This window comes from Triturus cristatus, chromosome 4_1 (genome assembly GCF_964204655.1).
Source record: "Triturus cristatus chromosome 4_1, aTriCri1.1, whole genome shotgun sequence".
In the NCBI taxonomy this organism is placed as follows: Eukaryota; Metazoa; Chordata; class Amphibia; order Caudata; family Salamandridae; genus Triturus; species Triturus cristatus.
The window spans coordinates 184,534,823-184,606,911 of record NC_140585.1 but is presented as its reverse complement, the minus strand read 5'-3'; positions in this window follow the sequence as shown (position 1 = coordinate 184,606,911).

The window sequence follows — 72,089 nt, the reverse complement described above, 5'->3', positions numbered from 1 at the left end:
GCCATATGCAAACCAGTCTGACCCTGTGCCTCATGGGAACAGTCCAGCCCGAACTGCCAAGCCATGCCTTCCCTGGACCGGAAACAAGCTTCCTAGGACCGGTTTCTGGCATTTCAGCCGTCTTCAGGCAGGCTTGCTTGAATCCAGTGGCAAAGTGAGCAAGGGACTCACGTCTGAGCATACCCTGCCAACTTATGGCGAACAAAGCAGTACAAAAGGGGGTGGTGATGGACGGAGAATCAGAACCAATCAAACACTCACACCCAGTCAACAGATCTGGGTTTGATCCATCGTTCTTTAGCCCACTCTGCCACCCCAGTTCAGACATGAGTCCCTTGCTCAAAAGAGATCTATTCACTCACTGTAATGGACAGGTCATGACAACAGTCCTCACCCAGAAGTACCCCATGGGCCACAAACCCATTGCATACTTCAGTGGCATGTTAGACTCAGTAATGAGGGGCCATTATCCCTGTGAACAGGCTTTATCGACCGCAGCATTTGCTGTTGAGAAAAGCACCCCCATAGTTATGGGCTCCCTTCTGACACTGTACACTGAGCATGCTGTCTTTGCAATAATACAAAAAGCTAAAACGACTCTTACCACACAAAGAGTGTCAGGATATGGAGTAATACTGTCATTGCCATCCTTGAAGGTTGTTAAATGTCACACTGTGAATCCAGCCACGTTCTTTGCCCATCCCATTGCCACCACTGATGATGATAGTCATGACTGTGCCACATATTGTCCAGACGAGTCAGGGACAGCAAAAGAGGACCCATTACCAAATAGTATAATTTACTTTGTTGACGGTTCCTCTACCATTGATCAAGAGACAGGAATAAGGTACACAGGTGCTGCAGTGGTCAGAGCACAACAGAGGGACTCCTCTGACTCTCTAGACATTGTACAGCAGATAGGATTGCCATCACATTATTCAGCACAGGCAGCAGAGTTAGTAGCTTTGATTGCAGCCCTCAAACATGGAGCTGATAAGAGGATAACTGTGTACTCCGATTCTGCATATGTCACGACAACAACACATTCCAGCATCCTGAGATGGAAAAGGCGTGGCTTCCTCAAAACAGATGGCACGCCTGTAATGCACAAACAGTTACTTGAAGAACTAATAGATTCATTAACGCTGCCAGCAGAAGTGGCTGTAGTAAAGTGTGCTGCACACACAAATGGCCAAGATTTTGTTTCCAGAGGAAATGCCATGGCGGATTGGGCTGCAAAAGCAGCTGCCAGAGGGCCCCTACCTGTACCATCTCTAGTCACAGAGCAAAATACCTGTGCCCCCATCCTGCTTGCTCAAGATGCATCCTTAGCAGTACAGGTAGATACACAAAGTACAGTTGATGACACAAGTGAGCCGCCGCTCTCAGATACCCCTGATCCAACACTTCAATACACTATTGATGACACACAGCAATATGATCTCATTGCACAACTACACCTTCAAGAGATACAGGAGAGTGCCCCACCTGAAGAAAAAGAGCTGTGGAAGAAGAGGGGAGTGCAACAAGATGCCTCAGATTTCATTCACAGACAGACAATGACAGGGAAGCCAGTCATGCCACAGGAACTATTGCAAGTGGCACTCACTCAGTTACCACTTCCTACACATGTCCCTCGTGATATCATGTCCACAACTTTGCAGACAGAGTGGTTTATCCCCAATGCATATGAGCAGATACAACTCTTTGTTCATCAGTGCCTCATCTGTCAACAGTATTCACCTAACCCAACTATGAAAACAATTACCTCAACAATACCAAGGCCCAAAGGTCCCTTTAGAGAGCTCCACATTGATTACGTAGACATGATTGACAGGTGCCATAATTACCGATACCTCATTGTAGTGGTATGCCCTTTCTCACGGTGGATTAAAGCTGGACCATGTGTCCATTGTGACGCAAAGGCCGCAGCTACCTTCCTGCTTCGTGAGGCCATATGTCGCTGGGGATTACCGGATGCCATTCGGAGTGACAATGGCAGCCATTTTTCAAACGCCATTTTTGACGTAATTACCACAGTGTTAGGAATAAAACATAAATTGACGTCAGCCTATCACCCACAAAGCAATGGTATTTGTGAGCGCCTCAACGGCCTGCTCAAAGCCAAAATCAGTAAGATAAGTGCCACAATTGGAAAGAAATGGCTCTATTGCCTTCCCATTGATCTGTTCACACTCAGAGACACTCCCAGTTCAGATCATCACCTCACACCTCACCTGCTTGTCACGGGCAGATCAATGAATGTGGTTGTTCCCTCCACCAGTTCTAAAGTAGACACTGAAACGTCTTCTGAGATTGTGAAAGCTGAACTGTTTGATTACTTGTGTGCTCTAACTCGTGCTGCAAAGTTCCTTTCTATTCAGATATCAAAGACACAGAACAAGGGCCCTATTTCTGATGAACTTCCACCTATTTGCCCTGGGTCAAAGATCTTCATAAAGAAACAAGTCCGGAAGTGGAGAGACCCAAAATTTGAAGGACCCTATCAAGTTATAGACTCTTCACCCACTGCAGTCCGAATAGCTGAGAGGAAGGCATGGATACATCGGAACCACTTGAGGATGCACCCGGCACCATCCCAGGCCTGAATTATGGACGAGAGCAGGGCATTGTGTTTCCACTGACTATCCAAGAGAAGGAGTATGGAGATCGCATTATGATCTATGGACTGAGACACAGTAACAGACGCCCAACGCATATCGAACTTTCACTGAAAAAGATATGTACAGTCACCATTATTTTCTTTGTTGCATTTGTTGTTGCAGTGGCTGCATTTCACTGGCTTGCAGTGCGTTCAGAGAGAGAGAGAAGTGCAGCTAGCAATATTAGATCTACCCAATCCACAGGACACCCCCAGTCCAAGACACTTCCTGGTACCTATGCACCGCCCACCCTGGCACCTTCCACACTCCCTGCCAAACCTACAGAATGGGATATGGTACTTCATCCTGAATGTCAGATACTGATAAACGTTCCCGCCAAAATAAGCGAAGTGTTGGGAATAAGTTGTGTGCCAAAAGGCCAGAAAGTGTCAGCCAGGTTTACGCCACGTACCGCTCGTAAGCAAGCAGCGGCCCCGCCAATAGCAAACTGGGTCAATAACCTTCAAAACACAGTTGTATACACTTATGACCAGCACTCTATGCCTGATTCCCACTCCCAGCGCCCTGATAAGATAGCAGAGGATAATGGGGTTCACAACGCACTATTAGACAACATGTGGTACAGAGACATGAGGGAGGTTGGGAGAAAGGTCACGAATGAATCCTGCTTTGTGTGCTCGCACATCCCTGTAGGCGCAGATAAATTAATATTTCCCAGAGAAGTCCCACCACCCACCGCCAAATGTCTCCTACACCTGTTTCTTTGCCGCATACATGGTTAGATACAGCTCCACTCAGCCAAAATAGATGGTGCATTTGTGAATGCCACAGAGTGGGATGACAAGTATATTACATTTACAGTTTTAACTGATCCATCAGAGTTTGAAAGGGGAATGGAGGTTTACCATGGTATGGAAGTGCCTGCCGACCTAATGCAGGTCTGGGAATATCACTTTAAGAGACTAGGGTACTTCACCTTCCCAACGCCCCCATCAAAATGCCACTCACCCGTAAATCACCAAGCCAACCAGACCGATTCTCAGTGCCCTACAGGCCAATATTTATTTTAACAGCATGTGGAATGGCCCACATGACTTGATATGTAAGGCAGCCTCCTTAGGGAACGCCATCGTGGAGGAAGAAAACACACATCGTATTAATAAGGATACGGGGAGGAGTGCGCTGAGATATGGGCACAGGAGACTAGAAGATACACTTTCAATGAGGGTAAAAAATACAAACCAAAAAGAGCATACAAGCTAAAGTCTCCTCTCCTTTGCTTCCTAGGTAACGATACAGTTTCTTTGGATCGGAACACTAACTGCAGCAACACAATTTTTAATTTGGACCTACAGTACCTACAGTACGGCACCTCCAGCCTCATGGACATCTATTGGGCCTGCAGTGAACGCATTTATCTGCAGCTGCCTCCCCACTGGAAAGGACTCTGCTCCATCGTTACGATGCATGAACTGCACCTGGTTGTACCAGCAACAAACATTTCCCGCATCTATACCCACCCGAAGACAGGTGATGTCACCCTGCTCCACCACCAAAAGAGGGGCATCTGGAAATATTTCTCAGATGGCCCATTTCACGAGATTCCACAAGAATTCTGCCTTTTCAATGAAGCTGAACACTTCGTCGGGGGCGATGTCCCCATGTTCCAGACAAAAGCCAATGCTCACTGACTCCAGGTGACGCGGTACGAGCTGATGCAGCTCGTCAACAACACCCGTGATTGGTTCAACGCCGAACTGCGAACTCTGCGACTTATGGTTGTAGAGCACAGATATGTTCTAGATCAGCTAACTGCAATGAATGGTGGTGTATGTGCAAGGGTGGGGATATCCTGCTGTTCTTTCATTTTGGCCAATGATGAGGACTTGGACAATCTGGGGAAAGAGATGCATGAGGAGGGAGGTGCTGAAGCAGATGCCTTTGATAATTGGTTCAACTTGAACTGGATGCCTTCATGGCTGTCTGCTGTCCTAACATTTATGATGCCTATCATTTGTGTGTTGTTGCTGTTGTGTTGCGGTGTACAGGTGCTAATACATTGTGTAAAAAAGATTCAGTTCTAAGGTGATTGGTATGAACTAAGCAGACTCAGGAGTATACACTGGAGTACGCACGGAACAAGGGGATGGGGAAGAAATAACTATGTTAAATATAGTAGAGCTCACCATCACAGGTTCCCCTTGGTAGTAGCTACCAGCCCCAGGTGCCTGGTAGCCCCCCACTTCCCTTGAGGAAAGACTTGGTGCACCCGTATGAGATAATGGCTGACCAATCAGGGGAATCAACAGGAGAGATAGAAGCAGACCCGACTAAGAGCGACAGAGAGCCTTCTCTTCGTGTAGCAACATGGCCACTGCCCCCACCGCCAGCTAAATATGCTGTCTGAATGTTCATGAAAAATGAACACGAGGAGGGAAATGAGAAAGGGACCGATTTTCCTATATAATTATCCTGAGACATTCCTACCACCCAGCCAGCATGAAACCCCTGTGTAGGCCCTTCTGTTCAATATGTAGGCCTCTTTGTTAAGTTGACCATAGCTCTGCCATTTTACTGTATAGCAGGCTGAAGGCAGGTCTGACCCAAATCATATCCAGCTCCTCTCTCTGCGAGGCCTCCTGCTCCAAACTAGGAGCCCCCACCCTACCCATGTGCTCAGTTCACTGTTTCAAAGTTCAACATCCCCCTGAAACTTTCGACATACAGTAGGCTGCATCCTGGGCTGGTACATGCTTCCTGGGCTGGTACATACTTTTAAGGAAGTGGGTACCGCAGATGTGTCAAGCTAAAGAGCATAGGATTATACAAGCATATATTGAATTATCGTACACTACCCATTTTTCTGCTTGCTCTATGTAATTTATGACAAGCGATTGGCCTGAGAAACTGACCTTTTCACCTTATCTACGGTCCGCATTAAGTGGGTAAATGACGGGACGTCTGGTCAAAATTGCAGACAAAGCTTTTTGGGTAGGCTGACGTAGGTAGAGGTGGCGTGAAATGATGTTATTGTAGGTGCCTCTCATAGCCAAAAAATCAAATAAAAGGGGAACCCACACAATCCTCGGGGGACTACCTTGCTGTCTGTATGTAGGTAACAGACTGTGTAGGTTTTCCCCAAGAGCTAAGAAGTTTTTGTCTTGCCTTACTCAAAGTGTCTTAGTCTGCTTTGCTTAAAGTGTTTTGGTCTATTTTACCAATATGAAATGTCATGTTATGTTTAATCATTTTTCTCTTCACTTTTGCATTTAAAATGTTTTGTATTGTAATTGCAGGATTGCTCACTCTTGGGTAAACGTGAGTGTTCATAGGTAAAAGTGTTGTACATTCTGAAAACATTTTCCTTGATGTAACTTATGTTTCTCATGGTGCATTTACAAATGTGTTCTTTAGATGTAGTCTCTCTCTCTCTGACAGTACAATAGTTTAGATACAGAGAATACCAACCAATCCATGTGACTATCTGGATTTAGCATTTTGTATTTTATGCCTTTGTCTTGCAGTTTCTTTGAAGTTGTACCTTCTCATTAAACTGCCATTGTATTCTACCTCCAATTCCATGGCTCACCTGTCTGTTTCCTTCATTTTTAGAGTGAGCGTTCCTAGGCACCCCAGCTCAAATTAAGGTGCCCCTTTTGTCCCTAACTCACTCCCTCGCTCACTCTGTGAAGGCTCCCGGGGCTCTGTGCACAGCCCCTGCCCCCTTGACCTGTAATAAATCTTCCCTCCAACATCAGTACACCATACTCAACATACATTTTCCTACATTTTCATCTTATTACTGGTCTAATGCATCCTTTTGTGCACTCCTGATATTATATTGTTCTATAGTGCACGTGCTGATTCCGGTGATCAGAACACCATACTTAAATTGAATTTACCTACATTTTCTTTTCTCATCACCCTACAAGTGAGTTTTGCGTGCATCATCTGCAGTGGCATGCCACCTCCTCCACTATACACTTGTTTTCTCCTCATCTCATCATTTGTGTTCTCTTCTTCCTTTCCAAGTACATTGTTAATTCCATCCTCCTCGATTTCACCAAGTAATTAGTTCACCTGCACCTTTTTTACCCAATCCAGCTTCTCCAGAAATAGATTGGGAAAAACGGAAGGAAAGATTTGAAGCATATCTGGAGGATCTTGATGGAGAATCATTCTCTTTAGGTACTGAAAGCCGCATCATTTTGAAACACATTCCTAAAGAGCTACTCATTGTTGGTGGTGGTGAAGGTGATGGCGTAGAAGACGAGTCTGCTACAGCCATCAAAGCTTATAAAAATGTAGCCTTAGAAATACACAAGTTTTACAAGAGAGTCCAATTGCAAGGTAAATCTGCCTCATCCTCACTGCTTTTTGTAAATACAAAGCATTCGAAAACGAAATGATAAAATACCAGCTAGTCGAAAAGACTAACAACAAAAAGTTCAGGAAGCACTTTTATACAAACCGGATCTTACTCTACAAAAAGCATTGGACATTGCCACAAGAATAGAAAGCACTAGTTTGTACATGGAGCAAATGTCTTTAACTGAAAGCACAACTCAGAGCGTGCTTGCAATCAAATCAAAGTATAAGAGAACAAAGAAGTTAAAGGTTAAAGAAAAAGCCAGAAAAAAGAAATAGTAATTATACATCAAGGAAAAAACTAATCTGCTACAGATGTACCAGTCATCTTGCTCATGCTGAATCGTGCCCAGCTGTTGACAAAATATGTGCCAAGTGCTCAAAGAAAGGACATTTTAGCAAGATTTGCAGGTTCAATGGAAACAAACTATTTAAGAAGATGCGCAATGTGGAATCTACAGCGGAAGAAGCATCTTCATACAATGAGGAAGATTACATTTTCACTATTGTGGACATGGATTGTTCCAGTGGTATTTGGGGCATCCACTCTCGAGGACTGAGAAGACCCCTATGTACTATTAATGGGAATGGAGTATGTATCACAAAGTGTTAGCTGATTCTGGGTCTCCTTACAATCTGATACGTGAATCAGTTTGGAGAGAGTCTTTTCCAAAGCATGCTTTGAATCAGTCTAGTGTACATCCCAATGGATATGGCGGAAAGGCCATTGATGTTCTCGGTGTTGTCGGAGAATTCAATGCTGATTTTGAATTCAAGGACAGTAGATCTAAGGGCATCATACATGTAGCTAGGAATGAGGCATGCCTCCTTGGATGGAGAGACAAAGGCAACCTTTGTATCATTCTTGATCCTAATAATGTTCAACAAGTAAAATTGAAGAAAGATTTCTTCCAGTGCAAGCTGTCCAAGAAAACTCATGGGAATTGTTGTATCCAAAAGTTTTTAAAAGGGAATTGGGTCTCTTTAAAGGTTTTAAGCATATGATTCAATTAACAAATTGGGCTCAGCTAGTGGTGCACAAGGTCAGGAGAGTGCCCCTGGCATTGCAGTCTGACTTAAAAAAACAATTAGACAGAATGTGTTTAAGCGACGTAATAGAGTCTATTGAGTCTTCTGATTGGGTGTCCCCTGTGGTCCTGGTCAAAAAAGCCAATGGTATCATACGCATGTGCGTGGACTTGCGCTATCTCAACAAAAACATATGGATAAACCAGCATCCCCTTCCCAACATTGCGCAGATGACATCCACCCTCAAGAGAGCCAAGTTGTTCAGTTTGTTGGGTATGCATTTCGCGTATCATCAAATTGAGTTGCACACAGAGTCAAGGCATCGAACTGCATTTGTTACTCCTGAGGGACTCTTCCACTTTAAGCACATGCCCTTTGGTCTTGCCTCTGCTGTTTTTCAGAGATTGGTTGAGAGTATCTTCAAAGGTATGCCTGGGGGTATGGCCTTTCAGGATGATGTTTTGGTCTACGGGGAGGATCAAAGTCAACACAATGAAAAGTTGTGCCAAGTGCTGTCCTTATTAAGACAAAAAATTATAACTCTTGGTATAGACAAATGTAGATGGAATGCAACTACTATGGATTATTTGGGGTACATGTTATCTTCTGAAGGGGTGCAACCTAAACACAGTCTGGTTAAAGCAATTGAAGATTTCAGCATTCTTAGTGACAAGGAGCAGTTAAGATCATTCATGGGCCTCACTGAGTTTTATTTCCGGTTTATACCCAATTATACATCCAAAACTTACAACATCAGATGTCTTCTCAAGAAAAATGTCTGTTTTTGTTGGAATGATGTATGCACTAAACAATTTAATTTGATCAAACAGGAAGTAGCTCATGCCATTCCCCGTAAAGCATTTGATACTGAAGACAAAACCATAATAATGACTGATGCCAGTCAAAAAGGTTTGGGTGCCATCCTTTTGCAGCATAGAGATGACAAGGAAGAGGCAATTGTATTTGCCTCAAGAAGTTTGCATGGAGCTGAGGCTTCTCATTTCATGATTGAGTGTGAAGCTCTTGCATGTTATGGTGGGGTATCACTAATTTTAAACATTATCTGTATGGTGCGAAATTTGTGGTACATGTAGACCATAAACCCCTAGGAGACTTATTCACGACTGGAGGTGCAGGGAAAGCTGTCCCTAGAATTGCGAGATGGCAAATTAGACTCATGGAACACAATTTCACATGAAATCAATGAACAGAGTTGTGCCAATAAGTACAAGCATGTTTTCAATGAATTATCAGTGGTGAATGGTCTGTTGTATAGATCCTTACTGTTATTGGTTCCTGATGCCACGAGAAACAAAATACTTACATTAGCTAGCAAGGGCCACATAGGTATGTGTGCTATGAAAAAGGAGAGTAAGAGAAAATTTCTGGGTGCCAGCTTTGGACAGACAGGTTGAGCATCTTGTAAGGGATGGTATGGAATGTGCTATTAGCAACAAGTCACAAGTAACTACTCCCTGTCCCATAGAAGCCATTGAGGCTCCCGACAAACCTTGGTTTTAGGTAGCTGTTGATATAATTGGCCCTATATTTTGTCTGCCAATGTACCTGAGTATGGCATTGTCCCCATGGCTTATCATAGTTGCTGACCAGAAATCAAATTGGTAAAAACATCCTATTCCACCTCTGTTATAAAGTTTATTGAGTCACTATTTGCGAGGGAGGGCGTTCCTGAGGAACTACTCTGCGACAATGGCCCCCAATTCATTTTTATGCAATTTGAAGGATTTCTACGTTCTCTGGGCATAAAACATGTTAAAACTTCTCTTTACCATCTGATAAGCAATGACCTAATGGAACATTTTAACAGGGTGATTAAACACAATGTGCAATTGGCAAGAGCGAGTGATCTAAATTTCTAAGGCAGAAGTTGAAAAATGTCTGTGAGCTGTTTGCACTACCATCAATTCTGACACTGGTGTGTCCCCATTCGTTCTGCTAAGAGGTCGGGTGCCTGCTTCCAGTCTGTTTAGAAGATAGATGGGTGATAAAGGGTTCATGTTGCCTAGACAGAAGATTGATGAGGTTTGCAAAAGGCGTGTCGAGGCACAAAACAGATACGACCAAACGTGGGTCGAACCAGTCCCCAAACAGTTAAATGTCAGTATGGGGGACATGGTGAGAGTGAAGTATTCCAGGATATTACGAAAAGGGGAGTCCAAGTATTCAGTTCTGAAGAAGGTTGTAAAAGTTAACAGAAGTGCTGTTAAATTGGATGATGGCAAGTGGTGGAACAAGGGGAAGATTGCTGTGTCTAAGATGGGTTTGAATGTCTAATCCAAGAACTCTGTCTGGGTTGAGGTTAATAAGGACACAAATCCCACTGCCCGTTCCCAGTCATCCAGATCCATCAAGTTGCCTTCCAAATTTCAAAATTATATTTTACAATAACATTGTTTATGCACTTATGTTATTTGAAATACTTATTTTCTTTTTGTTCCATGTATTTTATATCCATTATCTTTGTTTTCAGGTTTTGGTTTTTCCATTTCATTGTGTAAAGGAGAAAGATGTGTTGGATTCTTTGTGCATTCTCTGGGGGTGTCTTAGTATTTGCGTGCCGAGAGAATGCACAGAACATTCGGAAAACAGGTTTCGGGAGCGGGGTTTTAACGGTCTTTGGCACTTGCTGAGAGAAGTTAGATTTGCCTGTTCTACTGACTTAAATAAAGCTTTTCTTACCTACCTGAAAACTCCGCTCTTTACAATTTGCATTATCTTGTTGGTCTCCAATAAATTCTGTTGATATTGTGTGCTGACCAAGAGTTGGTTTGGTATTATTTGTTTATTCTTTATTTCAGCTTCCACAAAACAATCAAACCACAATCTCTTGTGGGTGACCCACGTGTAACTAAGGGGCCAAGGCTGCACTGTGTGCTATGCCAGTCATCCCCCCATCTAGGATCTCAAACATCTTCCGAACACAATATTGTAAACAATCTCTTCCCTCACCCTGAACAGCACACCGTGGAACTCTATCTGCCATCAGCATCATATAATTTCATCACATATTTAAGGTGTGATCACAAGTAGTTGAGTACTCGAGTCCCCAGATAAACTGGATCCACTATCAGAATCCATGTCTCGCATGGCCTCATCTTCCACTGTACCCCTGAGGTTCACTCCTCTACCACTTATTGATGCTACCACTGCTATCAGCTTCTGATTTTCTTGTTGACCGTCCACGTTGCCTCTAATGTCTAGTTCTGTGCCATGATCCAGTGCCCCTTGATTGCTTGTTTTGAGGCTAAAGACTTTGCCCTATCTGTTGATGTCAGTCAAGGCAGACCTCTTGGGGGGTATGAAAGAATATCACTCACTTCACTGTTCCCACCCGCTGCTGAGCAGGGAACCTCACAGCATATGGAATACGCAGCTGTCTAAGTATTTGCTTCGCATTTAGGAATGCAGAGCAATGTTTTTGCATTTCTTTTGAGAAGTCTGGGAATATCCAAACTCCACAGTAAGGTCTAGCAAGGTCAAGTAGTCCAGCATACTATTCCCCTCCACCTTTTCCAGCAACCATACTACTCTTATATTATATCAGTGTATTCTATTTTCTGCGCCCTCCGCCCGCAGCTCCAGTATCCCGAAACTTTGCCTTTGTTCTGGCGAGGCACTCATTCAATGACATCAATACTATGGGTACCCTCGCTACATCTCTCTCTGTCAGGCGGCAGTTGTCATCTCATAAAATCCCCATATTTGCAACCAAAGAATGTATTTAAGTCTCCAGCATGTCTCTGGAGGTTGCTATTGCTTGTAGTTTATCTTGGAGAGTTAGACCTTACGGCCATTGGACCTTTGATATTCATCTCCCGTCGTCCCATTCAGGCTCTCTGGTCACCTCCACAGATGTGCCACCCACATCCAGTTCTTTCTTTTAGGTGATCTTCCCCATCTTTGTTTGCATAATATGTTCCCCAGAAGAACTATCAAATAATAAGGGGACTAAACACCAATTCACACCACATCCACACCTCTTACTCTTTATGATATGATATGCTTCATATGTTGGCAGATGCTCCCAGTATTTCACCACAGTCTTATGGAAGGTTCACAGTCTCGATACATTACAGTACCTCTGAAATTGCTTGCAGTACTCTCTCCTCCCAGTAGATGTCAGCAGCGCCAAGTAAAAAACTGTGCCACTTTGCCTCGAAACTAGGGGGTAGATTTATGAAGCCCTTGCGTCTCATTTACGCCGCCGTTGCGTCACTTTTGTGACGCAGCAGCGGCGCAAATCCTGCGCCATGGTGCGGGGTATTTATAACGTGACGCATCTGGGAGATGCGTCATGTTGTAAAGCCCTGCGCCACATGTAGGCGTTCCAGGGCAGGTGGGGGCGTTCCGGCGCAGGAACGCCTCCTAAAAGTGGCTGAGTGAAATCTACAAGATTTCACTCAGTCACTTTTGAGCCCATGCTGCGTCAAAACCCTGCGCCTGCTTGAAGCAGGCGTAAGGATTGACGCAGCATTGTGCAGATAGGGCACCCTCGAGCCTTGCTGGAGCTGCGTCGCGCTTGCGACCCAACTCCAGCAATGCGCCACTTTTCGGCACAGATGCGTGACGCATCTGTGCCATTTTTGCCCCATGGTGCGCCGCATTATAAATGCGGCGCATCCATGATGGCGGAGCTGGGGCGCAAAATAACTGGCGCATCCCTGCTGATATGCAGGGATGCGTCAGTTATTATAAATATGCCCCTAGGGGGCTTATGTACAAGCCCCTTGCGCCGCTGGTGCATCACCTTTAATATGGGAAAAAGTGATGTACCAACGTCGCAAGGAGGGGCTTGTAAATAAGCCCCTAACTGCTCAGATCACTCTGAAGTGCTAATCTGCCTAATGTCTAAAGTGAGAGACAAGCACAAAATCCTCACAGGATATGCTGTACATTTGCAGCATGGGTCTCATGCTTTACATGTGCCTGGACAAATTACCCTTGCGATCCCTGGGTACAGTCAGCAGAGCCTGCGCTACTTTTCAGTTTAGGCTCAGCATGCTCGGTGGTATTTTGCCTGGGAGAGAAACGCAAAATGCTCAGGATGCATTTAATTAATGTTGTTTGCCAGAAAAACTGTTATTAATTCATGACAGCTCGTTCATCCGCTTATTGTCTTTGGGGGCCACCAATAAGAATCAAGAATACAGAAGAGCTATAAGTTACTGGCATTTGTCTACTATGGGATCAAAGTGACCCCCTAGCATCTTTGTTTTGCAGCTTGCAAACTTGTCCCTAAAATGCTTTCTCATCCTGTGATTTGCATAAAATGCACTTGAATGCCACCGCACAAGATCGAGCACAGTCGCTGTGCTTCAAGCCTGACAGCAATGTCCAATGGTCAAAAACATCCATTGTAAAACCGCCTTTCACTCATACTTGCACTTCAGAAGATGAAGTCAGTCACCAGAGGGACCTCTAATGAGATGCAAAGTGGGCGTTCCTGACCTAACATGACAGGAGAAATGTCGCTAAGCGACATTTCTCCTATCATCAAGCCCCACGCTATGAAGCATAGCGACAAGTAAAGTAGCGATAACCCCTGTTATCGCTACTTTCCTTACTCCTGCTTTGAAACTGACTTAGCCATGATATCCTATGGAACGTGGATATCATGGCTGAGTATGTGAGGCCCTATCAGCAAGCTAACGCCAAACTTCGTTGGATTATCGCTGTGTTTCCAGCGATAATCTCACGTTTGGCAGTTAGCACTAGGATTTTTATCGCTGTTGAGATAAGTGTTGCTAATAGCACGCTATCTCAGCGATAAAAATCCACGCTGGCCGGCGATAATTATCCTAGCGCTGAGTGCGCTTAGCGATAATTATCGCCGGTTGTTGCTGATATGCCCCTTTAACTTATCAAAAAGACCACTATAGAAAACATGCATTACAACACATTAAACATAATAATATACATGATTCATAACGTAATACCTAAGAGCACTTGTGAGACAGATGGCTTTTGTCTTAATATGAATGTTAGTCTGACATTGTTTCCCCATGAAGTACAGTGATGCAGCTGGTGTATTGGGTCACCTGTTTTTCATAAACTATATGTTTAAATTAAATCATGTTGCATGGTATGCATTTTAATTTTCAATGTTCCTGTAACCATGACTTTCTGCTGTCCATGCTCCTGTGGTCCTGTGACTGGACACAGAACAATAACAGACTGTGATTGCTCGTTTCTCAGAGCAAGAAGGGAGGAATGCATTTTCTTCTATCTATCTATAACTACATTGAAATGGCATCCACCGTCCCAGTGAGGGTTCTTTAGGAACTGGTCATTGGCATTGGCAGAACCTATTATAGATGCATCTCATTTCCTGGGCAACACAGAAGGCAGGGAACGTTAAAAATCTGCTCATGGTAAGCAGGTGTGGAGTTACACAGTGAAAGGACCCAATGCAAAAAAGCCTGCCCTAAACCTTGGACTTAATGTCGGTTTCTGGGGAAAGAGAGCAGGTTCCTTGTTTGGATTTGCAGCCAATGTAGTGCATGTCTAGAAGATGAGACATTGTTTCTTAACCTAGGGTCCATGATTAAACATATGCTGGCATTTTGATCCCTGCGGAGGCATATATACCTGCACAACAGCAGTGTCCACATAGAGGCCATTGCAATAGTGCAATCTGATATGAATTGCCTCCCCCACCATCAGGTGATATGCGATGTGGTCAGAAGTTAAACTGGGGAGGAAATGAGTGTAACTGTTTTTACTGAACTTATCTGGGGAAAAACGATCATGTCAGCACAAAAAACAACCCATTGAATTTTTACTTTAGCTGCAGGAATCAAAAGTTGACCCAAAAATACATGGAATTCGAAGTGAAGATCACCCTCTGCCAAAATAGTGTAAGCTCAGTCTTATCATGATGTTTACAACAGCTGTCACTCATCCAAGCTTCACATCACTTTAGGGGTGACTAAAGGTCAATATAGTGTTAGAACTGGGAGTCTCTAGTTGACAGAGGTAGGTACCTTTGACCAAATAGGGACCCTAGCTTCTAAGTCAGGGAAAGGGGATTACACTACTGGATAACCCCTGCTCATCCCCTTGGTAGCTTGGCACGAACAGACAGGCTTATCTCAGAGGCAGTGTGTTAAGCATTTGTGAACACATACAGTAATCAAGTGACAACACCACAGATGAACACCACACAGGTTTTCTAAAAATAGGTATTCTTTATATAGACTTAACACAAGACCACAAACGACAAAAATCCACAACACTGTACTCAAAATTGACTTAAAAATGGTAGAGTTAACTTAGTTCAAGTAGTTGGTAAATGCAACACAGTTCTCACAAAAGTAACTGGATTCGTAATGCAAAATAAACTAAAGGCTCGCAGTGTTGGAGATGCGTCAGTTCCTTGCTTCAGCGGTGACGATGCGTCGCGCCTCAATACTTGCGCAGAGTAGGGGATGCATCTTGATCCTTACCGGAGAGGGAGTGATGCGTAGATTCTCGTGCTGCAGCCCGGTTGTGATGCGGCAAGATGGTGCCTTGATGCGATGCGACAGTCCGGTGCGATGCGATAAGATAGCGCCCTTGATGCAACGATGTTGAGACGACGCGGGTACGCCCTGGCAGCCTTGCAGCGACTCTGTACTTTGGAGCCGCCACAGGCCCTGCTACACGCTTCTCTGATGATGCAATGGTGACCCTCACGGTTGCGACGCGCTTCTCCGGTGATGTGACAGCATACAGCTGCGACGAAGGTACGCTTCTGGGAGATGAGGAGGCGGCACGCTTCTCCGGCGATGCAATGACTACAGCTGCGGTGGCGACACGCTTCTTCTCATTGCGTCGCGCTTCCAGTTCCTAGCGACACGCAGGCTTCTGCAGATAGAATTCCCAGCAAGAAAATTCAGAGGGGAGCTGGTGGTGAAGTCTGTTGACCCTGATACTTCAGTAGGAGACAAGCACAAGTTCAAGCCCTTGGAGAAATATCCTGCAAGATGATGAAGTACACACAAAAGTTCCTTCTCCTCTCCTTGGCACTGAAGACACCACTGTAGGCCAACCCAGCAACACAGCACACTGGCAGGGGGGCAGTCCACTCCTACAGCTTCCTTTGGTTCTTTTCCTTGGCAGAGGTTTCTTGTTGTTGTTCCAGAAGTGATCTAAAGTCTTGGGGTCTGGGTCCCCATATTTATACTACTTTTCTCTTTGTTCTCTGAAGGCAGAGAGGCCTTTGCCTAGTCCAAACCAGTTCTGGTCAGTCCTAGAGCACTTTGTTTACATGACTCCTTCTTTCCTTGACAGTGCAGGGCAGAGACATCAGACGCACCACAGGAGGTGGAGCCAGCATTGTGGAAGGAAGGCACAGCCCAATTCAGGCACCAGGTGCAACACCTCCCACCCATCTACATGCAGATCTTCCTATTCAACCCTGTGCGGACTCACCCTCTCCCCTGGAATCCCCCAGCCCCTGTCACTCACAGAACCATACACACAATACACAACCTAGCAGAGGCAGGCTTGGAAAGTTAAGCAAGGAAATACCTACTTTCTAAAAGTGGTATTTTCAAACACAGAATGTTAAAACCAACTTCACTAAAATATGTATTTTTCCATTACGAGTTCAGGCATACTAAACTCGAATTTCTATCATGTTCCCTGAGTCAGTTAGGATTATAAGATGTAATAATCAAACTGCCCATTCTGGCCTATGGGGAACAGGTATATACTTACAATGCACCCTGCCCTTGGGCCTACCATAGGGGTGTCTGATATGAAGAAAAGGGAAGGTTTAGGGACTGGCAAGTGGGTACACTTGGTCAGTCAGCATGGCAGTAGCAGACTGTACATAGGTTCTGCAATGGCAGACCTGAGACACACTTTACAAGGTGCTTCTGTGGGTGGCACAACCAGTGCTGCAAGCCCACCAGCAGCATTTGATTTACAAGCCCTGGGCACACATGGTGTAATGTACTAGGGTCTGATAATTAAATCAAATAACCCAATCATGGAGTCACTAATCAATACACCAATTTAACATAGGCAGCACTTGCACTGTGGCACTGAATGGCAGTGGCACAGTGCCCAAAGCATCTAAACCAGCAACACATATAAAAAAGAGAGGAGGCAATCAGAAAAAATGGAAGGGAGACTCACGCCAATGGCACCAGGTCTAACATATAGGTTTTTAGTCTCTCGGGAACCTGATGTATACCTAGACATCATTGCCATAAGATTGAATCCGCTTGTTGCTGAAAAAAGACGTGGGGCAAGATTGTGTGAGAAATCAGCCCTAGCCTCTGAGTTATTCAGAGGTCAGTCCTACTGAAATACATTCAAGACATTCAAGACATTGTTTTCCAAAGACCCTAAACAAGTTATAACAGTGGCATAAACATGCAGAATGTGTAAATGAAACTGGCAAAACCTACATGAAAACATACATAAATACATACATGAAGCTAAGAAAACCTTTTCCACTGGGATTGCAAAGCTTTGGCCTAAGGTATCAGCTTCTGATTTCACTTCCAGGCTGTGAGAGGCACTGCCTGTTACAAGGATAGCAAGATAGCTTATTAACAGCGAATGTTGGGGTTTATCCACTTTCAAAACAGTTTGCATCTGTTTGGTATTCCCTCACGTCTTTTATGGTTTCGCTTCTCACAGTTCCCTTGGTAGGTGGCTCCTGTTACGCAGTAGACTGGGCTCTACCACTTTGGGCGCCCCTTTTCACTGCGCCCTCCCTGCGACTCCAGTGATGCGTCATATTTACAGTATGACGCATCATGTCGCAAGGAGTCACAGATACGTCAGTATTTCTGACGTATCTGTAGGCGCAAAAGTGACGCATCGCTGGAGTGTGTCACAAAAGTGACGCAATGTGATCTTTCATAAAACTCACAGAATGTGATTAAGGTAAGGGACCCCAGAACACCTGAGAGAAAGAAAACTGCGTCTGCTATGGAATCATAGAATGCCTATATTTTCTTAAAGCTTAGTAGATCGTATTTAGACTTTCACCACACAGAATATACCAGAAGTTGCATAGGAAAAATCTGAATGGTGGGATGTAAAAGAGAATAGAACATGTTTGTTTTAGTGCTGTGTTCATTGAACATGAAATACCTTGAAAAAAACAAGAGACAAGGGGTATTTGGCAAAACAGAAACAGTGTATTTAAATAAAAAATATGTCCAGAAGACAGCTACAGGCAAATATTCTGAGGACTGTCTGAACTTACGATCAATCTGAGATGTATTTATTTACAGTTCATTGAATGCAATAGACGATTCTGGTAATCCTTGTATGTTACAGAATGTAAGTTGCTGCCTTTGGAGTCGTAAAATTCATTTTTTTGATGAGAAATTCAGGTGGGCCTTGACCTTGCGTGGTCACAATGCCGCCAGCGGGTAACATATCCAGATGTCTACCTGGGGAGCATGTGACCTTTCACTTGTACTGTGTGTGCCATGTCCTGATTGGCTATATGCTCCTAACTTATGTAGCATCTGAGTTTATGGTGTTTTTGGGAGCGCGCATACCCCTCCAGCCATGTATGCTTTATTGGGGCCAATCTCCCTGGACCATTGTGGTGTCGCCATGCCTATCTGTGGGATTGATCTGGGATTTCCTGTTCATGCTTTTGTCTGCCGGCTATGTGCTGCCCCACATGTGACCTGTCAATTAGTGACCTCAGACCTAGGTCTCAGAGCCTGTCTGACTATGTATTTCTGAGTTGGGTTGACGTGGAGCTCACAACAGACACATTTGTTAGTAGAGATGCAATTCAATTTTTATACATGAATGTATCACTCTTCATATTGACATTGACTTTCTCAGTATTAACAGCTAAATGTACCCCTTCGGCAGGTGGATGAATGAAACACAGAAGCCCAATGAAATAAGGCAGCAGGACCTCAATGAATGAGGTCACCTCTCATGTTGTATGTAAGCAGGTGGCTGGAAGACCATCCCATGCAGATTTCAGTACAGCATATGTAACTCATGGGGTCTGTTGTATCAGTTAGCCCTGGCAATGTCTCTGGCGGGGCTAGGAGTTATCTATCTCACAAGCACTTCCAGGTTTCGACGCAATTCAGCTACTAGCAACATACAATGAATGTGAACTCACATGTAGGTGGTAGACACAAATATTGAAGACTTTAAAGAACAGGAACATAGTGCCTGAGAGAGATTACACAGGAGAGCACAAACGAGCTGCATGTATGTGTGCATGTCTGGAATACAGGTGGAAATATGGATTTTTCTGGTCAGTTATGTCCCCTATCTTGGACCCCAACAGTTCTATGTGCATGTCACAAGTACCTGTGTGTTCCCTCCAGTTCCAGTTATAAAGACGCAAACACATGTGCGTCCACCGTCAACATGTCCTCTGTCAGATCCGCCATGAATCGGCCGGATATTCCATTCCTAAATATGAAAGGCCATCGGCTTTATATGGTTCACTTATGCCACTTTACAGTCCAGGCAAGTAGGCCCTGATTCTGTCATCAAGACTCCTCTTGCCTTCTGCCTCTGAAAGCTCCAGTCCGAGCCTGCATCTGTGACCATGAACTTTGTCTCATTCTCTGCGCAGCTCACGAAGCCTGACATCAGCCCATTCTCTGCCAAGAACTGTATTTCACCTTCGAATTATCTGCCTCCCCCTCAGCCGATGCATTCCTGCCTAGTAGTTTAAGTAAACATTCTTCCAGTTACCAAGCAAAAAGGCCCAACTTCTCTGTCCTCATGCAAGTAATTCATAGCCCTATTACCATGGAATATTCCTACCCCCTCGCATTCAGTGTAGACACTTAGACGCTTGTACACGCACGCACAGTCAGTATAGAATAGATTCTGTCCGAGAGTCCTTCTTTTATGGATAACATAGTTCTTTAAACATGGGATGTTAGATATGATTTGGGATTAGGTTGACTTGACCCCCCAGACTTCTTGTCTCCACATGTAGAGCTAAATGTCAAGTCCCCTTCACCCCCTAGTTACGCGTCAATTACACGTCAGACTGCTGCGCGCGCATCCATGCCAAGTATTATCTTATAGATCCACCTATACATGACATCACAACCAATTATGTTCCTTTTTTTCGCCTTATTACACCCATTTCTGGTTACGCAGAACAACTCGTCATTTTCCTTATCAATTGTTACGCCTACTGCATTTACTTCATTGTCATGTATGTACTATAAAAGTCATTTCTTGTCAATAAAGTGTGTACTTCACTTCCTGAACCCCCGTGGTGATGGAACTTGAAGCATCCGATTATAATCGATTATTGGAATAAAGCCCATTCCGAAACTCTAATATCACGGATTCTGCCTCTCATTTTACTGAGCTATTTTATAATGTTTCTGTATCAAATTCAGTCCCGGTAAAGGAGAAATATTTACCACATGATGGCGCCCGAATAGGGACACTTTCTCATCTCACGCGCCGGCGGTGCGTTGCAGGCCCGGTCTCCTGCCACAGCTGGACGGACAATAACGCGTACCAGCAGGATTTCCTGTATCTCCCTCCGGTCAAGCGGGGGCGACTGAGACTGCGATCAACACCCAGACGAGGCGGTGAGAAGTGCGAAGTATCCCGACCAGAGCCTAGCTGAGAGAGCAAGATCCGAGGTATACAGAGACCCACCAGTCCGAAGTCAAGCCCAGTGTCCGACGAATCGAGTCGAGTCGAGTCCAGTCCGGTTCAAGTTCAAGTTACTGAGGCCTTCCGTTTCCGAAGCTACCCGGTGAGTACCATTGCTGGGGAGGCATTTCTGACGTGCACATAGGTTGTGCCGGTCAAGACGGGTTTGGGTACACAAATCCGGTCTGCACTGTTTTAGCAGTGTATCTGTACGGTTTAGCAGTATATCAAGTATTCCGAAGTATTCCGAAGTGTCTAGTTATTGTCTAGTTATTGTCGAGAATTAAGCTTGGTGATTAGTTATGCAGACGATCATCATTGTTGTTTCAGTTAAAGGTTTAATGTTTAATGTTTAAAGTGTTTAAGTATGTTCTGTATATCGTGGTATGAATGACTGTTCATTATCGTGTTTATTATATTAAGTCTGTTCAAATTCAAGTATCAGGTCAAAATCAAGTATAAGGTCAGTTCTCAATATGCCGCTCTTTTCGAAATTAAGACAGATCACTACCAGAAAAGGGGTTCTCGAAGAAGCCGTCCCTATTCCTCCTAGGGACACTCCAGGGCACTTTATGTATCACAAACATGGCTTAGACGCTATATTATTTCTTGATTTATGGGTAGACTATACCAAGGGATTACCAGAAAGTCAGAGGTGGCCCACAGCGGGGACCTGGGATGCAGAGTGCATCATGAAAGTCGAGGAAGAGTTATGGAAAAGGAAAGTCAGACAGTCACAGAAAGACGCCGTTGAATTATGGCGTAAAGAATCACATAGACGAACAGAAAAAGCACGTAGACAGGAAGAGAAGAGTAAAGAGAATTCCAATAAAGTTCGAGAGAATCTATTAATTGAGGAAGGTATCCGAGTGAAATCAGAACAAGTAGACAGACAAAGAAATGCCCTTATGAATGGTATGTATCCCCTTCTGGCCGAAGGATTACCTAAGGCTACTCCAGAAACCCCAAAAGACTTGCCAACCCCATTGTTCCCAATAAAGGTACATCCTATGGGGCATCCTAGAACCGCAGAAGATGTTTTTCTTTCCTCATATTTAGATGACGCAGCTCCCGAGTATGCTAATTCCGCCCCACATAGACCGCATACCAGGGAGGTTCAACGCCAAGATCCAGTGCCCGTATCCCTACAGCAACAAATCGAGTCACAAGTTCCGGCAAGCACATCTGTTTCTGTATCCGCTCCTACAGCTACTTCTATGGCTGTGTCCACACCTGTAGTTGCTGTGTCACGTTCGACGAATCCTTTTACACCCGACGCCCCAGATGGGGCCGCGGGAGGAGCTACCAACATCTTTTCTACGCCACCCAGAATAAATAAACTTACTTTTCAAGAGTCAGCGCATTCACGTACACCCAAACTCCTTAGTGCCCGTGCGCTTAAGGAACTTCTTATAGATTGTAGATATGACCCGGTGCCTGGAAAAGAGGACGAAATGACCCTAGCATCATTGCGTATCAGACGAGCCGCAGTGTATTTAGCGAAGTTACCAGGAATGACTGCGCATCTAGATAATATATATCATTTTGTCCAAACGGGGCGAGATCCAGAATGTATTTACAGAGCTATGGAATACCAGAAAGTGGAGATACAGGGGGAACTGTTACGTTTCCTCATAAACTGTGTGATCAGAAATCAAGACCGACCGGGGGTAGACCCGGAAGCAATGAAAATTCTTACAAGATGGAGCCAGAATATATCAGAAGGGAGACATGATAAACAAAATTGTATAATAGCCATGTGCCGAAAGATCCGTAAAGAAATAGAACGCCTACACGAAGAGCGATTAGAGGTAGACGAGTTCGAACAAAACGAGGAAGAAGGGTCAGGACTGCCCACAGGACAGTCGGACACCATAGCCTATGTAGGTAGAGGAAGCTCTTGTAATAGGAATCAGACTAGATATCATACTGACTCAATACATCCGATATGTCCAGATAATAACAGGAATTTTCAAATACCTATAATTAATATAAGGTCTAACGAGCATTCGTTCCAAACCGCCGACAAACTACTCCGAGAACGAAGGGGATATCATTTCCTCGATTCTATGGATGAACAAGATTTAGCCAGGGCAGCTGTCCATTGGGTGGACAGTCCCGGAAAATATAGTGATGATACAGTAGTACGCACATTTTTGAATCTTACCCCAGATGAACAAAGGTTAGCTGGGATTTATATGATTCAACAACTCATTATACTATATCGGAGTCAGCATTCGGACCCTGGTCCCTTGCCTGACATACTGACTGAATTACTTATGAATAAATGGAGAGGTCCAGGTACTGGATTAATTAAAGAAATTCTAGAATCAAGAAAGCAGTATATTCTTTTTGTATGTTCAGAACATGTTCCATTGTCCGTCAAGGAAAGAACTACGTATCACATAGATAGACAGAATCCCTTACGAGAAGTGCACCCAATAAAGGGTGAGGACAATCAGTTTAAACGCGTATTTGTATATACGCCCATATCGAAAATAGAATTGTTACAAATGAAGAAAGTGGTACCCAGTCATGACAAAGACCCAGCGGGTTTTCACCGAGAAATTAAAGACATGTTACTCATGGGAGAATATACCTACCCCGACATTATGACAATATTAAAGGTGTTGATGCCTGCTGGCATTTATGAGAAACTCAAGGAAAAAGAGTGGGAGGTAGGTGACCAAAAGATAGAATGGTCAGCATTAGAAGCAGAAGAAAGGGCCCGAGGTCCAGGTTCGGGGCTTGGGGACAAAACTAAAGCACTACCAGGTCTACTAGTACAGGTACTGCCACGTTTATTAACTACGAAAAAGGAAGATTGGGGTACAATTTCAGCCTGTAAGCAGAAGCAAGATGAAGACACTAGTGATTACTATGCCCGATTTGAAAAATGTTTTGGTATAAATAGTGGCATAAAAGCAAGTAGCAAATCATACCCACATCTGTTTGTAACAAAATTAGTAGAAAATGCTCTGCCCCCAGTAAAGAATAGAGTATTAAAATTCGAGAGTACCTGGCAAGGTAACACTCCATCACAAATGTTACAAATGTTACAGTACCATCACAATAGAATTAGAGAGGAACAAGAACATGAACACAGACGCATGAAAGACACGAAAATGAAAATGTTAGTTTCCCAGACAGTTCCAGCTGAAGGGCATAAAAGGGGTATGACACATTCCGATTCAGCAGGACCTGTAAAAGGGACATGCAATTATTGTAAAAAGCCAGGCCATTACGTACACGATTGTCCAGTTTTAAAACATAATATCGCCATAGGTAAAACACAAGAAAGATCACGGCCACTCAGACAAGATCAGAATGAACAAGGAGCTACGCAGCATGCCCAGGCCATGCCAGCCGCACAACAGCCAATACAGTTTGTGCCAGCTGCACCCCCATTGCCTGTTGCTGCCACACAAACAACAACACGACAAATGTATCAGACCGCACAGTATGAATATCCCGAATATCAGCGTTACGCATGAACAAGCCTAGAGAGGGAAGTTGACTTACCCCTTATTGAAATCCCAGTAGACCAAGAAGGACCTTATGTACATAGTGAATTATTAGGCCAAGATAGAAAATTTCTACTCGATACAGGGGCAAGTCGAACGACCATAAAACGTAGTGAAGTTCCAGGGGCACCCCTCTCAGGCTCACAGAATATTTCCCTTGGTTTTTCAGGAAAACCTATTGTTAATGAAGTGTCACAACCTCTGCCACTTACGATAGGACCTTTGACCCGAACTACAGATTTATTGCTTACTAAATCATGTCCAGAAAATCTATTAGGAATAAAAACGTTAAAAGCTCTAGGAGCTATAATATGTTGTTCTCCGGAAGGAGTAAGATTGTTTTTACGTGATTTTAAAGGTCACTATGTGTCTAGAGACATGGATCCCCGATTACAGATTTTACCTACACGTCTATGGGCACAAGGCCCTACTGATGTTGGATGCATGAATATTACACCATATCGAGTCACATTAAAGGCAGGAGTGGTGCTACCACGAATGCGACAATACAAGTTACCACCAGATGCTGCAGCGGCTTTACTACAAATCATTGACGAGCTCATTGCCCAAGGAGTAGTTGTGGAAACAGACTCCAATATATGTAATTCACCGATAATACCGATTCTTAAACGAACAGATCCGAAGGCCCCGCCAGTATATCGATTGGTTATTGATCTGCGCGAGTTAAACAAATGCATTGTGCCACAATTCCCTGTGGTCCCAGATATCTCGTCATTACTGACAGCTATTGATTCCGAAGCGACATTCTTCACTGTAATCGATCTCAAGAATGCCTTTTTCAGCGTCCCAATAGACCCGGAAAGCCAATATTTGTTCGGATTTAGTTTAAATGGACGTAGCTTTAAATTCTCACGCGCACCTCAAGGATTTACAGAAAGCCCCAGCATCTATAGCCAAGCACTAAAACGAGAACTTGACAGTATCCACATGCCAGTTAACACTGCACTGCTTCAATACGTCGATGATCTGCTGATCACCGCCCGAAGCGAACCTGAATGTGAAAAAGCATCACTGACAGTTTTACAATTTCTAGCCGAAAAAGGGCACAAGGTGTCCCCTTCTAAGCTGCAATTCTGTGTCCAGCGAGTTATTTATCTTGGACACTCGCTGTCCAAGGAGGGAAGGCAGCTTACACCCGACCGCATTCAGTTGATAGCTAACATGCCAATACCCAAGACACAAAAGGAGGTGCGGGCTTTCATAGGCCTCACTTCATACTGTAGACAGTGGATCCCACAATATGCATTTCTAGCAAAACCACTCATTCAGTTGACAACCCAGGAGGCAGCCACATCGACTGTTCTCCCTTGGACTCAAGAACATACACAAGCTTTTGAAAGCCTAAAGAAAACTTTATGTCAAGCACCTGTTTTAGCAACACCATGTTACAGAAAACAGTTTACACTCTTTGTTACAGAACGCGAAGGTACTGCTTTGTCAGTACTCACACAGGATCAAGCAGGAGCACACAAACCATGTGCTTATTTTTCTAGTACATTAGATCCCGTAGCTCAGGCTTTGCCTGCATGTCTGAAATCAGTGGCAGCGACAGCTTTAGCAATCAGACAAAGCGATGCCATAGTGTTAGGACATCCATTGACAGTTCAAGTACCACACGCAGTAGAGGTTCTTGTAAATAGAACACAAACACAACACTTGACCATAGCACGACTTACAGGGTATGAACTTACATTGTTTCAGCCACATATAGAAATCAAACGCTGTAACACATTGAATCCTGCCACACTTTTACCAGTAGTCGGAACAGACCCACTAGCCCATGACTGTATTGAAGTTATTAGAATAACAACAAAACCCAGACAAGACTTAACCGATGTCCCATTGTCAGACCCAGACCTGACCTTGTATGTAGATGGTTCATGCATGAGAACAAGTACAGGAGAGTTAGTAGCCGCCTACGCAGTCACAACAGATACTGAAGTCATTGAAACTAATCGTATAAATACTTTGTCAGCTCAAGCCGCAGAACTTATCGCTCTGACACAAGCCTGTATTCAAGCCATAAATAAAAAAGTCAACATATACACTGACTCGCGTTATGCATTCGGAGTTGTACATGACTTCGGCGTGCTGTGGCGAGAGAGAGGTTATTTAACTTCCCACGGTGCCCACATTCAGCACGGACCCCTCATTCATGCATTATTAGATGCAATACATCTACCCACTAAAATATCAATTATGAAATGTAAGGCCCATACAAAGGTTACTGATATCATTTCCCAAGGCAATGATCTAGCCGACAGAACAGCTAAACTGACTGCTCAAACTCAAACCCCCGATATGACAAAGACAATAGTCCCGACACCGACACATTGTATGACAGTTAAAGATCCTACTCTTGACGTAATTGACATACAGACACATGCTACACCAGACGAAATAAAGAAATGGACTGAATTAGGAGGGATCCAAACGGACCAAGGATGGATGGTGAAGGAAAAGTCTGTATGGTTCCTTCCTGATTCAATGGTCCAAGTTATAATTAACACTATACATAGTCCGGCACATCTAGGAGAAAAAGCTATGCTAGACAGCATTCAACACATTTGGTTTAATAAACATTTATGAGCAGCAGCCAAACAAAAGGTCCGTACCTGTATGATCTGTTGCCAGTTCAACCCAGGAAAAAGTGTTCCCGTAGAACAGGGTGGATTTCATCCTCCTGATCACCCTTTTGAAGTCCTACAGATGGATTATATCCAGATGGAACGATGTCGAGGATTCAAATATGTTCTCGTAGTTGTTTGTGCTCTGTCCCGTTGGACGGAGGCATACCCGGTTTCAGATTACACTGCCCCGACTACTGCCAAACAGTTGGTTCGAGAATTCTTCCCACGATACGGTTTACCACGTGTTGTTCACTCAGATAACGGCCAGCCGTTCTCATCCGAATTAATGAAACACGTTTCACTTCTGTTAGGTTATCAGTGGAAATTCCACTGTGTCCGACACCCCGAGGCAGCAGGTCTCGTAGAAAGACATAATCAGATCCTGAAAATCAGATTGTCCAAAATATGCAGAGAAAAAGGTATCGACTGGGTAGTAGCGTTACCCGTTGCACTCTTTTACATGAGAATGGTAGCACATTCACGAACAGGGCTATCCCCGTATGAGGTGATCTTCGGTAGACCACCAAATATGTGGGGGACGCCTATACCACGCAAAATAACTGATATTGACTGTAATATGCTGACAGATTACTTGGCTTCCTTGATGTCTGCACTACAATCTTCTCGTTCACAGGTAGCTGCAGCTTTTCCTGACAACACTGAGGTGAAACCCCATGACGTAGTCCCGGGGGATCTCGTCTTTGTGAGGAATTTCGACCGAAAGACTCAGCTGGAGCCCAGGTGGAAGACACCCAAGTTGGTTCTGCTCACTACAAGGACAGCCGTGAAGATCGAGGGCCGCAAGGGCTGGATTCATTCAAGCCATATCAAAAAATTCCATGGACAATCCTCGGATATAGACATTGTGCCCTGCACTCCCTCACAGACTGATTCAAAACTTCCTTTGGTGGAAAAAACTGAAAGCGAACTTTACAAAGTTAAGTTAAGGCCTAAGACGTCAGACGGTTTGATTGTTTAAGTCCTCCCCTAGGTGAAGCGGTTGAATCTGTCTCTGACATGTATCCTCTAGACCTGAATCATGAACAGTCGCGAAAAATGATGAAACGACAGGCGTATTGTAAATCACTGCGTAGCCATTGTATAGGGACATTATTAATTTTGTTTTCCTTAAGTCTTTTAATAATTATTACCAGTATGTTGTTGCACATATATTACCCTATTGCCAGAAATGTTCACAATGTTATTGCAGAACATTCTTTTAGTGACTTACCCCCGCATGAATTGTCCTATAGACTTGCGCTGCGCAATAACACTTTCATTAGTATGTTACATCATTCCCATCAGACTAGTAATGCTACTAATTGTTGGGTGTGTGGCCGACTCCCTCCCTATCAGAATTATGAAGGAGTCCTGCCATTCTTTCCACACCCATTTACACACAATGGCTCCTGTGGAGCATGGTTCAGTTTAATCAATTCCATAGACTCAGACACAGCAGTTTACCAAGATCATTGGATATGGGGAAACCTGAACCTAGTTTTACTCAAAGTCTGCTACCCTGACAAGGAGGGTCGCCCCAAAAGAACAGGAACTGATCTAGAAAATGAAGTGTATGGATTAGGTAATTTTACACCTAATCTCATGATTCTAAATGTCGTATCCGAAGTTGAGCTAGTCTTACCCACCATGTCAGTATTCCCAGCAAAAGGTGAATTGTGTGTAAGAAAGGTTGGTTCCATACATATGGGCCATAGTCAATGCACTACTACAGTAGAATTCAGTGATCAAGGCAAATCTTCATTCAGAGCTTATCGCCACTCCTACTTTATATGTGGTCAGACTGCATATATGCGTCTACCTCTAGATTGGGATGGTACCTGCTACATAGCATTCCTTTTGCCACCTGTTTTCCTAGCTCCTCCTGATTATTATAGAAATATTCATTTAGTACACAATAGAGAGCGGAGAGATCTCCCAATTGTCGATTATACTGAGACGGCATGGGACAAGTATGTAGATTTCAATAAAGGCATCTTTCCCTATATAGGTACAGTTACCAATAGTAAGCTGATACGTAGATTAACTAGAACCCTTGAAGCAGTAGTGAATGAAACTATTTCCGCCTTAGGCAATTTAACAGAAGAGCAGTCTGCTATGCGGATTGTTGTGCTTCAAAATCGTCTTGTCCTTGACGTCATCCTGGCTGATAGAGGCGGAGCTTGTAGGGTCATCGGATCAAGCTGCTGCGTATTCATACCAGAAAATTCGCCATCTGTATATAAAGCTATAACTCGCCTTCACAAGATTGTAAGCCAGATGCACCAGAACCCAGGCACTTGGACTTGGTCCAGTTGGTTTTGGAATGTGATATCAGCCTGGGGATGGAGAGTTCTATCCTTCCTAGGTATTGGCCTTCTCCTACTATTCAGTTGCTGTCTATGTCTACAATGTGGACCAGCGATCTGTGGTCTGTGTGCCACATCGTGTATTCCACCACCAAGATTTCATTCGTCACGGAAGAAGAAAGAAGAACAAATGATGCTATATGAACAGATCAATGGATTAATGAAGATTGATATCTCTTAACGGGCAAGTAGGGGACAAGGAGGGAATGTGGAAATATGGATTTTTCTGGTCAGTTATGTCCCCTATCTTGGACCCCAACAGTTCTATGTGCATGTCACAAGTACCTGTGTGTTCCCTCCAGTTCCAGTTATAAAGACGCAAACACATGTGCGTCCACCGTCAACATGTCCTCTGTCAGATCCGCCATGAATCGGCCGGATATTCCATTCCTAAATATGAAAGGCCATCGGCTTTATATGGTTCACTTATGCCACTTTACAGTCCAGGCAAGTAGGCCCTGATTCTGTCATCAAGACTCCTCTTGCCTTCTGCCTCTGAAAGCTCCAGTCCGAGCCTGCATCTGTGACCATGAACTTTGTCTCATTCTCTGCGCAGCTCACGAAGCCTGACATCAGCCCATTCTCTGCCAAGAACTGTATTTCACCTTCGAATTATCTGCCTCCCCCTCAGCCGATGCATTCCTGCCTAGTAGTTTAAGTAAACATTCTTCCAGTTACCAAGCAAAAAGGCCCAACTTCTCTGTCCTCATGCAAGTAATTCATAGCCCTATTACCATGGAATATTCCTACCCCCTCGCATTCAGTGTAGACACTTAGACGCTTGTACACGCACGCACAGTCAGTATAGAATAGATTCTGTCCGAGAGTCCTTCTTTTATGGATAACATAGTTCTTTAAACATGGGATGTTAGATATGATTTGGGATTAGGTTGACTTGACCCCCCAGACTTCTTGTCTCCACATGTAGAGCTAAATGTCAAGTCCCCTTCACCCCCTAGTTACGCGTCAATTACACGTCAGACTGCTGCGCGCGCATCCATGCCAAGTATTATCTTATAGATCCACCTATACATGACATCACAACCAATTATGTTCCTTTTTTTCGCCTTATTACACCCATTTCTGGTTACGCAGAACAACTCGTCATTTTCCTTATCAATTGTTACGCCTACTGCATTTACTTCATTGTCATGTATGTACTATAAAAGTCATTTCTTGTCAATAAAGTGTGTACTTCACTTCCTGAACCCCCGTGGTGATGGAACTTGAAGCATCCGATTATAATCGATTATTGGAATAAAGCCCATTCCGAAACTCTAATATCACGGATTCTGCCTCTCATTTTACTGAGCTATTTTATAATGTTTCTGTATCAAATTCAGTCCCGGTAAAGGAGAAATATTTACCACAGTCATTAGGGATAGATACATCTTGAGTTACAGTTGTTGTTGCTTCTTATGAACTACCAATTTAGGGGAATCACTCCCGGTTAGATCTCCTTGGCCTCAATTGGTTAAGGTTTATCTTACCCCCTTTGGAGAAAAGAAAAAGGGATAGGTGTCTCTAACTCCTCTCCTTGGTATATCTAAATTGTATGAAATAATGATATTGGTTGAGGGGGTGAAAACCTTCTGAAGCAACAACCACAATACTTGTCAGGTTGAACTATAAAAGTTTCTAAATTAACCTGTGCTTATTCTTCTGGTAGCTTGGCACAAAAGCAACCAGGTTTGATTTGGAGGAACTGTGTAAAGTTTATGCAGCACAAAAACAGTTATAAATTGTAAACACAACACAATAAAAATCCCAAACTAATCTAGCAAATTGGATACATTTGAATAAATAACACAAGACCAAAACAGCAAAAATGAAATCAGTAGGACCTGAGATTTACAATTTCAAAGTATTAAGTAGGTATAGCGCCTAATATCACAAAGTACTAGTCGCAGTAGCTGGTCGTGCTAAACTGGGGGAAGTCATAAGTTCCAGGCAACCACAGTGGAGCGTGGTCCTGATAAAAGGACCTGGGGCCAGATGTATGATGCATTTTACCGGTTGCAAACAGCCTATAATGTCATCCAATGGGAATGATAGGCTTTACATTAGATAAAACAAATGTGGTGTTTTTCACTGTCAGAAAACCTAAAACCTAAAAACACATGTCCTATTTTTTAAATACAATGCACCCCGCCCTATGGGACATTTAGGGCCCACTTTAGGGTCGACATATATGCATTGTAAAAGGAAGATTTAGGCTTGGTAAAAGGATTATTTTACCTAGTCAAACTGATAGTTGAAAGTCAGTGGGTCACTTTGATCCTAAAACAGCACTACAGACTGCAAGGGCAGGCCCATAAAATGTTTTAAAGTGCTACTTTAGAGGATAGCACAATCACTGTTGCAGGCCCTGTGTACGTATGGGACAATATACCAGGGCAGAGAAGTATAAGCAAATTAAATATGCCGATCAGGTGCAGGACAATTTTACCAGGTTTTAAGGAGAGAGCACAAGCACTTTAATAATAGCTAGTAGTGGTAAAGTCCTAATGCTAACAACAGTGAATTCAGAAAACAATCAATCAATCAATCAATCAAGGCATTTATACAGCGCACTACTCACCTGGAGGGTCTCAAGGCGCTTGGGGGGGGGGGGGTGCCGCTACTGCTCGAACAGCCAGGTCTTGAGCTTCTTCCTGAAGGAGAGGTGGTCTTGGGTCAGACGAAGGTCGGTCGGGAGGGTGTTCCAGGTCTTGGCGGCCAGGTAGGAGAAGGACCTTCCTCCAGTTGTTGCTCTTCGGATGCGGGGGACGGCGGCGAGGGCGTGGTTGGTCGATCGGAGGTGGCGTTTGGGAGCGTAGAAGTTGAGGCGGTTGTTGAGGTAGCTCGGGCCTTGGTCGTGTAGGGCTTTGTGTGCGTGGGTGAAGAGACGGAAGGTGATTCTCTTGTTGACGGGGAGCCAGTGCAGGTCTCTCAGATGTCCGGAGATGTGGCTGCGTCGGGGGATGTCGAGGATGAGTTTGGCTGAGGCGTTCTGGATCCGCTGGAGTATCTTCTGGAGCTTGGCGGTGGTTCCAGCGTAGAGGGCGTTGCCATAGTCCAGTCGGCTGGTGACGAGTGCCTGGGTGACCGTCTTCCTGGTCTCGGTGGGGATCCACCGGAAGATCTTCCCTAGCATGCGCAGGATGTTGAAACAGGACGCGGAGACGGCGTTGACTTGTCTGGACATGGAGAGGGAGGAGTCCAGGATGAAGCCCAGGTTGCGTGCGTGGTCTGTTGGTTTCGGTGCGGTGCCCCGGGCGGGGGGCCACCAGGAGTCGTCCCAGGCGGAGGGCGAGGAGCCCAGGATGAGGACTTCCGTCTTGTCTGAGTTCAGTATCAAGCGGCTGGTCGTCATCCACTCGGCTACGTCTTTCATCCCTTCGTGGAGGTTGGTTCTGGCGGCGGCAGGGTCGTTGGTCAGGGAGAGGATCAGCTGGGTGTCGTCGGCGTAGGAGATGATGTTGAGGTTGTGTTGGCGTGCGATGGCCGCAAGGGGGCTCATGTAGATGTTGAAGAGGGTGGGGCTGAGCGAGGAGCCCTGGGGAACGCCGCAGATGACTTCCGTGGCTGCAGATCTGAACGGTGGTAGGCGGACTCTCTGTGTCCTTCCAGCGAGGAGGGAGATGATCCACTCCAGTGCCTTCTCCTGGATTCCGATGTTGCTGAGGCGCTGCACTAGGGTGCGGTGGCAAACAGTGTTGAACGCTGCGGAGAGGTCTAGGAGGATGAGGGCCGCTGTTTCACCGTTGTCCAGCAGGGCTCGGATGTCATCGGTGGCAGCGATGAGGGCGGTCTCGGTGCTGTGGTTGGCTCGGAAGCCGGACTGTGAGGGGTCGAGGGATCCATTCGTCTCGAGGAAGGCGGCCAGCTGCTTGTTGACGGTCTTCTCGATGACTTTGGCTGGAAACGGGAGGAGCGAGATGGGGCGGTAAATCTTGAGTTTGGTGGGGTCTGCTGTTGGTTTCTTTAGTAGAGCGCTGAGTTCGGCATGCTTCCAGCTCTCAGGAAAGGTGGCGGTGTCGAAGGAGGTGTTGATGATGTCCCGCAGGTGGGGTGCGATGACAGCGTCGGCCTTGTTGAAGACGTGGTGGGGGCAGGGGTCGGTCGGAGATCCGGAGTGGATAGAGTTCATCGTGCAGATGGTGTCTTCTGTGTTGATCTGGGTCCAGGCGCTGAGGGTGGTGGTGGGGGGCGTTGGTGCGGTCGTGGGGAGCGTTGTTTGTGGGCTGAAGCTGTTGTGTATGTCAGCGATCATGTTGTGGAAGTAGGAGGCGAGGGAGTTGCAGAGGTCTTGTGACGGGGTGATGTCGTTGTTTCCGGCGTTGGGGTTGGAGAGCTCTTTCACGATGTTGAAGAGTTCCTTGCAGTTGTGCGCGTTGTTGTCCAGCCGGTCCTTGAATGCTGTTTTCTTGGTGGCGTGGATCAGTTGATGGTGCTTCCGGGTGGCGAGCTTGAGGGTGGTCATGTTGTCCGGTGTTGGCTCCCTTCTCCAGGCTTTCTCGAGGGCTCTGCAGTTCTTCTTGGAGCTCTTGAGTTTGTCGGTGAACCATGGGGCCTTCTTGCTGCCGGGTCTGCTAGGCGGGGTCTTCAATGGGGCGAGGTCGTCTGCGCAGTCGCTGATCCACTTCGTGAGGTTGTCGGCGGCCTGGCTGGGGTTCGCTGAGCTGGCGGGAGGGTGCTGGCGCAGGGAAGCGGCGAGTGGTCTGCTGTGATCTTGTTCCAGTTTCTTCGGGCAGCCTGTTGCTGGTGGTGGTGGATCGTGGATCTTCTGAAGGTGAAGTGGACGCAGCTGTGGTCCGTCCAGTGGAGTCCGGTGGCGTGGCTGAAGCCGATGTCCTTGCTGGAAGAGAAGACAGCGTCGAGTGTGTGTCCGGCGAGGTGGGTGGGGGTGGTCACCAGCTGCTTGAGTCCGAGGTTGGCGAGGTTGTCGAGCAGGGTGGTGGTGTTGCGGTCGTTGTTGTTCTCCAGGTGGAAGTTGATGTCCCCCAGGAGGATGTAGTCAGCGGAGGGGAGGGCGTGCGGGCTGATGAAGTCAGCGATGTCTTCGCTGAATTGTGTGCGTGGTCCCGGGGGTCGGTAGATGAGGGTGCCTCTGAGGGTGGTCTTGGGGTCCGTGTGGATCTGGAAGTGCAGGTGTTCGGCGGTTGTCAGGGTGTCGTCGGTGTTGGTTGTGATGCGGATGGTGTCCCTGTAGATGATGGCGATCCCTCCCCCCGTCTGGTTGCCGCGGTCTCTTCGGGTGATCTTGTAGCCCTCTGGGATGGCGATGGCGATGTCGGGCGCTGAGGAGTCGTTCATCCAGGTTTCCGTGAGGAAGGCGACGTCAGGAGCTGTGGTGTCGAGGAGGTTCCAGAGCTCGATGGCGTGTCTGTGGACGGAGCGGGTGTTGAGTAGGATGCACTTGAGGTGGTTGCTGCTGGTGTTCGGCTTGGCGGGTGCTGGTGCGGGGCTGGTCCGGCTGCAGGTGAACTTGCAGGCGCGGCAGCTGAAGGGTCCGTGGGTTCGTCTCGGGGTGGCTCGGTAGCATCCCGGGGTTCGGCCGGTGTTGAGTGCGTTGAGGGTGGCGGCGTCGTATGTCCGGCGGGTGGGCTGGGGTCTGCGGGGGCCAGGGGTCCTGGCACTGGGCGCGGTCCAGGCACGGACGGGCGCAGATGGGCTTACCTTTGGCGCACCTTCGGCGCTCAATCGGTGCTCCCGCTGCGCGCGTCCGCTGTGCGGTCGCTCTGGGGGCGTCATAAGTAAGGAGCCGGGAGGAGGGTCAGCTGGGTGGCGGGAGCGGGGCGGCGAATGGGAGGACACATGGGTGTGGCCGCCGGGGGCAGCGGCGGGAAACAGATCAGCTGGGCAGCGGCGTGCGGGGCTGAAATGCAGGCAGGCAGGAAGCGGCGGAGTCAGCAGGGCAGCGAGCAGGCAGAGGTGGCAGGAGGGAGAGGAGCGACAGAGCTCAGAAGCTGAGCGGTCACACTCTGAGGGCGACTGCGGTCCCCTTAAGTAAGGAGCCGGGAGGGAGGGTCAGCTGGGTGGCGGGAGCGGGGCGGCGAATGGGAGGACACGTGGGCGTGGCCGCCGGGGGCAGCGGCGGGAAACAGATCAGCTGGGCAGCGGCGTGCGGGGCTGAAATGCAGGCAGGCAGGAAGCGGCGGAGTCAGCAGGGCAGCGAGCAGGCAGAGGTGGCAGGAGGGAGAGGAGCGACGGAGCTCAGAAGCTGAGCGGTCAGGAGAGGTGAAGTCAAAACAATTGAGGTGACCCTGCAGAGACAGCCAAATCCATCATACATGTATAAATATTAGGGGTGGGCGGAATTTGCGTAATCGCGTTACGCAAATCTCCGCGAAACGGTAAAAAATCTCCGCGAACACGCAGAAATTCCGCGAACACGCGGAATTGCTTGTTCGCGATACTTTTTTCCTGTTCGCGATCGCTGTTTGCGTGCTCGGGGTGAAATATCTCGCGAACACGCATATTGAGAACGCGAACAAGCAAAAAATTTCGCGAAGTCGCGGAACGCAGGTTTTTGGGCAATTTCGCGTTCTCCGCGGAACGCGAAATTACCCAAATTCCGCAAATTTCGCGAACGGAACGGAATTTACCACCCAGGCCTAATAAATATATACAAAAATATATATATTACCTACTGGCGGTCGCCAGTAGGTAGTTATAGTTAGGACCTATTATCCATAGGAAATCCGCAACATTCTATTTAGAATAACTTTGGTGCCGGTTGACGAATATTGACGAATATTCGCAAAATTTTCAAAACTCGTGGTCCGCTCCGGTCCACTCCTATCCTGAAAGTCTCGGGGTGATTCGTCAAGCGGGGGTATGAAAAAAGGGGGGTCCCAAAACGTGTTTTTCCCATGCAATTTTCCATAGGGACCTTTAGTCGCAGCTACAGCCCGAACTGCTGAACGGAATTACACACAATTTGAAAGAACGGTAGACCTTGGCTCAGAGTTGTGCCTTTTGCTTAAATGGTGTAAATCCGTTCAGTAGTTCCTGAGAAAATCAAGCCTAACCACACATCTCATAATGAGATCTGATTGGCTGTCAGCACTTCATCCAAGAAGTGTTGGCAGCCATCTTGGGACCAATATACATGATAGCACCTCATTAAAAAGCATTGCAGTTAATAGAAGGTTTTAAGACTTTAGTTACATTATAAATCATTTGTTGATGGTACCATACTCATTTTAGGAATTGTGGTATGTTCTAAGGTGATTTTACCATGTGAAAAAGATTTTTGCTGGGATATCATGAATCATGTTTGAGAGAAAACTATTTTCTCATGCTTTTCCCACAGAAGTTTGGAAGGAGATCTATAAGTTAAACTGACAACATATTTTCTGTAAATTCACATTATCTTTTTCAGTCATGTGAGAATGAAGTCTGACATTCTCTGTAACACATGTACATCCATCAAGGGCAGAGACTGTCAGTTGATCCCTTTGTGTTCTACTGCAGCTTCCCAGAGTGTTCCAAAGAACAACTAGAGTGCTAACAGTCCTACTTATGACAAACGTATGGCACACCTGATGCCATCTTGATTGGAATAAAGTGGTAACTCTTAAAACATTTAATTTAAAAAGGAACACAATGAGGGGGGTTCATTTTGCCATAGAAAGAATGATTAGTGCTGCAGAAAGAAAAATGAGGGCACATTTTGAGTGACATCTCAAACCCTCTTCTATTTCCTTAAAAAATTCTGACATGCAGACTGAAACATGCACTTTCAATACCAGCAGCAGACTTCCCTGGTGAGCAGTAGCTTTATTACAGTGATCTAATGAGCAACTAGAGTGCTAACATTCTGAATTTATGGCAAATGTGTGACACATATGAATGCCTTCTTGATGGAATCAAAGTAAAAAACAAAGTATTCCTACTGAGGAGACTGTAGTAAATGAGGAAATTAGGAAACTTCATAACAAATGAGTCTCCCAAGATGACCACCAGAGACAAAAGAGCCCAAATGTAGCACAAATATCACCCAGATGTAGCCCAAGTATAGCCCAATGACAGAATGTCCCAGAGTGTGCCAAAGAACAACTAGAGTTCTAACAGTCTTACTTATGACAAAAGTATGGCAAACCTGAAGCCATTTTAATTGGAATAAAGTGGTAACACTTAAAACATTTATTTGGCAAAGGAACAAAATGAGGGGGTACATTTTGCCATAGAAATTATGATTAGTGCTGCAAAAAGAAAAATTAGGGCACGTTTTGACTTCTATTTCATTAAAAAATTGTGACATGCAGACTGAAACATGCACTTTGAATACCAGCAGCAGACTTCCCTGTTGAGCAGTAGCTTTACTACAGTGATCTAATGAGCAACTAGAGTGCTACCATTCAGAATTTATGGCAAATGTGTGACACATCTGAATGCCTTCTTGATGGAACCAAAGTAAACAAGCTTGGAAAATGCAATAGGTCTCGCCCTCGTTTAAGTTAAAGCAATTTTGTTTGTAATTAGGTGGCTTTTTAGCTTTGCTTTTATTAGTGTTTTTCATGCTTTCATGTACATAACATGCATATGCATGCATATGTGTATATGTATATGTATGCATGCATTTATATTTGTATTTATATAGATATGCAAATTATATATATGTTTATATATTTATGCATATATATATATATATACACACATACATATATATAAATGCATATGCATATATATGCATATATATCTGCATATGTGTGCGTGTAGAGAGAGGTAGAGAGGTAGAGGTAGAGAGGTCGAGGTAGAGAGGTAGAGGTAGAGAGGTAGAGAGTAGTAGAGAGAGAGGTTGAGCAGTAGAGAGTAGAGGATGAGTATTAGAGAGCAGAGAGTGAGTAGTAGAGAGTAGCAGAGAGAGTAGCAGAGAGTGAGTAGTAGAGAGTAGTAAAGTGAGTAGTAGAGAGTGGGTAATAAAGAGTGAGTAGTAGAGTGTAGTAGAGAGTGAGTAGTAAAGTGAGTAGTAGAGAGTAGTAGAGAGTGAGTAGTAGAGAGTGAGTAGTAGAGAGTAGTAGAGAGTGAGTAGCAGAGAGAGAGTAGCAGAGAGTGAGTAGTAGAGTGAGTAGTAGAGAGTAGTAGAGAGAGAGTAGTAGGTAGAGAGTAGTAGAGAGTGAGTACTAGGGAGTAGTAGAGAGTGGGTAATAAAGAGTGAGTAGTAGAGAGTAATAGAGAGTAGTAGAGAGTGAGTAGTAGATTGAGAAGTAGAGAGTAATAGAGAGTGAGTAGTAGAGAGTGAGTAGTAGAGAGTGGTAGAGAGTGAGTAGTAGAGAGTGAGTAGCAGAGAGAGAGTAGTAGAGAGTAGTAGAGAGTGAGTAGTAGAGTGAGTAGTAGAGAGTAGTAGAGAGAGAGTAGTAGAGAGTGAGTAGTCGAGAGTAGTAGTTAGTGAGTAGCAGAGAGTGAGTAGTAAAGAGAGAGTAGTAGAGAGTGAGTAGGAGAGAGTAGTATAGAGTGAGTAGTAGAGAGTAGTAGAGAGTGAGTAGTAGAGAGTGAGAAATATAGAGAGACTAGTAGGGAGTAGTAGAGTAGCAGAGATTGAGTAGTAGAGAGAGAGTATTAGAGAGTAGTAGAGAGTGAGTAGTAGAGTGAGTAGTAGGGAGTAGTAGAGAGTGAGTACTAGAGTGAGTAGTAGAGAGTAGTAGAGAGTGAGTAGTAGAGAGCAAGCAGTACAGAGTGTGTAGTAGAGAGTGAGTAGTAGAGAGTAGTAGAGAGTGAGTAGTAGAGAGAGTAGTAGAGAGTGAGTAGTAGAGAGAGTAGTAGAGAGTAGTAGAGTAGCAGAGAGTGAGTATTAGAGTGAGTAGTAGAGAGTAGTAGAGAGTGAGTAGTAGTGAGTGAGTAGTGGAGAGTGAGTAGTAGAGAGTAGTAGAGAGTGAGTAGTTGAGAGTGAGTAGTAGAGAGTGAGTAGTAGAGAGTAGTAGAGAGTGAGTAGTAGAGAGAGAGTAGTAGAGAGTGAGTAGTGGAGAGTAGTAGAGTGAGTACTAGAGCGTGAGTAGTAGAGAGAGAGTGTAGTAGAGTGTGAGTAGTAGAGCAGTAGGGAGTGAGTGGTAGAGTAGAGAGTAGTAGAGAGTAGTAGAGTGAGTAGTAGAGAGTAGTAGAGAGTGAGTAGTAGAGAGAGTAGTAGAGAGTAGTAGAGTAGTAGAGTAGTAGAGAGTGAGTAGTAGAGAGTGAGTAGTAGAGAGTGAGTTGTAGAGAGAGTAGTAGAGAGCAGTAGAGTAGTAGAGAGTGAGTAGTAGAGAGTAGTAAAGTGAGTAGTAGAGAGTGGGTAATAAAGAGTGAGTAGTAGAGTGTAGTAGAGAGTGAGTAGTAAAGTGAGTAGTAGAGAGTAGTAGAGAGTGGGTAGTAGAGAGTGAGTAGTAGAGAGTAGTAGAGAGTGAGTAGCAGAGAGAGAGTAGTAGAGAGTGAGTAGTAGAGTGAGTAGTAGAGAGTAGTAGAGAGAGAGTAGTAGGTAGAGAGTAGTAGAGAGTGAGTACTAGGGAGTAGTAGAGAGTGGGTAATAAAGAGTGAGTAGTAGAGAGTAATAGAGAGTAGTAGAGAGTGAGTAGTAGATTGAGAAGTAGAGAGTAATAGAGAGTGAGTAGTAGAGAGTGAGTAGTAGAGAGTGGTAGAGAGTGAGTAGTAGAGAGTGAGTAGCAGAGAGAGAGTAGTAGAGAGTAGTAGAGAGTGAGTAGTAGAGTGAGTAGTAGAGAGTAGTAGAGAGAGAGTAGTAGAGAGTGAGTAGTCGAGAGTAGTAGTTAGTGAGTAGCAGAGAGTGAGTAGTAGAGAGAGAGTAGTAGAGAGTGAGTAGTAGAGAGTAGTATAGAGTGAGTAGTAGAGAGTAGTAGAGAGTGAGTAGTAGAGAGTGAGAAATATAGAGAGACTAGTAGGGAGTAGTAGAGTAGCAGAGATTGAGTAGTAGAGATAGAGTATTAGAGAGTAGTAGAGAGTGAGTAGTAGAGTGAGTAGTAGAGAGTAGTAGAGAGTGAGTAGTAGAGAGCAAGCAGTACAGAGTGTGTAGTAGAGAGTGAGTAGTAGAGAGTAGTAGAGAGTGAGTAGTAGAGAGAGTAGTAGAGAGTGAGTAGTAGAGAGAGTAGTAGAGAGTAGTAGAGTAGCAGAGAGTGAGTAGTAGTGAGTGAGTAGTGGAGAGTGAGTAGTAGAGAGTAGTAGAGAGTGAGTAGTTGAGAGTGAGTAGTAGAGAGTGAGTAGTAGAGAGTAGTAGAGAGTGAGTAGTAGAGAGAGAGTAGTAGAGAGTGAGTAGTGGAGAGTAGTAGAGTGAGTACTAGAGCGTGAGTAGTAGAGAGAGAGTGTAGTAGAGAGTGAGTAGTAGAGTAGTAGGGAGTGAGTGGTAGAGTAGAGAGTAGTAGAGAGTAGTAGAGTGAGTAGTAGAGAGTAGTAGAGAGTGAGTAGTAGAGAGAGTAGTAGAGAGTAGTAGAGTAGTAGAGTAGTAGAGAGTGAGTAGTAGAGAGTGAGTAGTAGAGAGTGAGTTGTAGAGAGAGTAGTAGAGAGCAGTAGAGTAGTAGAGAGTGAGTAGTAGAGAGTGAGTAGTAGAGAGTAGTAGAGAGCGAGTAGTAGAGAGTGAGTAGTGGAGAGTGAATAGTAGAGAGTAGTAGAGAGAGAGTAGTAGAGAGTGAGTAGTAGAGAGAGAGTAGTGGAGAGTAGTAGAGAGTGAGTAGTAGAGTAGTAGAGTGAGTGGTAGAGAATAGTAGAGAGTAGTGGAGTGAGTAGTAGATAGTAGTAGAGAGTGAGTAGTAGAGAGTGAGTAGTAGAGAGTAGTAGTAGAGAATAGTAGAGAGTAGTAGAGAGTGAGTAGTAAAGAGTGAGTGGTAGAGAGTAGTAGCAAGTGAGTAGTAGAGAGTGGGTCGTTTAATTTAAAAAGAAAACAATGAGAGGTTCATTTTGCCATAGAAATTATGATTAGTGCTGCAAAAAGAAAAATTAGGGCACATTTTGAGTGACTTCTCAAATCCTCTTCTATTTCATTAAAAAATTCTGACATGCAGACTGAAACATGCACTTTCAATACCAGCAACAGACTTCCCTGGTGAGCAGTAGCTTTACTACAGTGATCTAATAAGCAACTAGAGTGCTAACATTCCAAATTTATGGCAAATGTGTGACACATCTGAAGGCACGCACGTGACTGACACAGGGATCTGCGGATCTGTTTCTAGTCACACAAAACATGCATAAACTCAGCAGAGCTATACAAAGCTAACCTCCTTATAGCGGTACTCACACAACCGCCCACCTTTACTCAACTTAGATTAGACTCGGAAAAGATTAGAACACATCAAACAAATAGGGAATTTAAAAATGTCACTTTGCAATCTAACAAGACTTACAAAGCCATGCTTTTCACTATTAGAGATATGAAGAACCTGCTGTGCCTATCAGAACAATGGCTCGCAAAAATGGAGGTTCTTCAGAATTCCTCTGATGAAAAACAAGTTAAATGCCGTTCCACTCCAATGGCGGCATCAAACAGAATTTACCGCCCCCGTACGCAACTCAACTATTTGATAGACAGTGAGATATTATCCATTCTGTCTACATATGACCCTACTCCCACTTTTCAAACTAAGATAGGTGAGAACTAAATCCAAACAATCCCAACGAATGCTGGGAGAACTTCTAAGTCTAACAATAGAAGGCTAAATGCTAGCAACCTAAAGAATGTGTCATTAAGGCCTGGAAAGATTGTTTCGCCAATAATCAGCTCTCAAAAACACATTCGGTGCATACTACTCAACTGTCGTTCAGCGAATAAACACGTTGCTGACATAGCCGACCTCATGCTAAACCATGAAATTGACGTAACCATTTTAACAGAAACATGGCTTTCTGACTCGTCCTCACCATGCTTAGACCTATTAGTCCCCCCGAACTACCGGATTATGAGACAGGACAGACGAGACTGAATTGGAGGAGGCATTGCCTTTATACACAGATCAGACTTTACCATCACAAAAATACATTCTGACCCCTTAGAGTCTTGTGAATATCTGGGCATGTCATTAAGATCGGCAGATAACCAAAACTGTAAACTCCACGCACTCTACCACCGCCCTGGTACAAAGACCATGTTCATAGACCAGATGATAGAAATCATAACTATCAACTCTAATCTGCGATCTAACGATATTTTCCTAGGAGACTTCAATATTCACTGGGAGGATCATTCTGACAGTCAGATCACACTGTTTAAAGCCTTCCTGGAAGAGCAATCATTAGTTCAAGGATGTCATCTCCCTACCCACTCCAAAGGCTCCACCTTAGATTTGATTTTAGCAAAAGAGAAAGCGATCGAAAACATTTTAATCACCCCCTGTGATTGGTCTGACCACCACATAATTTCATTCGAAATTCCCTTCAGAACACCCAAATCGTCCTCACAATCTATTAAACCCCAAAAATGGACCCAGGACACTGGAGGAATCAACATGGAAAACGTAGCAGCTCGCTGTGAAATAGATTTGCAGCCACCTAAGAGCTTGGTTGACGTCAATGACCTCACATTGCACTATAACAAGACAATGTCAAGCATTATCGAGGACATAGCCCCTCTAAAACTAAAAAGAATCTCTGACAAAGAAAAAAACCCGTGGTTCAATAGCGCCCTTAATGAAGAAAGAAGGTCACTGAGACTCTCAGAACGTAAATGGCGACAACACCCTTCTTTGCCCCACTTAACCCAACTGAGACAATACAGGAAAACCTATAATAAAAGCATTCTAAAATCTAAGAGACTTTTTCAGGAAAGAACTGGATAATGCAGTAAACAGACCAAGGAAACTATTCGATCTACTAAAAGAACAATCGAAAAAATCTGCCAAATCGGCACCAACCATTACAAAAACAACCTTAAATAGTGAAGATTTCTCTGTTTTCTTTACAGACAAAGCTAACTCACTGGAGGGTGAGCTCAAAAAAGCAGCCAAAGACATTGAAAGGGATAAGGGCTATTTAGACGAACAACAGGATCAACAAGATTTTGAAAACCAAAAAACAATGCTCAATGGTCAGGATTTAAACCGGTCAGTGAACTAGACATTGTGTAGATCATGTCGACCACTAAACCTAACAATCACTACAACGATCCCCTACCGGCAAAGTGCTGGTCTGCTATAAACCACCTGCTAATCCCATCATGGACAAAAGTCATAAATGCCTCATTGTCATAAGGCCAAATACCGGCCTGCCTAAAAACTAGTCAAGTCATTTCTCTCTTAAAAAACCTACAGAGAACCCCTCTGATCCTAACAACTTCAGACCAGTAACAAACATTCCTATGCTAGCCAAAGTACAGGAAAAATGGGGGAACAACCTTTACAACGCAACTTTTACAACGCACTACATTTACAACGCAATTTTTACAACGCAACATCCACTACAACGCATTCCATTACATCGCATGACACTACAATGCATTTTTAAAAACTACCTTTACAACGCATTCCATTACATCACATACTACCTTTACAACGCATACCATTACAGCGCATAATGTTAAATTGCATTTAAGGTAAGTAAGTATTTAAGGTAAGTATTGGATAGTATAGGGGTGCAACAGTAGGGTAAGTGTTGGAGTTAGAATAGTAATTTTTAGCCCCTACACTATCCAACACTTACCCTACCGTTGCACCCCCTGGAGTTAGAATAGAAATTTGTATCCCTATACTATCCAACACTTACCCTACTGTTGCACCCCCTGGAGTTAGAATAGTAATTTTTACCCCTATACTATCCAACACTTACCCTACTGTTGCACCCCCTGGAGTTAGAATAGTAATTTTTACCCCTATACTATCCAACACTTACCCTACTTGTTGGACCCGGCCTCGTGGCGTGGTCCTGACTTCCCTGGGATTGGGCCCGTTCCCCGCCCTGGCCTCCACGGGCCACCCGTTCGAGCCGCACGAGGTCACCTACACCTCGGGGCTCCACCATTTTGTTACCTGCCACGTGACCCTGCACACCAGCCCACATGACCCCGCTCAACCCGGCCTCGGCCCCAGCAAGGCCCAGACATTGAGGCACCAGGAACTGGCCAGGGGGTATCACGTGAACACTTTCTCGCCCCTGGCGGAGGGCGGTATCGATGGGACCCCCAACTGTCCCCACACACCGAGGTGCGATTGGCCTCCATCTCTCCTGGGCTGGGCGCCTCCCCTGCTGGGCGTCTGGCTGCTCCCAACCCGGCCTCTCCGCCCCCCGGGCGCAAGGGTCCGGACATCAAAGGACCCCAGGCCTATATCTGGGGCGACCCCGCAACAGACCGGCAGTTGTATACCGGAGTCGAGAGCCCTGCTGATCGAATCGCGGCCGACCCTACGGAGAAGAACTCTTGCTTTAAACCACCACGAGCCCTGCAGACTGCGTCGCGGCTCCTTCTTGCTGAAACCTTGAAGCCACCCGGAACATCGGGGTCCTGCTGACGCTGTTGCAGCCCAACCTCGCTGAAACCTCCCTCGGAGCCCTGCTGACGACGTCGCGGCTCGAGCTGAACAGAAACCATCTTGAGAGCCCCGCTGACCTGGTCGCAGCCCTCCACGAACGGAACGCCAGAGCCCTACAGACGCCGTCGCGGCTCGACCCCTCCGAGATCCGGAGGTCCTCCAGCTTGAGGATAAGAACTGGGCCCCAGGTACCCTCGTCCCAAGCTCCTGCCAAAGACTGTCCCGCTACCCCTTCCCTTCTAAAGAGACACTGAGACTTTTATGGATCCCTTGATCCCTTTCGTGTAAATATTGATTCCGTACCCTTTAAGTGCTGATAAAGAATTGCTCGTCTTGAGACAACCTCCTTGAGTCCTGTGTGGTGGTGTTACTGTGCTAGTACCTGATAGGAGAAGGATCTACCCGGAGGCTTCTCAGCAGCGCTCGGCTACTTCGTGCTGTGTGAGGGCCCCTCTGGGTGGTGTCTCCGACTCCCCGAGGTCCGCCTTCTAACATTTGGTGGCCAGCGACGGGATCCGAGCCGAACGCAGTACGTACAAGCCAGTATCCCACTAGCTACCAATCCAGACAAACGGAAGTCATGAGCAACCATGAAAACAACGCGACCACGGAGTTCCAGCCCGAACGGTTGGAGGAATACACGCACAAAGAATTGAAACAGTTCTGCAAGGACAAGGCCATTGCGACCACCGGCCTAGGTATTAAAGAAGAGATGCAGAAAGCCCTGAGGACCTGGCTAGAGGCCGAGGCAGGCCCCTCCCAGGACGAAGGTCTCCTGCCCCTGACGGTGGCCACATCAACCGCACCGACTCCGGCAACCGGAGGAAGAAACAGCCTAGAAACCGGCCTCTCCGAAGAGGAGATACGAGAACGGGAGAAGGTCCGGAACCACGAACTAGTGCTCGCACGACTGCGGCTGGACTGCGAACTCCAGCTGGCGGAAAAGAAACTGGCCCTAGAGCAGCTACGGCTACAAGAGGAGATAGAAGAGAAGAGACGGCACCGGGAGTTGGAGGAAAAAAGACTGACCCTTGAGCACGAGCGAAGTCTCAAAGAGCTCGAAATCAAGGCAAAGAACGGGGGGACCGACACCCCCAGTAATAGAGACACCCTACCGCCTGCCGAGGCCAAGGTACATATCCCTAAAGATGTCGTCAAGGAGTACTATAAAAATGACGACATCCAACAATGGTTCAAGGCATACGAGGTGGCCATGACCTCCCATCGGGTGCCCCGAAAGGACTGGGGTGCCGGCCTGTGGGGTCGGTTCCTTAGTGAAGGTCGAGACACACTGCTCCAGCTGCCAGAAGAGGTGATGACCTCCTACGACCACATGAAGGAGGCTCTGCTCACCCGCTACGGGCTAACCGCGGAAATGTACCGCCAGCGGTTCAGAGACTGCAAGAAAATCCCTGGTACCACCTGGGTGGAATATGTGGACTTTTTCAGCCGGGCCCTAGAAGGGTGGATCAAGGGTAGCAAGGTCACCACCTACGGGCAGCTGGTCGACCTCATTGTTTGGGAACATCTCTCCAACAACTGTTTCGTGGAACTAAGGCAACACCTCCTGGAAAAGCAAGATGACCGACCCACGAAAACTCGCCGTCGAGGCCGATCGATGGGTCAACACCCGAGTCCCCCGGAACTCGATGGGGGAGTACCAGAGGAACCCCACCGGACCTCCCCGCCAACGCGGTGGAGGGGGAGGGCCGAACCGGAACCGGGACCCCCCCGCTGGTGCCCCCCGGAGCCCACCTCGAGGGCCGCCTCAGCAACACCTCCGCCCGAGCCTAGCCCGAAGAGGAGCGACCCCAGCCAGAACAGGACCCCGGCCCCCAATAACCTGCTACGGCTGTCAACAAACCGGGCACTATGCCAGCGATCCGGTCTGCCCGCTGAACCGAAGAAGCGGGGCCGGCGGGCCCCCGCCCCGACAGCTGGCGGCCGCCGCCCTGGGGGAAGGAGAGGAGGAGGAAGAACCCCTCGACCGAGGAACCACCGAGTGGGAGCCGGCGGCCATGTCCCTGGTCTGCCTGGGCAGCCGAGAAATGGTGCCCCGCACACCCATCCCAAGCAATACCCAGAAATACCAGCAGCAGGTCTCCATCAATGGACGACGTGCCGAAGCCCTTCGCGACACCGGCGCCAGTGTCACCGCTGTCCGCTGCCACCTGGTGACCCCCGAACAAATCCTACCCAATGTGCTGTGTCCTGTCCGGACGGCTGACAACAGCGAAAGCCTGTGCCAGATGGCCCTGGTCCCCTTCGAGTGGGGAGGGGTGACAGGCCTACTAAAGGTGACTGTCCACGGCGACGCACCAGTGGACTGCCTCCTGGGGAACGACCTAGAGAGTTCCCCCTGGGCTCAAGTGGAGCGACCAGAGCACCTCCGAATGCTGGGACTATCCGAATGGGCCTGCGCCATCACCCGGTCCATGGCCGCCCAGGCACCCCGCTCGTCCCTGGCCTCCGGTTCCGCCAAGCCCGCGGGGCTCGCACTACCCCCCGCCTGCAGCGAGGGGGAGGCGGACACCGACACTGGACCTACGGAACCCTCCCCCGAAGAGATCGCTTCCCTCGGCGCCCTACCAGAACTTGCACAATGGCGCCACGAAGGGGGCCCCACCCGAGAGCAGTTCCAGCAAGAACAGCAGTCCTGTCCCTCTCTCGAAGGGGTCCGACAACAGGCGTCCGCACAAGCCAACGGTGACCAGACCGGCACCCACTGGGTCTACTGGGCCGAGGGCCTTTTGTACAGTGAACAGAAAGTGGCAGAACTCGGGGCCAGCCGTGTGTTGGTGGTCCCCCTCCGCTTCCGGGAGTTCCTTCTCAACCTGGCACACGACGTGCCCCTCGCTGGACACCTAGGGCAAGACAAAACTTACAGCCGTCTGGTGACCCACTTTTACTGGCCCCGGATGCGGAGAGACGCGGACAACCACTGCCGGTCCTGCCAGACCTGCCAAGCCAGCGGGAAGACGGGGGGTCGGGTCAAGGCCCCCCTCCAGCCCTTTCCAGCCGTCAGCACCCCGTTCGAACGGGTCGGGATCGACATCGTGGGGCCCCTGGACCCCCGGACCGCCCTGGGCCATCGCTTCATCCTGGTCCTCGTGGACCACGCCACCCGGTACCCGGAGGCTGTCCCGCTGAGAACTGTAACGGCCCCCGTGGTGGGCCGGGCCTTAATGGGAATCTTCTCAAGAGTGGGGTTTCCCCGCGAAGTGGTGAGCGACCGGGGCACAAACTTCATCTCCAAGTACATGCGGTCCCTGTGGCAACAGTGCGGGGTCACGTACAAATTCACCACCCCCTATCACCCTCAGGGGAACGGACTGGTCGAGCGCTTTAACAGAACCCTAAAGGGGATGATTCAGGGCCTGGAAGAGCCCCTCCGGCGGAGATGGGATGTCCTACTGCCATGCCTCCTGTTCGCTTATCGGGAGGTCCCGCAGAAGTCCCTGGGGTTCAGCCCATTTGAACTGTTGTATGGGCATCCGGTCCGCGGACCCCTCAGCCTGGTCAAGGAGGGCTGGGAGACGAAGCTCCAAGGCGCCCCTCCTGACGTCTACCGATACCTCCTGACCCTACGAAACCAGACCCGCAAGTTCCGAGCCATGGCCGAAGCCAACCTCGAGGCCAGCCAGGAGGACATGAAGCGGTGGTACGATCGGAACACCTCTACAATCGAGTTCGAGCCAGGCCAGCGAGTCTGGGTCATGGCCCCTGTTGAGCCCTGCGCCCTTCAGGACAAGTGGACCGGGCCCTTCAAGGTGGTGGAGAAGAAGAGCCCCGTCACCTACCTAGTCGACCTGGAGTCTCCCCGGAACCCCCTCCGGGTTCTACACGCTAACCGGCTCAAACCCCACTTTGCCCGGACCGAACTGAGCCTGCTACTGGCGACCGACGAGGGGGGCGAGGACGACTCCGAGCCCCTACCCGACCTCTTGCAGAACGACGTCCACGACGGATCCATCAAGGGTGTCCAACTCGCCTCCCCCCTGACCCCGGAACAGCGTAACGACTGTCAACAACTGCTGCAGGACTACGCAGCCCTCTTCTCCCTCACCCCGGGGGTGACCCACTGGTGCGTCCACGACGTCGACACCGGGGACAGTCCCCCCGTGCGACACCGGGCCTACAGGGTACCCGACCGAGTACGGGCATGTATCCAGGCCGAAGTAGCGAAGATGTTGGCCCTCGGGGTCATCGAGCCCTCCGACAGCCCATGGGCCAGCCCTGTCGTCCTGGTACCGAAGGCCGCCGCACCAGGCCATCCCCCGGAGTTACGATTTTGTGTAGACTACCGAGGCCTGAATGCTGTGACCAAGACGGACGCCCATCCTATACCCCGGGCCGACGAACTCATCGACCGCTTGGGGTCCGCCCACTACCTGAGCACGCTGGACCTCACCGCTGGGTACTGGCAGATCCAGCTCACCCCCGGCGCCCAAGAAAGATCCGCCTTTTCCACCCCTGATGGGCATTACCACTTTCGGGTGATGCCCTTCGGCTTGAAGAACGCCCCGGCCACTTTTCAAAGACTCGTAAACAAGGTTTTGGCCGGGCTCGAGGCCTTCAGCGCGGCCTATTTGGATGACATTGCCGTGTACAGCAACCACTGGGCTGAGCACCTGGGTCACCTCAAAGCAGTCCTGGCCGCCCTCCAGAGGGCCGGGCTCACGATCAAGGCCAGCAAATGCCAGATCGGCCAGAGATCGGTGACCTACCTGGGCCATCAGGTGGGAAGCGGTCGGGTGGCCCCCCTCCAGCCAAAAGTCGATGCCATCCAGGCATGGGAACCCCCCACTACCCAGACCGCTGTACGGGCCTTCCTGGGCCTCACCGGATACTACCGGCGGTTCATCCGGGACTATGGGAGCATTGTTGGGCCGCTCACGGAGCTCACCTCGAAGAAACAGCCCAAGAAACTGCACTGGACTCCCCGCTACCAATCAGCTTTCGAGACTCTCAAAGCAGCAATGTGCACTGCCCCTGTGCTCCAGGCCCCTGACTACGGCAAAGAGTTTATCGTGCAGACAGACGCCTCCGAATATGGGATCGGGGCCGTCCTGTCGCAGGTTGATGAGAAGGGACTCGACCGACCAGTGGCCTTCATCAGGCGACGGCTGCTGCCCCGGGAGCAACGATGGAGCACCATCGAGCGCGAGGCCTTCGCAGTAGTGTGGGCCCTTAAAAAGCTCCGGCCCTATCTCTTCGGTACCCACTTTCGGGTTCAGACCGACCACCGGCCCTTGCGGTGGTTAATGCAAATGAGAGGCGAGAATCCCAAGCTGCTGCGGTGGTCCATTGCCCTGCAAGGGATGGACTTCTCTGTTGAACACCGGCCCGGCAATGACCACGCCAACGCTGATGGCCTATCCCGCTTCTTCCGCCTTGACGAGGAGAATCCCCAAGGAGATGGGTGACTCTCCCTGCCTTCGGCTGGGGGGGACGCCTGTTGGACCCGGCCTCGTGGCGTGGTCCTGACTTCCCTGGGATTGGGCCCGTTCCCCGCCCTGGCCTCCACGGGCCACCCGTTCGAGCCACACGAGGTCACCTACACCTCGGGGCTCCACCATTTTGTTACCTGCCACGTGACCCTGCACACCAGCCCACATGACCCCGCTCAACACGGCCTCGGCCCCAGCAAGGCCCAGACATTGAGGCACCAGGAACTGGCCAGGGGGTATCACGTGAACACTTTCTCGCCCCTGGCGGAGGGCGGTATCGATGGGACCCCCAACCATCCCCACACACCGAGGTGCGATCGGCCTCCATCTCTCCTGGGCCGGGCGCCTCCCCTGCTGGGCGTCTGGCTGCTCCCAACCCGGCCTCTCCGCCCCCCGGGCGCAAGGGTCCGGACATCAAAGGACCCCAGGCCTATATCTGTGGCGACCCCCTCAACAGACCGGCAGTTGTATCCCGGAGTCGAGAGCCCTGCTGATCGAATCGCGGCCGACCCTACGGAGAAGAACTCTTGCTTGAAACCACCACGAGCCCTGCAGACTGCGTCGCGGCTCCTTCTTGCTGAAACCTTGAAGCCACCCGGAACATCGGGGTCCTGCTGACGCTGTCGCGGCCCAACCTCGCTGAAACCTCGCTCGGAGCCCTGCTGACGACGTCGCGGCTCGAGCTGAACAGAAACCATCTTGAGAGCCCTGCTGACCTGGTCGCGGCCCTCCACGAACGGAACGCCAGAGCCCTACGGACGCCGTCGCGGCTCGACCCCTCCGAGATCCGGAGGTCCTCCAGCTTGAGGATAAGAACTGGGCCCCAGGTACCCTCGTCCCAAGCTCCTGCCAAAGACTGTCCCGCTACCCCTTCCCTTCTAAAGAGACACTGAGACTTTTATGGATCCCTTGATCCCTTTCGTGTAAATATTGATTCCGTACCCTTTAAGTGCTGATAAAGAATTGCTCGTCTTGAGACAACCTCCTTGAGTCCTGTGTGGTGGTGTTACTGTGCTAGTACCTGATAGGAGAAGGATCTCCCCGGAGGCTTCTCAGCAGCGCTCGGCTACTTCGTGCCGTGTGAGGGCCCCTCTGGGTGGTCTCTCTGACTCCCCGAGGTCCACCTTCTAACACTACTGTTGCACCCTCTAGAGTTAGAATAGCAATTTTTACCCCTATACTATCCAACACTTAATCTACTGTTGCACCCCCCGGAGTTAGAATAGTAATTTTTACCCCTATACTATCCAATACTTACCTTAAATGCAATTTAACGTTATGCGTTGTAATGGTATGCGTTGTAAAGGTAGTATGCGATGTAATGGAATGCGTTGTAAAGGTAGTTTTTAAAAATGCGTTGTAGTGTCATGCGATGTAATGGAATGCGTTGTAGTGGATGTTGCGTTGTAAAAATTGCATTGTAAGTGCATGCGTTGTAAAAGTATGCGTTGTAACGTCATACATCCGGAAAATGTGTCCAACAACAACTGAGTCTTCATTTTTCGGATTTCAATCTTTTAAATGATTTCCAATCTGGTTTCAGACCAAACCATAGTACAGAAACAGCAATTCTGCACATAGTAGATGACGCTTTACTGGCTCTCGACCATAACAAAACATGTCTCCTTATCCTGTTGGACCTGTCGTCGGATTTCGACATGGTAAACCATGCCAAAATATTAGATCGGTTGAAAAACAGAATGGGGCTAGAGGGAACAGTCCTAAAATGGTTTAGTTCCTTTCTTAAGAATAGATCGCAAAAATTCATAGTCAACCAAACCCTCTCAGGCCCAACCAGAAACAATATCAGAGTTCCGCAAGGGTCAACATTATCTCCTGCGCTTTTTAACCTATACGTAGAACCACTCACAGATATATTACAAAAAGCGAACATTTCTTTTCACATGAACGCAGATGACACTCAGCGTACATCAAGTTCACATCGACAGAAAAGATGAAGACCATGAACCAGGCACTAACGAGAACCACCCAACGGTTAACCACGAACAACCTGAAGCTAAACCCTCAGAAAACCGAATTCCTACTGATTACACCCCAGAAAAGCAAATCAAATTTAGTGGAATGGACCAACATTATCACTGCTCTAAAGTGTACTCCGAAGATTGTCGACACTACTAAATCTCTGGGAATTACTCTGGACAAAAACCTGAACATGTTAGCACATATTAACACAATGGCAAAAAACGCCCGTTTCCATTTAAATGACCTGCGAAAACTAAAACCATTCCTAAATAAAACAGCTCTCAAAACAGCAGTTCAGGCACTGGTCATATCAAGGATTGAGTATGATTGCACAACTCTGACCGGGCTCCCCAAGATCTCAACAGCCCCACTGAAAGCTTGTCTTAATACAGCCACAAGACTTATATCTGGATCCAGAAAATTCGACAATATCTCCCCTCACTTGAAAGTACTTAACCGGTTGCCCTTCGAAGCAAAAATTCAATTCAAGTTGGCATGCATCACACACAAAGCATTACACCACAAAACACCAGTTTACCTAGCACAGAAACTCACGCTATCAGGAGGGTGCCGATTCTCCAGGAGCCACGCAGACCTACAATTGAAACTGGCTCGTATTTGTAAGAAAAGAACTTATGACCGAGCGTTCTCCGGGGCAGCACCGAGAATCTGGAACGCACTCCCCCTAACATTAGAAGAATTCCATCCATCGCGGTATTCAAAAAGGAAGCAAAACATTTTATATGAGGAAATTCCTCCCATAAGTCCATATAGCAGAACCTCTGTCACTGTCTACAAACCTCTCATGACTGTCCATGCTCCCGCTAGCCGCTCATTAACCTTATATGGGCTTGTATATATGTTCACCATGTAGCATAATGTTTTAAACTATTCATGGTAATTAAACTGTTGACTTATATATGTGTGTATATCTCATCCTTGAAGCCTAATATTTTGTTCTAATCTTGGTAAATCTCTAATGACTTGGTAACCTATAAGGTTTTGTTTGTTGAAATGCTTCTGTAAAGTGCTCTGATACCCTACGCAGGGTCATGCTCGCGCTATTGAAAACAATAAATAAATAAATGCCTTCTTGATGGAATCAAAGTAAAAAACCTGAAAGTATTTCCTACTGAGGAGACTGTAGTAAATGAGGAAATTAGGAAACTTCATAACAAATAAGTCTCCCAAGATGGCCACCAGACACAAAAGAGCCCAAATGTAGCACAAATATCACCCAGATGTAGCCCAAGTATAGCCCAATGACAGAATGTCCCAGAGTCTCCTAAAGAACAACTAGAGTGCTAACGGTCTTACTTATGACAAATGTATGGCACACCTGAAGCCATCTTGATTGGAATAAAGTGGTAACACTTAAACATTTGATTTGCAAAGGAACAAAATGACGGGGTTCATTTTGCCATAGAAATTATGATTAGTGCTGCAGAAAGAAAAATTAGGGCACATTTTGACTTCTCAAATCCCCTTCTATTTCATAAAAAAATTCTGACATGCAGACTGAAACATGCACTTTGAATACCAGCAGCAAACTTCCCTGGTGAGCAGTAGCTTTACTACAGCGATTTAATGAGCAACTAGAGTTCTACCATTCAGAATTCATGGCAAATGTGTGACACATCTGAATGCCTTCTTGATGGAACCAAAGTAAACAAGCATTGAAAATGCAATAGGTCTCGCCCTCATTTAAGTTAAAGCAATTATGTTTGTAATTAGGTGACTGTTTAGCTTTGCTTGTATTAGTGTTTTTCAAACTTTCATGTACATAGCATGCATATGTATGCATATATGTATATGTATATGTATGCATGCATTTATATGTGTATATACATATATATGCATTATATATATATATATATATATACATATATATATATATGTATGTTTATATATATATATACACATGTATATATATAAATGCATATGCATATCTATCCATATATATATGTGCGTGTAGAGAGAGGTAGAGAGAGGTAGAGAGGTAGAGGTAGAGAGGTAGAGAGTAGAGAGTGAGTAATAGAGAGTAGAGAGTGAGAAGTAGAGAGTAGTAGAGAGTGATTAGTAGAGAGAGAGTAGTAGAGAGTCATTAGTAGAGAGTTAGTAGGAGAAAGTAAGTAGTGGAGAGTAGTGGAGTAGTAGAGAGTGAGCAGTAGAGAGTAGTAGAGAGTGGGTAGTAGAGTGAGTAGTAGAGAGTAGTAGAGAGTGAGTAGTAGAGTGAGTACTAGAGAGTAGTAGAGAGCAAGTAGTAGAGAGTAGTAGAGAGTGAGTAGTAGAGAGTGAGTAGTAGAAAGTGAGTAGTAGAGAGAGAGAGAGTAGTGTAGAGTCAGTAGTAGAGAGAAGTAGAGAGTTAGTAGGAGAGAGTAAGTAGTAGAGTAGTAGAGAGAGAGTAGTAGAGAGTGACAAGTAGAGAGTATTAGAGAGCGAGTAGTAGAGAGTGAGTAGTGGAGAGTGAATAGTAGAGAGTAGTATAGAGTAGTAGAGTGAGTAGTAGAGAGTGAGTAGAAGAAAGTGAGTAGACGAGTGAGTAGTAGAGATTAGTAGAGAGTGAGTAGTAGAGTGAGTACTAGAGAGTAGTAGAGAGTGAGTAGTAGAGAGAAAGTAGTGAGAGTGTGTAGCAGAGTGAGTAGTAGAGACTAGTAGAGAGGGAGTAGTAGAGAGTAGTAGAGAGTGAGAAGTAGAGAGAATAGTAGAGATTGAGTAGTAGAGAGTAGTAGATTAAGTAGTAGAGAGTGAGTAGTAGAGAGTAGTAGAAAGAGAGTAGTAGAGAGTGAGTAGTAGAGATTAGTAGAGAGTGAGTAGTAGAGAGTAGTAGAGAGTGAGAAGTAGAGAGAGTAGTAGAGTGTGAGTAGCAGAGAGTAGTAGAGAGTGTGTAGTAGAGAGTTAGTAGAGTGAGTAGTAGAGTGAGTAGTAGAGAGTGAGGAGTGAGGAGTAGAGAGTAGTAGAGAGTAGTAGAGAGAGAGTAGAAGAGAGTGAGTAGTACAGAGTTGTAGAGAGTGAGTAGTGGAGAGTGAGTAGAAGAGAGAGAGTAGTAGAGAGTGAGTAGCAGAGATTAGTAGAGAGTGAGTAGTAGAGAGAGAGTAGTAGAGAGTAGTAGAGTAGTAGAGAGTGAGTAGTAGAGAGTGAGTAGTAGAGAGTAGTGGAGTAGTAGAGAGTGAGAAGTAGAGAGTAGTAGAAAGTGAGTAGTAGCGAGTAGTAGAGAGTGAGTAGTAGTAAAGTGAGTAGTAGAGAGTAGTAGAGAGCAGCTAGTAGAGAGCAAGTAGTAGAGAGTGTGTAGTAGAGAGTGAGTAGTAGAGAGTAGTTGAGAGTGAGTAGTAGAGAGAGTAGTAGAGAATGAGTGGTTGAGAGAGTAGTAGAGAGTAGTTGAGTGGTAGAGACTGAGTAGTAGAGTGAGTAGTAGAGAGTAGTAGAGAGCAAGTAGTAGAGCGTGAGTAGTGGAGCGTGAGTAGTAGAGAGTAGTAGCGAGTGAGTAGTAGACAGTGAGTAGAAGATAGTAGTAGAGAGTGAGTAGTAGAGGGAGAGAAGTAGAGAGTGGGTATTAAAGAGTAGTAGAGAGTGAGTAGTAGAGTGAGTACTAGTGAGTAGCAGAGAGTGAATAGTAGAGAGCAAATAGTAGAGAGTGAGTAGTAGAGAGTAGTCGAGGGTGAGTAGTAGAAAGAGTTGTAGAGAATGAGAAGAAGAAAGAGTAGTACAGAGTGAGTAGTAGATAGTAATAGAGAGTGAGTAGTAGAGAGTGAGTAGTAGAGTGAGTAGTAGAGAGTGAGTAGTAGAGAGTAGTAGAGAGTGAGTAGTAGAGAGTGAGTAGTAGAGAGAGAGTAGTAGAGAGTGAGTAGGAGAGAGTGGTAGAGAGTAGTGGAGTGAGTAGTAGAGAAGAGTAGAGAGTGAGTAGTAGAGAGTGAATAGTAGAGAGTAGTAGTATAGAGTAGTAGAGAGAGAGTAGTAGAGTTTGAGTAGTAGAGAGTGAATAGTATAGTAGTGGAGTAGTAGAGAGTGAGTAGTAGAGAGAGTAGTAGAGAGTAGTAGAGTAGTAGAGAGTGAGCAGTAGAGAGTGAGTAATATAGAGTAGTAGAGAGCGTGTAGTAGAGAGTGAGTAGTGGAGAGTGAGTAGTAGAGCGTAGAAGAGAGTGAGTAGTAGAGAGTGACTAGTAGAGAGTATTAGAGAGTGAGTAGTAGAGAGAGAGTAGTAGAGAGTGAGTAGGAGAGAGTAGTATAGAGTGAGTAGTAGAGAATAGTGGACTAGTAGAGAGTGAGCAGTAGAGAGTAGTAGAGAGTGAGTAGTAGAGTGAGTAGTAGAGTGTAATAGAGAGTGAGTAGTAGAGTGAGTACTAGAGAGTAGTAGAGCACGAGTAGTAGAGAGTGAGTAGTAGAGAGTAGTAGAGAGTGAGTAGTAGAGAGAGTAGTAGATATGCTAAGTAGAAAGAGTAGTAGAGAGTGAGTAGTAGAGAGTAGTAGACAGTGAGTAGTAGAGAGTGAGTAGTAGAGAGAGTAGTAGAGAGTAGTAGAGTAATAGAGAGTGAGTAGTAGAGAGTAGTAGAGAGTAGTAAAGTAGTAGAGAGTAGGTAGTAGAGAGTGAGTAGTAGAGAGCGAGTAGTAGAGAGTGAGTAGTAGAGAGAGAATGGTAAAGAGTGAGTAGTAGAGCGAGAGTAGTAGAGAGTGAGTAGTAGAGAGTAGCAAAGTGAGTAGTAGAGAGTGAGTAGCAGAGAGAGAGTAGTAGAGAGTAGTAGAGAGTGAGTGGTAGAGTAGTAGACAGTGAGTGGTAGAGAGTAGTAGAGAGTAGTAGAGTGAGTAGTAGAGAGTAGTAGAGAGTGAGTAGTAGAGGGTAGTAGTTTTGAGCAGTAGAGAGTAGTAGAGAGTGAGTAGTAGAGAGTGAGTAGTAGAGAGTAGTAGCGAGTGAGTAGAAGAGAGTGAATAGTTTAATTTGAAAGGAACACAATGAGGGGGTTCATTTTGCGATACAAATTATGATTAGTGCTGAAAAAAGAAAAATTAGGGCACATTTTGAGTGACTTCTCAAATCCTCTTCTATTTCATGAAAAAATTCTGACATGCAGACTGAAACATCCACTTTCAATACCAGAAGCAGACTTTCCTTGTGAGCAGTATCTTTACTACAGTGATCTAATAAGCCACTAGAGTGCTAACTTTCCGAATTTATGGCAAATGTGTGACACATCTGAATGCCTTCTTGATGGAATCAAAGTAAAAAACCTAAAAGTATTTCCAACTTAGGACACTTTAGTAAATGAGGAAATTATGAAACTTCATAACAAATAAGTCTCCCAAGATGGCCCCCAGAGACAAAAGAGCCCAAATGTAGCACAAATATCACCCGGATGTAGCCCAAGTATAGCCCAATGATAGAATGTCCCAGAGTGTTCTAAAGAACAACTAGAGCGCTAACAGTCTTACTTATGACAAAAATAATGCACACCTGAAGCCATCTTGATTGGAATATAATGGTACCAATTAAAACATTTAATTTGCAAAGGAACAAAATGAGGGGGTTCAATTTGCCATAGAAATTATGATTAGTGCTGCAGAAAGAAAAATTAGGGCACATTTTGACTTCTCAAATCCTCTTCTATTTCATTGAAAAATTCTGACATGCAGACTGAAACATGCAATTTGAATACCAGCAGCAGACTTACCTGGTGAGCAGTAGCTTTACTACAGTGATCTAATGAGCAACTAGAGTGCTACCATTCAGAATTTATGGCAAGTGTGTGACACATCTGAATGCCATCTTGATGGAACCAAAGTAAACAAGCATTGAAAAGGCAATAGGTCTCGCCCTCGTTTAAGTAAAAGCAACTCTATTTGTAATTAGGTGGCTTTTTAGCTTTGCTTGTATTAGAGTTTTTCAAACTTTCATGTACATAACGTGCATATGTATGCATATATGTATATGTATGCATGCGTTTATATTTGTATTTATATAGATATGCAGATTATATATATGTTTATATGTATGTATATATATATATATACACATACAGATATATAAAAATACATATCCATTTTATATGCAGAGAGGTAGAGGTAGAGAAGTACAGGTAGAGAGGTAGAGAGTATTAGAGAGCGAGGTAGAGAGAGATAGAGAGGTAGAGAGTAGAGAGTGAGTAGTAGGGAGAGTAGAAGAGAGTGAGTAGTAGAGAGTAGTAGAGTGAGTAGTAGAGAGTGAGTAGTAGAGAGTGAGTAGTAGAGAGTGGTAGAGAGTTAGTTTTAGAGAGTGAGTAGTAGAGTAGTAGAGAGTAGTAGAGAGTGAGTAGTAGAGTGAGTAGTAGAGAGTAGTAGAGAGTGAGTAGTAGAGAGTGAGTAGCAGAGAGATAAGGTATTAGAGAGTAGTAGGGAGTGAGTAGTAGAGTGAGTTGTACAGAGTAGTAGAGAGAGAGTAGTAGAGAGTGAGTAGTAGAGAGTAGTAGAGAGTGAGTAGTAGAGAGTGAGTAGTAGAGTGAGTAGTAGAGTGAGTATTAGAGAGTGAGTAGGAGAGAGTAGTAGAGAGTGAGTAGTAGAGTGAGTAGTAGAGTGAGTATTAGAGAGTGAGTAGTAGAGAGTAGTAGAGAGTGAGTAGTAGAGAGTGAGTAGTAGAGAGTAGTAGAGAGTGAGTAGTAGAGAGTAGTAGAGAGTGAGTAGTAGAGAGTGAGTAGTAGAGAGAGAGTTATAGAGAGTGAGTATTAGAAAGTAGTAGAGAGTGAGTAGTAGAGAGAAGTGGAGTAGCAGAGAGTGAGTAGTAGAGAGTAGGAGAGAGTGAGTAGAAGAGGGAGTAGTAGAGATTAGTAGAGAGTGAGTAGTAGAGTGAGTACGAGAGAACAGTAGAGAGTGAGTAGTAGAGAGCAAGTAGTAGAGAGTGTGTAGCAGAGTGCGTAGTAGAGACTAGTAGAGAGTGAGTAGTAGAGAGTAGTAGAGAGTGAGAAGTAGAGAGAATAGTATAGCTTGAGTAGTAGAGTAGTAGAGTGAGTAGAGAGTGAGTAGTAGAGAGTAGTAGAGAGAGAGTAGTAGAGAGTGAGTAGTAGAGATTAGTAGAGAGTGAGTAGTAGAGAGTGGTAGAGAGTGAGAAGTAGAGAGTGAGTAGTCAAGAGTAGTAGTTAGTGAGTAGTAGAGAGTGAGTAGTAGAGTGAGTAGTAGCGTGAGTGTAGAGAGTGAGTAATAGAGAGTAGTAGAAAGAGAGTAGAAGAGAGTGAGTAGTACAGAGTTGTAGAGAGTGAGTAGTATAGAGTGAGTAGTATAGAGTAGCAGAGAGTGAGTAGTAGAGAGAGAGTAGTAGGGAGTAGTAGAGTAGTAGAGAGTGAGTAGTAGAGAGTGAGTAGTAGAGAGTAGTGGAGTAGTAGAGAGTGAGAAGTAGAGAATAGTAGAAAGTGAGTAGTAGAGAGTGAGTAGTAGTAAAGTGAGTAGTAGAGAGCACAAGAAAGCGACTAGTAGAGAGCAAATAGTAGAGAGTGTGTAGTAGAGTAGTAGAGACTGAATAGTAGAGTGAGTAGTAGAGAGCGAGTAGTAGAGAGTGAGTAGTGGAGAGTGAGTAGTAGAGAGTAGTAGAGAGAGAGTAGTAGAGTGATGGCTTTCCCGCAGAACTATATAAAACTTTCTCTCAGGAGCTGACCCCATTTTTGACAAAGATTTTCAATGTTATTAAAAATGGCTCAGACATTCCCATTAGTTTTAAAGAGTCGTTGATTGTCAGCTTTGTTAAAAAAGGTAAAAATCCAAAGGATGTAAATTCTTACCGCCCGATTAGTCTGCTTAATGTCGACTATAAACTTTTCATGAAAATTTGGGCTCAGCGTTTTACACCCGCCGCCCAGGAAATAATTCATAGTAATCAATCAGGTTTCATAGCCGGTCGCTTTATGTCATCTAATACTAACTATTTGATCCAAGCTCTTGATTACTGTACTTGTAATAAAATTCCATCAATGTTTATGATGGTAGATGCCGAAAAGGCTTTCGATTTAGTCAATTGGGAGGCATTATTTATCGGGCTTAACAAGTTTGGATTCCCATCTTCAATAACACATATGCTAAGAAACATTTATTCGGGAGCTGAAGCTAGAGTAGTTTTGAATGCCGAGCAGATTGGATCAGTATCTATTAAACGTGGGACTAGACAGGGCTGTCCCCTTTCTCCTTTGTTGTTTACATTTTTTATAGAGCCTCTTACAATAAGAATTAGAGAAAATCTCGAAATAAGACCTCCAATAGGTGGGATGGAGAAACTGAAACTTTTTGCCGACGATGTTATTCTTTATTTACATCCGGATAAATCCAATTTAGATCATCTGCTGGCGGAATTCTCTAATTTTGAGTCTATAGGCAGATATAAAATTAATCAAAATAAAACGGGGATCATTCTACTAAACCTAAACAACAACTCTTTTTTACCACCCACTCTACAATTGCAAGCAGCCAAGTCAGCCCCGGTACGGTATTTAGGTATTTTTATTTCTAAATCAATAGATCAATTATTCTCCCTGAACTGTAGGGCCACATTGAATAAAATAAAAACCCTTCTTGATAAATGGTCGGTACTTCCTTTATCTATAATTGGACGAGTGTCCCAGATTAAAATGGCGATTCTCCCGCTTTTGTTGTTCCTTTTCAGTAATGTACCTTTAAAAATTAATGCGAGTTATTTTAAAGAAATTGATTCTTTATTTAGGAATTTTATTTGGGCCAAGAAGGCATCCAGGGTTAAACTTGAGGTTTTACATCTTGAGGTAGAAAATGGGGGGCTCGCTCTTCCAAAAATGCAAACCTATTATGAGGCGGTCATGCTCGATAAAATAGCTTGTTTATTAGATATTAACAATTCAGAAGATCATTTTTTTTTAAACAAAATGCTTCAGGAGGCAGGTGTACAACTTCCTATTTTTTTGAAAATCATCAAATTGCCAAAAAAAACTAGGTATAAAACACTACGTGATTTTTCAAGTAGATTGCTATCACTATTTAAACAAAATAGTTTCCCAGGATGGCTTTACTTAAAGCTTCAAGAATGTCAGGCTTTGGGACTATTTCTACATCCAGGACGTATTCTAAAATGGAAGGAAATGGGTCTAGAGGAATTGCGACATTTTTTTAAGAATAATAAGATCATCTTGTGGCAGGAGATTCAAAACAATTATCCAGATCAAACTGTGCTTAATTTTCTTGATTATTCACAGATTTCTCATTTTCTCCAAACGGCTAATTTTCCCCCTCCTTCGGTAACGATACATCTGGCTTCCCTTTTATACGAAACTAAAGTGAAAGGCATAGGAAAATGGTATTCTTTTTTACGGAAGGATAGTGAGCTCCCTACCTTGAATAATGTTTTGGACAAGGTTCAGCGGAAAACGGGGTGTGTTTTGTCAAGTCAAGAATGGCAACTTCAAGCTCAGTTAGGCCATAAGGTCTTGAGATCGGCTAATTTCAAACGGATGGCTTTTCTAAATAGATGGCTGGCTTATTTTACCCCGTTGGCCCTGAGTAAACGATTTCCGGAGGTAAAAAATAGATGTTTTCGTTGTCAGGCTGGAGAGGAAGGGAATTGGCTTCATATTTTCTATACCTGTCCGGAGCTTAATGAATACTGGCAAAATATTTTTCAATTCATAAGTCAGGCCATCCATAAATCGATAGATCCTCAAGAAAAAATTGCCTTATTTGGAATTTCCAGAACTATCTCAGGATTGACTAAATAGGAAGAGGCATTCGTAATGATTTGTTCACTGATGGCACGATCGTTAATTTTGCAAAATTGGAGATCACCTGAGATACCCTCATTTATGAAATGGTTTAATAAAATGAAGCGTACGAGGGCGTTTGAAGAAGCATATGCGCTGTGGGTGGGAGCAATGAGTAAATTTAAGAAGACCTGGCAGTTTTTTGATTATTCTGATATGGCCTGAAGTTGATTTGTGGTTTTTTTTTGTTTGTTTTTTTCTCTCTTTCTTCTTTCTCTCAACATTGTTGTTTATATCAGTTGTATACATACCTACATATTATGGAAAAAGTTTTCAATTATGTTTTAAAGAGCGACTAATAGAGAGCAAGTAGTAGAGAGTGTGTAGTAGAGAGTGAATAGTAGAGAGTAGTAGTGAGTGAGTTGTAGAGAGAGTAGTAGAGAGTGAGTAGTAGAGAGAGTAGTAGAGAGTAGTAGAGTAGTAGAGACTGAATAGTAGAGTATGTAGTAGAGAGTAGTAGAGAGCTAGTAGTAGAGAGTGAGTAGTGGAGAGTGAGTTGTAGAGAGTAGTAGAGAGAGAGTAGTAGAGTGAGTAGTAGAGAGTGAGTAGAAGAATGTGAGTAGAAGAGTGAGTAGTAGAGATTAGTAGAGAGTGAGTAGTAGAGTGAGTACTAGAGAGTAGTAGAGAGTGAGTAGTAGAGAGCAAGTAGTAGAGAGTGTGACGCAGAGTGAGTAGTAGAGACTAGTAGGGAGTGAGTAGTAGAGAGTAGTAGAGAGTGAGAAGTAGAGATAATAGTAGAGATTGAGTAGTAGAGAGTAGTAGAGTGAGTAGTAGAGAGTGAGTAGTAGAGAGTAGTAGAGAGAGAGTAGTAGAGAGTGAGTAGTAGAGATTAGTAGAGAGTGAGTAGTAGAGGGTAGTAGAGAGTGAGAAGTAGAGAGAGTAGTAGAGAGTGTGTAGTAGAGAGTGAGTAGTAGAGTGAGTAGTAGAGTGAGTAGTAGAGAGTGAGTATTAGAGAGTAGTAGTGAGTAGTAGAGAGAGAGTAGAAGAGTGTGCGTAGTACAGAGTTGTAGAGAGTGAGTAGTAGAGAGTAAGTAGTAGAGAGAGAGTAGTAGAGAGTGAGTAGTAGAGAGTAGTAGAGAGTGAGTAGTAGAGAGAGAGTAGTTGGGAGTAGTAGAGTAGTAGAGAGTGAGTAGTAGAGAGTGAGTAGTAGAGAGTAGTGGAGAAGCAGAGAGTGAGAAGTAGAGAGTAGTAGAAAGTGAGTAGTAGAGTGAGTAGTAGGGAGTAGTAGAGAGTGAGTAGTAGTAAAGTGAGTAGTAGAGAGTAGTAGAGAGCGACTAGTAGAGAGCAAGTAGTAGAGAGTGTGTAGTAGAGAGTGAGTAGTAGAGAGTAGTAGAGAGTGAGCAGTAGAGAGTGAGTAATAGAGAGTAGTAGAGAGCGAGTAGTAGAGAGTGAGGAGTGGAGAGGGAGTAGTAGAGAGTAGTAGAGAGTGAGTAGTAGAGAGTGAGTAGTAGAGAGTGAGTAGTAGAGAGTGAATCGTAAAGAGTGAGTAGTAGAGAGAGTAGCAGAGAGAGAGTAGTAGAGAGTAGTAGAGAGTGTGTAGTAGAGTAGTAGAGAGTGAGTGGTGGTGAGTAGTAGAGAGTAGTGGAATGAGTAGTAGAGAGTAGTAAAGAGTGAGTAGTAGAGAGTGAATTATTAGAGAGTAGTAGTATAGAGTAGTAGAGAGAGAGTAGTAGAGAGTAGTAGAGAGAGAGTAGTAGAGAGTGAGTAGTAGAGAGTACTAGTGAGTGAGTAGTAGAGAGTGAGTTGTAGAGAGTGAGAAGTAGAGAGTGAGTAGTAGAGAGTAGGAGAGTAGTAGAGAGTGAGTAGGAGAGAGAGTAGTAGAGAGTAGTAGAGAGTGAGTAGTAGAGAGTGAGTGGTAGAGAGTAGTGGAGTAGTAGAGAGTAGTAGAGAGTGAGTAGTAAAGAGTAGTAGAGAGTGAGTAGTAGAGAGAGAGTAGTAGGGACTAGTAGAGTAGTAGAGAGTGAGTAGTAGAGAGTGAGTAGTAGAGAGTAGTGGAGTCATAGAGAGTGAGAAGTAGAGAGTAGTAGAAAGTGAGTAGTAGAGTGAGTAGTAGGGAGTAGTAGAGAATGAGTAGTAGTAAAGTAAGTAGTAGAGAGTAGTAGAGAGTGACTAGTAGAGAGCAAGTAGCAGAGAGTGTGTAGTAGAGAGTGAGTAGTAGAGAGTGAGTAGTAGAGAGAGTAGTAGAGAGTGAGTAGTAGAGAGAGTAGTAGAGAGTAGTAGAGACTGGGTAGTAGAGTGAGTAGTAGAGAGTAGTAGAGAGCGAGTAGTAGAGAGTGAGTAGTGGAGAGTGAGTAGTAGAGAGTAGTAGAGAGTGAGTAGTAGAGAGTGAGTAGTAGAGTGTGAGTAGAAGAGAGTAGTAGAGAGTGAGAAGTAGAGGGAGAGTAGTAGAGAGTGGGTATTAATGAGTAGTAGAGAGTGAGTAGTAGAGTGAGTACTAGAGAGTAGTAGAGAGGGAATAGTAGAGAGCAAGTAGTAGAGAGTGTGTAGTAGAGAGTGAGTAGTGGAGAGTAGTTGAGAGTGAGTAGTAGAGTGTGAGAAGAAGAAAGAGTAGTACAGAGTGAGTAGTAGAGAGTAGTAGAGAGTGAGTAGTAGAGAGTGAGTAGTAGAGTGAGTAGTAGAGTGAGTAGTAGAGAGTGAGTAGAAGAGAGTAGTAGAGAGTGAGTAGTAGAGAGTGAGTAGTAGAGAGAGAGTAGTAGAGAGTGAGTAGGAGAGAGTAGTAGAGAATAGTGGAGTGAGTAGTAGAGAGTAGTAGAGAGTGAGTAGTAGAGAGAGAAGTAGAGAGTAGAAGAGTTTGAGTAGTAGAGAGTTAATAATATAGTAGTGGAGTAGTAGAGAGTGAGAAGTAGTGAGAGTAGTAGAGAGTAGTAGATTAGTAGAGAGTGAGCAGTAGAGAGTGAGTAATAGAGAGTAGTAGAGAGCGAGTAGTAGAGAGTGAGGAGTGGAGAGGGAGTAGTAGAGAGTAGTAGAGAGTGAGTAGTAGAGAGTGAGTAGTAGAGAGTGAATCGTAAAGAGTGAGTAGTAGAGAGAGAGTAGCAGAGAGAGAGTAGTAGAGAGTGTGTAGTAGAGTAGTATAGAGTGAGTGGTAGAGAGTAGTAGAGAGTAGTGGAGTGAGTAGTTGAGAGTAGTAGAGAGTGAGTAGTAGAGAGTACTAGTGAGTGAGTAGTAGAGAGTGAGTAGTAGAGAGCAGGAGAGTAGTAGAGAGTGAGTAGGAGAGAGAGTAGTAGAGAGTAGTAGAGAGTGAGTAGTAGAGAGTGAGTGGTAGAGAGTAGTGGAGTAGTAGAGTGAGTAGTAGGGAGTAGTAGAGAGTGAGTAGTAAAGAGTAGTAGAGAGTGAGTAGTAGAGAGAGAGTAGTAGGGAGTAGTAGATTAGTAGAGAGTGAGTAGTGGAGAGTGAGTAGTAGAGAGTAGTGGAGTAGTAGAGAGTGAGAAGTAGAGAGTAGTAGAAAGTGAGTAGTAGAGTGAGTAGTAGGGAGTTGTAGAGAGTGAGTAGTAGTAAAGTGAGTAGTAGAGAGTAGTAGAGAGTGAGTAGTAGAGAGAGTAGTAGAGAGTAGTTGAGACTGGGTAGTAGAGTGAGTAGTAGAGAGTAGTAGAGAGCGAGTAGTAGAGAGTGAGTAGTGGAGAGTGAGTAGTAGAGAGTAGTAGAGAGTGAGTAGTAGAGAGTGAGTAGTAGAGTGCGAGTAGAAGAGAGTAGTAGAGAGTGAGAAGTAGAGGGAGAGTAGTAGAGAGTGGGTATTAATGAGTAGTAGAGAGTGAGTAGTAGAGTGAGTACTAGAGAGTAGTAGAGAGGGAATAGTAGAGAGCAAGTAGTAGAGAGTTTGTAGTAGAGAGTGAGTAGTGGAGAGCAGTTGAGAGTGAGTAGTAGAGTGTGAGAAGAAGAAAGAGTAGTACAGAGTGAGTAGTAGAGAGTAGTAGAGAGTAAGTAGTAGAGAGTGAGTAGTAGAGTGAGTAGTAGAGTGAGTAGTAGAGAGTGAGTAGAAGAGAGTAGTAGAGAGTGAGTAGTAGAGAGTGAGTAGTAGAGAGAGAGTAGTAGAGAGTGAGTAGGAGAGAGTAGTAGAGAGTAGTGGAGTGAGTAGTAGAGAGTAGTAGAGAGTGAGTAGTAGAGAGTGAGTAGTAGAGTGTGAGTAGAAGAGAGTAGTAGAGAGTGAGAAGTAGAGGGAGAGTAGTAGAGAGTGGGTATTAATGAGTAGTAGAGAGTGAGTAGTAGAGTGAGTACTAGAGAGTAGTAGAGAGGGAATAGTAGAGAGCAAGTAGTAGAGAGTGTGTAGTAGAGAGTGAGTAGTGGAGAGTAGTTGAGAGTGAGTAGTAGAGTGTGAGAAGAAGAAAGAGTAGTACAGAGTGAGTAGTAGAGAGTAGTAGAGAGTGAGTAGTAGAGAGTGAGTAGTAGAGTGAGTAGTAGAGTGAGTAGTAGAGAGTGAGTAGAAGAGAGTAGTAGAGAGTGAGTAGTAGAGAGTGAGTAGTAGAGAGAGAGTAGTAGAGAGTGAGTAGGAGAGAGTAGTAGAGAATAGTGGAGTGAGTAGTAGAGAGTAGTAGAGAGTGAGTAGTAGAGAGAGAAGTAGAGAGTAGAAGAGTTTGAGTAGTAGAGAGTTAATAATATAGTAGTGGAGTAGTAGAGAGTGAGTATTAGTGAGAGTAGTAGAGAGTAGTAGATTAGTAGAGAGTGAGCAGTAGAGAGTGAGTAATAGAGAGTAGTAGAGAGCGAGTAGTAGAGAGTGAGGAGTGGAGAGGGAGTAGTAGAGATTAGTAGAGAGTGAGTAGTAGAGAGTGAGTAGTAGAGAGTGAATCGTAAAGAGTGAGTAGTAGAGAGAGAGTAGCAGAGAGAGAGTAGTAGAGAGTGTGTAGTAGAGTAGTATAGAGTGAGTGGTAGAGAGTATTAGAGAGTAGTGGAGTGAGTAGTAGAGAGTAGTAGAGAGTGAGTAGTAGAGAGTACTAGTGAGTGAGTAATAGATTGTGAGTAGTAGAGAGTAGGAGAGTAGTAGAGAGTGAGTAGGAGAGAGAGTAGTAGAGAGTAGTAGAGAGTGAGTAGTAGAGAGTGAGTGGTAGAGAGTAGTGGAGTAGTAGTGGAGTGAGTAGTAAAGAGTAGTAGAGAGTGAGTAGTAGAGAGAGAGTAGTAGGGAGTAGTAGAGTAGTAGAGAGTGAGTAGTGGAGAGTGAGTAGTAGAGAGTAGTGGAGTAGTAGAGAGTGAGAAGTAGAGAGTAGTAGAAAGTGAGTAGTAGAGTGAGTAGTAGGGATTAGTAGAGAGTGAGTAGTAGTAAAGTGAGTAGTAGAGAGTAGTAGAGAGTGAGTAGTAGAGAGAGTAGTAGAGAGTAGTTGAGACTGGGTAGTAGAGTGAGTAGTAGAGAGTAGTAGAGAGTGAGTAGTAGAGAGTGAGTAGTGGAGAGTGAGTAGTAGAGAGTAGTAGAGAGTGAGTAGTAGAGAGTGAGTAGTAGAGTGTGAGTAGAAGAGAGTAGTAGAGAGTGAGAAGTAGAGGGAGAGTAGTATAGAGTGTGTATTAATGAGCAGTAGAGAGTGAGTAGTAGAGTGAGTACTAGAGAGTAGTAGAGAGTGAATAGTAGAGAGCAAGTAGTAGAGAGTGTGTAGTAGAGATTGAGTAGTAGAGAGTAGTCGAGAGTGAGTAGTAGAGAATGAGAAGAAGAAAGAGTAGTACAGAGCGAGTAGTAGAGAGTAGTAGAGAGTGAGTAGTAGAGAGTGAGTAGTAGAGTGAGTAGTAGAGTGAGTAGTAGAGAGTGAGTAGAAGAGAGTAGTAGAGAGTGAGTAGTAGAGAGTGAGTAGTAGAGAGAGAGTAGTATATAGTGAGTAGGAGAGAGTAGTAGAGAGTAGTGGAGTGAGTAGTAGAGAGTAGTAGAGAGTGAGTAGTAGAGAGAGAAGTAGAGAGTAGTAGAGTTTGAGTAGTAGAGAGTTAATAATATGGTAGTGGAGTAGTAGAGAGTGAGTAGTAGTGAGAGTAGTAGAGAGTAGTAGAGTAGTAGAGAGTGAGCAGTAGAGAGTGAGTAATAGAGAGTAGTAGAGAGCGAGTAGTAGAGAGTGAGGAGTGGAGAGGGAGTAGTAGAGAGTAGTAGAGAGTGAGTAGTAGAGAGTGAGTAGTAGAGAGTGAGTAGTAGAGAGTGAATCGTAAAGAGTGAGTAGTAGAGAGAGAGTAGCAGAGAGAGAGTAGTAGAGAGTGTGTAGTAGAGTAGTAGAGAGTGAGTGGTAGAGAGTAGTAGAGAGTAGTGGAGTGAGTAGTAGAGAGTAGTAGAGAGTGAGTAGTAGAGAGTGAATTATTAGAGAGTAGTAGTATAGTGTAGTAGAGAGAGAGTAGTAGAGAGTAGTAGAGTTTGAGTAGTAGAGAGTGAGTAGTAGAGAGTACTAGTGAGTGAGTAGTAGAGAGTGAGTTGTAGAGAGTAGTAGAGAGTGAGTAGTAGAGAGTGAGTAGTAGAGAGTAGGAGAGTAGTAGAGAGTGAGTAGGAGAGAGAGTAGTAGAGAGTAGTAGAGAGTGAGTAGTAGAGAGTGAGTGGTAGAGAGTAGTGGAGTAGTAGAGTGAGTAGTAGAGAGTAGTAGAGAGTGAGTAGTAGAGAATGAATAGTAGAGAGTAGTAGAGAGCGAGTAGTAGAGAGTAAGTAGTGAAGAGTGAGTAGTAGAGATTAGTAGAGAGCGAGTAGTAGAGAGTGAGTAGTAGAGAGAGAGAGTAGTAGAGAGTGAGTAGTAGACTGAGTAGTAGAGAGGGAGTTGTAGAGAGAGAGAGTAGTAGAGAGTAGTAGAGAGTGAGTAGTAGAGTAGTAGATAGTGAGTGGTAGAAAGTAGTAGAGACTAGAGTAGTAGAGTGAGTAGTAGAGAGTAGTAGAGAGTGAGTAGTAGAGAGTGAGTAGTAGAGAGTAGTAGTAGAGAGTAGTAGAGAGTAGTAGAGAGTGATTAGTAGAGAGTGAGTAGTAGAGAGTAGTAGCGAGTGAGTAGTAGAGAGTGAGTAGTTTAATTTTAAAGGAACACAATGAGGGGGTTCATTTTGCCATAGAAATTATGATTAGTGCTGAAAAAAAAAATTAGGGCACATTTTGAGTGACTTCTCAAATCCTCTTCTATTTCATTAAAAAATTCTGACATGCAGACTGAAACATGAACTTTCAATACCAGCAGCAGACTTCCCGTGTGAGCAGTGTCTTTACTACAGTGATCTAATAAGCAACTACAGTGCTAACATTCCGAATTGATGGCAAATGTGGGCCACATCTGAATGCCTTCTTGATGGAATCAAATTAAAAAACATGAAAGTATTTCCTACTGAGGAGACTGTAGTAAATGAGAAAATTAGGAAACTTCATAACAAATAAGTCTTCCAAGATGGCCACCAGAGACAAAAGAGCACAAACGTAGCACAAATATCACCCAGATGTAGCCCACGTATACCCAATGACAGAATGTCCCAGAGTGTTCTAAAGAACAACTAGAGTGCTCACAGTCTTACTTATGACAAAAGTATGGCACACCTGAAGCCATTTTGATTGGAATAAAGTGGTAACACTTAAAACATTTAATTTGCAAAGGAACAAAATGAGGGGGTACATTTTGCCATAGAAATTATTAGTGCTGCAGAAAGAAAAATTAGGGCACATTTTGACTTCTCAAATCCTCTTCTATTTCATAAAAAAATTCTGACATGCAGACTGAAACATGCAATTTGAATACCAGCAGCAGACTTCTCTGGTGAGCAGTAGATTTACTACAGTGATATAATGAGCAACTAGTGTGCTACCATTCAGGATTTATGGCAAATGTGTGACACATCTGAATGCCTTCTTGATGGAACCAAAGTAAACAATCATTGAAAATGCAATAGGTCTCGCCCTCATTTAAGTTAAAGCAATTCAGTTTGCAATTAGGTGGCTTTTTAGCTTTGCTTTTATTATTGTTTTTCAAACTTTCATGTACATAACATGCATATGTATGGATATATGTATATGTATAAGTATGCATTCATTTACATTTGTATTTATATAGATATGCAGATTATATATATGTTTATATATGTATGTATATATATATATATATATATATATATATATATATATATATCGCAGCAAACCATTCTTACAGACGATCGTCTTCACCATCGATCAAGAAGGGGACGGACTCCACTTAATTGTTCCCAATTCGTTTTATTTTTGTTCGTGTGCTATGTCGCCATGACGCGTTTCGGGCTCAGCAGTCCTTGATCACATGACGTGCCTCTTACATTTCTCCCATTTTTAAAGTGACAGTGCATTGTTAATTGCCATAGACATAGAAAACATACAACCATGATTCAAGCGCTTTTTGTGCGCAAAATCGTCTTGCATCAATAGAATGGTTTGTTATAGCTGTAAAATACATAACATGATAATTAGCTACATAGCTACTGATTTATATATATATAATCCACTGGATAGTTATAGTTAGGACCTATTTTCCATAGGAAATCCGCAACATTCTATTGGGAATATCTTTGGCGCCGGTTGATGAATATTCTCGAAATTTTCTAAACTTTTGGCCAGCTCTGCTCCGCTCCTACCCTGAAAGTTTCGTCGTGATTCGTCAAGCGGGGGCCGAGAAAAAAGGGGGGTCCCAAACGCGTTTTCCCCATGCAATTTCCCATAGGACCTGTTGTCGCAGCTACAGCCCGAACTGCTGAACGGAATTACACCAAATTTGGCAAGGAGGTAGTCCTCAGTTCAGACTTGTGCCTTTTGCTTAAATGGTGTAAATCTGTTCAGTAGTTCCTGAGAAAATTAGAGTTAAAAGTTAGTGATATCTCTGGCCGGGGAGGATCCGCGGATCCTCCCCGCACCCTCCCCGAACCCTCCCGAGCACGAGCTGAATGCTAATTGGCTGCCAACACTCTGAATCAGGAAGTGTTGGCAGCCATCTTGTGCCTCGGTAGAACCGAGGCACAAGAAAGCTCAAAAACAAAGGCGCAAAACGCGACAAGGGGGCAGGTTAGAAACACCCTGACCCCCTAGGCCTGCTCAGGGGGTCCCACAAGGACCCCCAGGGCCATAAAAAGTTTTTTTTTTTTAAAGTGGCGAGATTCACGCACCCAGCGTGAATTTCGGCCGAAAAAAAAAAAAATGAAGCGCGGGGCTCCCGCGCTTCTTTGGTAATTGGCCCCCAGGGGGGTCAAATCCCGTGGGCAGAAATAAAAAAGTGTGGGGAGGTCCCAATCCCCCCCACACTGCCCCAGGGACCGCCCCCCGGGGCTCAGAGATACTATATGGGGGGCTCACGGCCCCCCCAGCCCCGGGGACCACCACCCCCCGGGGCTTATAGAAAATGGGTGGGGGGGCTCGCAGTCCCCCCAGCCCCGGGGACCGCCACCCCCGGGGCTTGAAAGTATTTGTGATGGGGGGGCTCTCAGGGCCCCCCAGCCCCTTCCGTGTGGGAGGGGGGCCACGGCCCCCTCCTGGAGCCAATGATGGCCCTGGGGACCGCCACCCCCCAGGGCCGGTTCCTGCAGTGTCCCGGGGTGCCCACCCCCGGTGTCAGGTTTGGAATTGAGAGGGTCAGGTTTCCCCGTTTGCACCTACAACACTTTCGTCAGGCAAGGTTTGGAAGAAGAAGGCGGAGATGTGTGTCTGCAAGATCGCTCTCCGCTTTCCTCCGTTTACTATTAGTTTAGACATTTCCTTTCTTTTCTTCCCCCCTTCCCTCCACACCTCCAAGATGGCCGCTGTTGGTGCTTCTGTTCCTCAGTTCACTCTGTGGACGCGCTGCAGTGTTTCCCTTTTGAATGTAGTGCGCGCGCTGCCAATACGCGGCGCACTTCAACCGTCTATTTTTGCTGAGTGGCGGTTTCTCTTGGAGCTCCGCATTCCCCACAAGAAATTTTCAGTCAGAAGTTGGGAGTATCCAAGTTAGGGTTACTCTCTCTCTGTGACTTCCTTTTGGGCTCCGTGAGTGGAGCGTTCAGTTCGTGACTTTCTAGCAACTTATCCTTCAGAGTTAGTTCGGCGGATATGAAGAGAATTTCCAGGCTGCTCGACGAATGGGCAGTGTTCTTCTGAAGTAAGGAGGCTTTGTGTTTCGCGAGGGAAGATTACCTCTTGATAAGTAAGTGAAGCCTCTTTCTTGTATTTGCCGTAAGCAGCATCATCAGTGTCCTCTTCCAGACAAAGAGAAGTAGAGAACTCAGTTTATCAAACTCCGTGGGAGCACAGACTTGTTCCAGATTTGACCAGCAACGTTTTTTCCAAGCAGTGTTGTGTTGAACTCAGACCTAAGGCGTACTTGCTTCAACAAGAGACTTTGTTTTAATGGAACCTAAAAGCGCTGAGGGGTGTGCAATTATATATATATA